This window comes from Gorilla gorilla, chromosome 6, assembly GCF_029281585.2.
Source record: "Gorilla gorilla gorilla isolate KB3781 chromosome 6, NHGRI_mGorGor1-v2.1_pri, whole genome shotgun sequence".
NCBI classification, from domain to species: domain Eukaryota; kingdom Metazoa; phylum Chordata; class Mammalia; order Primates; family Hominidae; genus Gorilla; species Gorilla gorilla.
The window spans coordinates 38,025,186-38,086,133 of NC_073230.2; the positions used below are offsets into that span (position 1 = coordinate 38,025,186).

The window sequence follows — 60,948 nt, forward strand, 5'->3', positions numbered from 1 at the left end:
GACCAGCCTGGCCAAGATGGTGAAACCCCGTCTCTACTAAAAATACAAAAATTAGCCAGGCGTGGTGGCAGACGCCTGTAATCCCAGCTACTTGGGAGGCTGAGGCAGAGAGTTGCTTGAACCCAGGAGGCGGAGTTTGCAGTGAGCCAAGATTGTGCCACTGCACTCCAGCTTGGGTGACAGAGTGAGACTCTGTCACAAAAAAAAAAAATTGGTTAGAACAATGGGATTTTCTTGAAGTATTGCTTCATTCTTAATAAAATTAAAATTGATAAAAGATAATTTTTTAAGCAAATTTCAACTTGTATTGCATCTCACTGTTTTCAGCTTTTTCTCCCCTTTTAAAGTGCCTGAAATAATCACTCTATTCTTCAACTCATTTTCAGCTTCTGTAAGCTTCTTTTTTTTCGGGTTCTGTTGTGGTCTGATGCTAAAAATGTTTTCTCTTAAAGGTCTAAAGGAAATGTTTCCTTCCAACATAATATTCTGTGCTTTTGGCTTTAAATTGTTCTATGAAATAAAAAATTTTCACTTACGACCCAGGAAACACTCTTCCTATGTCTAACTGTGTCCAGAATTGGTTCCTGCCTATGGGTTCTTGGTCTCATTGACTTCAAGAATGAAGCCGCGGACCCTCGTGGTGAGTGTTACAATTCTTAAAGATGGTATGTCTGGAGTTTGTTCCTTCAGATGTTCAGATGTGTCCAGAGTTTCTTACTTCTGGTGGGTTCATGGTCTTGCTGACTTCAGGAGTGAAGCCGCAGACCTTTGCAATGAGTGTTACAGCTCATAAAGGTAGTGCAGACCCAAAGCGTGAGCAGCAGCAAGATTTATTGTGAAGAGCAAAAGAACAAAGCTTCCACAGTGTGGAAGAGGACCTGAGCCGGTTGCAGCTGCTGGTTTGGGTGGCCAGCTTTTATTCCCTTATTTGGCCCTGCCCATGCCCTGCTGATTGGTCCATTCTACAGAGCGCTGATTGGTCCACTTTACAGAGTGCTGACTGGTCCATTTTTAGAGTGCTGATTGGTGCACTTACAAACCTTTAGCTAGACACAGAGCGCTGATTGGTGCGTTTTTACAGAGTGCTGACTGGTGTGATTACAAACCTTTAGCTAGACGCAGAGCACTGATTGGTGTGTTTTTACGAGTGCTGATTGGTGTGCTTACAAACTTTTAGCTAGACACAGAGCGCTGATTGGTGCGTTTTTACAGAGTGCTGATTGGTATGTTTACAAACCTTTAGGTAGACACAGAGCGCTGATTGGTGTGTTTACAATCCTTTAGCTAGACAGAAAAGTTCTCCAAGTCCCCACCCGACCCAGAAGCCCAGCTGGCTTCACCTCTCATAACTAATTCAAGTATCTCTTTAATTAGTTTTGACTTGCAGTTAATCTAAATGGATTCTCCACAGGGAACAGCAGTCGCAGTGCAGAAGCTCTTTGCTTTTGCTTTTGGGTAACTGGCCTAACAAACAGATTTTACACTTTATATTGAAATAATTCCTATGTCATTATTACTAAGTTTTGGTCTGCTTAGAAAAAACTGAGATTAAAAGAAAAACTATTTTTCATTAAGGTTATTACATCTGTGTAACTTTCTGTATGTGCTTTTAAAGTCCTTGTGCCATCAAGTTACAGGGTTTAGACTCCTGGGTCTAAAAAGGATGCCAAGTCCGGCTAAATCTTAAACACTGACAGCAGTTAAAGCTTTATCTTCAGACCCTGTAGAAGATACCAATCAAAATAAACTGTGTTCATGAGACACAGGGCCAGAAATTAAGACTATTCAACTCCTCAAGACCCAGGAACTATCATGGAAGACATGGGTGTGTGACATTGTAAGGGTCAATTTTGAGAGCTAAAATAAGTTTACTTTCTCTATAAATTAACCATTAATGTTGAAGGCACTGATGCAAGACTAGCATATGGGCCTCTGAGTCAGATTAACAAGGTTTTCTTGGAGCATTAACCCACTCCTTAATAAAAGGTTATAAAAAAGGCTTATGGAAATTACATCTTATGGTCAAGATGATTAAACTATTTAATATTATAGGCTGTTTATAAAATTTTGGAGAACAAGTTCAATTGGCCTCATCCTGTCTTTATTAAGGCTTATTGTTTGGGAAATGAAGTCTCCTCTCAAAGAATAAAGGTTTTCGCCTTAAAAAAAATCTTCGAGTTATCGCTTTGTCTAAATGAATGACTTTACAATGACCTGTGATCCTACTTTGTGATATTAAGTGTTTTAAACTTTTTATGTTTGACAAACCTTCCAAAATCAAATTCTAACTTTGGTCCTCATTAATTTTTTGATATTAGTCCCCTGAAGTCCAAAAGAGACATATTTGGTTTATTTGATATAATAAAATCATACAGGAAGTATTGTCAAGTATAAAACAATGTTTAATCTTCTTTGGATTATATTTATGCACATATGTTATTGGTATATGTTTGAGAATTGTATGAAATTCCTGTGATTCTGATATGACTTGGCATATGTTATCAGTGGTAATTATTATTATTATGTAATTGTGGTAATTATAATTATGTAAAATTGTTGTATGCCACAGAAGTAACCAAATATCTTTGTCAATTGTGTCTTTATGACTGTTCTAAGACTTTTGTTATCCACAGTTGTTTTACTTTTATCCTATTCAAAAGGTGGTTTTATAATCAGCTGTGGGACTCTGACAGGTGCTCTTGAATGCAGGCTTCTAATAACTTTGGAGACTGTGACACTAGAATAGAGGAAAAACTTCCAAGACTCCAATGGAGAGCTGAAATGTTCATGAATATCAAGCAGAAAAGAAGTTAACTGCATGGACTGAACTAATAGAAAACTGAAATAGTCCTTTTATGACTTTTTGCCTAAAACATTGCTGACCCTTTGTTTTTCAGAGCCAAGAAAACTTTTCTTTTGAGCTATTTATAGCTTTTAACAATGGAGTAAAGTATATTTCTGTAAACAAAATTTGGAGCATATTTCTCTCTACCTGATTTCTCCAAAATTTAGAAACTAGTTGTGAGTATTCTTAACTTATGGCAATATAGTTATTTGCATACATGGAATAAGAATCTTTCCTCTGAGAAAGATTCTTTCTCAAGAATGTTCCTTTGTAACAGGGCACAATTGGAGACACTGGTTATTTTACCAAGGTTTTGACTGGAATGGGATGCTTTCAGATACAAACAGACTCCTTTAAAGAATGAAAGTTGACTTCAGAGCCAATAAAAACTCCTTGAGAAACCTGGTCTCATACCTTGTCTGCACAGTCCTGGAACAGGGTGACCTGTAGTGAGTAAAGAAAGTCACTTTCTGACAGGCCCAGGAGCCCCAAGTTTTCTTGGGACCTTGAAGTGAGGAATTCACTCAACTAACGCAAGGATTTGCAGGCACATGCCAGGCTTAATGCATTAAAGTTAAATCTGAGATTCTTAGTGGAATAAAGTTCTAGCAAAGCCAATAAAAAAAAAGAGGAGCCTATATAGCAAATAATTGTTCTTCTGACTTTATGCAAATACTCCAGCCAAGTATAATAAGACTACAACTTATTTTGCAAATGAATTTGTCCTATGACTTGTCTTTAGTGAAAATGAGACTGGAGAGAGGAAAATTATATTTCAACATAAACTATAGTACACCTGTTATTAGATTCTAGTCTTGCCTAATGTTTTTCAATTTTTTTTATTTTCTACAATTTAGATTGAATTCAAAAATTTTTCCTGGCTACAAGTCTCCAAAATAATGTTTTCAATTTTTTTCTTCTTTCCTTTACTTCCCCCCACCCCATTTTTCCTGATTTGAAATCACTTAAAATTAAGCAGTCTTTCTTAAAGCCCTACAAACTGAAGCTAGACAATGTAAACTTCAGAAGAAAATAATAGCAACCTATTTACACACATAAACCACTTTCATACCTGCCTACTGACATGGACTTCAGAGTAATACGGCCTATATTGATTTTCCAGGATTCTTCTTCATTTTGTTTGTTTGTTGTTGTTTTTCTTCCTTCCTCCCCCTATTTTCTCTTCAAAGGACATGAGACTTCATAACCTACTAAAAATGAGCTTTCCAAATAACGTGGTACTTATCCATCTAGGAATAAACTATCCTAGCCATGAGAGATCAGACAAAGCCTGAGACCAGAGACTTGTTTTCTTCTAAAATGCTGTCTCTGAAAGATTTTAAAAAGAAAAACGGGGAGATGTGAGAGGAAAATAAATCTCAGGACTCCAAAATTACTAAGCCAAAGGGAAAAGTCAAGCTGGGAACTGTGGGACAAACCTGCCTCCCATTGTACTGCTAACAAGATAGCAACAAAGATAAAAAAGCTACATACCTCCCTCACAATTTGCCCACAAGAAAATTCCCTGTAGACAAAAGACAGACAGAACTCAAAGTCATCCTTTTGCTCATGTGAGACAAATGCATATCTAATTGCTTCCTTTCCCCTATTGTTTCACTAAGCCAGACTAAGGCATAAGTGACTATTCCTGTAAGTTATGTACTCAGTGAAAGGTTAACTAGAAACTCAAAAGAATGCAGTTGTACCTATGACCTGGAAACCCAGGTCATAGGTATGTATTCAGTGAAAGGCTAATTAGAAACTCAAAAGAATGCAAATGTACCTGTGACCTGGGAGCCCCCTCCCTGCTTCATGTTGTCCCATCTTTCCAGACGAAACTGATGTACATCTTACATATATTGATTGATGTCTCATATCTCCCTAAAATGTATAAAACCAAGTTGTGCCCCAACCACCTTGGACACTTGTTGTCACGTTGTCAAGACCTCCTGAAGCTGTCTTGGATGCATCCTTAATCTTAGCAAAATTAACTCTCTAAATTGACTGAGACCTATCCCAGGTATTTTGGGTTCACATAAAGTTTTAGATATGGACTCACTGTAAAAGCAAGGCTTGTTGTTTCTAAGAACTATACTGCGGAGATGAAAAGAGGGGGACTTTCAGGCTGGAAACTATCACATCCACATTCCTTTGCACATCAGCAGCAGAGTCTTTCTTTATACATGGACACAATCCAGCCTCCTCCCTGAGAACTGCCTTGCAGTCAGCAGGAGATGAAGGGTGTTAGGACACTTAGAACTGAGAAGAGTTGGCCGGGCACGGTGGCTCATGGCTGTAATCACAGCACTTCGGGAAGCCAAGACGGGCAGATCACTGAAGTCAGGATTTCAAGACCAGCCTGGCCAACACCCTGTCTCTATTAAAAAAATACAAAAAAATTACCTGTACATGGTGGTGTGTGCCAGTAATCCCAGCTACTCAGGAGGCAGAGGCAAGAAAATTGCTTGAACCCAGGTGGTGGAGGTTGCAGTGAGCTGAGATTGCGCCACTGTACGCCAGCCTGGCAGCCTGCGTGACAGAGCGGGACTCCGTCTCAAAAAAAAAAAAAAGAGAAGAGTTTATGATATAATGCAAGAAGGGAGGGGCAGACCTTAAAGACATAAACTTACTACGTTTCAACACCATACATTTGAAAGGGGCCACAGGACTGGCCCAGAAAGTACTCCATATGTATAAAAGGGCTGCAGTTTGTCTGGTGGTATAGAACATTAAGAATCTATTTGTTTGTTGAGACTTCAGCTTTCTCTTACTCCAAACATGCTGTGCTGTTTTGTCATAGAGAGGTGATGTCTTCAGTAGCAGATACCCCAAGTCTCTTGATGCCTCTTCTTTATCCCTATCAATTCTCTCTCTTTACTTCCTTCCCCTTCCAATCTAGAAGCCTATATTAGTCAGCTCAGGCTGCCATAATAAAATACCATAGACTGGGTGGCTTATGCAATAGAAACGTACTTATTCACAGTTCTAGAGACTAGAAATCCAAAATCAGAGTGCCAGCATGGTCAGGTTCTGGCATGGGCCCTCTTCCTAGCTTGCAGATGGCTGCCTTCTCACTGTATCCTCACATGACAGAAAGAGAGAGCAAACTTCCTGATGTCTTATAGGAGCACTAATCCCAGCATGAGGGCTCTGTTTTGTAACTTCATCTAAACCTAATTACCCCCCAAAAGGCCCCATCTCCAACTACTGATACATTGGGGGTTAGGGCTTCAACATATATATTTTGGGGGGCACAATTAGCCCAAAATATGGCCCAAGTCTATCATTTTGGTCATTCTTTTGCTGGTGGTCTTACTCTCTTGCCCTTTTGTCCTCCTGGTGCAACCTTTTAGTCAAACCCCAGTCTGGGATTAGGCCAGTAGTCCCTTTCCATGGGGCAGCTCCCAGCTGTTGAGCACTGCCAGGGAAAATCACAACAGATTAAGGACCTGTGGCCACTGAAAATTAGGGTCTCCTCAGATTCATGTACTGATATGAAAGAACTATCACTTATACATGGTCTTTAGTTTAAAAAACAGCAAGATGCATTTCAATAGGCTTAATACAATGATTTCTGTAGAAATGTAATGTGTTATCTATGTGAAATGGACTTGTATTAGCTTAGAAATAGTACAAGTTGGCTGGGCGCGCTGGCTCACACCTGTAATCCCAGCAGTTTGGGAGGCTGAGGCAGGCAGATCACCTGAGGTTGGGAGATCGAGACCAGCCTGACCAACATGGAGAAACCCCGTCTCTACTAAAAATACATGGTATTTTTGTAGGCATGGTGGCGGATGCCTGTAATCCCAGCTACTAGTGATGCTGAGGCAGGAGAATCACTTGAACCCAGGAGGGGGAGGTCGTGGTGAGCTGAGATTGTGCCATTGCACTCCAGCCTGGGCAACAAGAGCAAAACTCTGTGTCAAAAAAAAAAAAAAAGAAAGAAAGAAAGCCAAAAGTTTGGTCACTCAGTGTCAAGCTGGAACACAGGAGTCCTTTCAAAGGTTCAGAATCCCATTGCTAGGACCCAGTCTCTGCCAGAGCAACACATGACCATTTCTCCCTGAGACCCTGGCACTGTCACAGTCAGTGAACACGTCTCCATTTATTCTGGCATCCACAGGCCTTGGTTCTGCAGGCTTTCACCTCAGAGAAAATCTTGTCACTCTGGCCACTTCTGCTTCTCACTCTCCAAGCCCCTGAATGCCTGCTCCCCACCCAACCCTACTTTAACAGATTAGAAGATAAAGTTTTCCCTTACCTATGCCCTGGGAATCAAGGAGGGAGGGAAGAGAAACAAACCTCTTGCCTCCTGATGCTTCTGTACCAGTGAAATCAAAAGAGAATTAAATCTTATAACAAATTGCACTGCTTCAGCTATTGACACTATCCCACAGAATTTGAGGGACCTCACCTCCTCGTTTTTGGAGGACAGAGGCTGAAACAAATCTTTGCTAAGGGAGGCTGGAAGCTGGGGCAAAACATTATTAATGGGTCACAGGCCAGAAAGGAGAGTCAATGAGAGAGGATTAATGAGGCCAGATCATCTAGCCCACAGGCTGGGCTGACTCATCCTGCATTCTGAGGCTTGATCTTCAGTGCACCTACCTGTGTTGGCTCCTGCTAGGGCTGCGTGAGCCTAAGGAAATAAGGCTAAAAAAATCAAGCCTTGTGTATTAGTCTGTTTTCATGCTGCTAATAAAGACATACCCAAGAGTGGGCAATTTACAAAAGAAAGAGGTTTAATTGGACTTACAGTTCCACGTGGCTGGGGAAGCCTTACAATTATGGCGGAAGGTAAGGAGGAGCAAGTCACATCTTACATGGATGGCAGAAGGCAAAGAGAGCTTGTGCAGGAAAACTCCCCCTTATAATAACCATCATATCTCGTGAGATTATTCACTATCATGAGAACAACACAGGAAAGACCTGGCCCCATGATTCAATTACCTCCCACTGGGTCCCTCCCACAACATATGGGAATTCAAGATGAGATTTGGGTGAGGACACAGCCAAACCATATCACTTTGGAACTCTCAGCTTCTCAAGGGGTAAATGTTGATTAAATGACTATATGACAGGTGCCAGGGCTCTTATATGGCACAGAAGATTCAGGGAGGATACTACCTCACTGCTGTGACACTCACTGTCAAAGCCCCAAGAGGCACCTTGAAGGGACCTCACTTCTCAAGAAAAGGAATTGTATACTCAGTTCAGGGAAAATTCCTGTATTAGTTATCTACTGTTATGTAACAAATTACTCCAAAACTAGCAGCTTATAAAACAACAAATATTTATTGTCTCAATGTTTTTGAAAGTCAAAAATATGGGAGAAGTTTAGCTGGCAAGTTCTGGATCAGGGTCTTTCATAAGGTTAGATTTGAGATGTCATCTGGGGCTGCAGTCATCTGAAGGCTGGACTGGGGCTGAAAAATCTACCTCCTGCATAGCTCAACCCCATGGCTGTTGGCAGGAGGCCGCAGGTCCTCACTGACTATTGGCACTAATCATAAAAAAGTTGGAGTGGCTATATTAATGTTAGGCTAAATACATTATAAGATAAAAAGTATATTTTGAGATGAAGAAGAAGATTTCATAATAATAAAAATGCCATTTGCCAGTAAGATATAACAATTATAAATGTGTACATGCCTCATAACAAATTCAAAATACATAAAGCAAATGTGAAAGAACTAAAGGGAGAAATAGACAAATCCACAGTCGTGGTTAGATATTTTAACTTCTTCTCTTAGTTACTGATAGAACTAGATAAAAAATTAGTAATGATCATGAAAGTTGTCAGAATCTAAGTGGAATTACTTATGTCAAACTCTAACAAAAATAAATAAATAAGGCTGGGAGGCTGAGAAGCAGGGAGGTGTTGGGGGGGGTGTTGCATACATATCTATGATAAGAACACGATTACAAAGACTCTCTGAAGAGCTCTTACCCACCCATGCCTGTAACAAGAACTTTTGTCAAAGACTTCCCAAACTGCTACATGAATCCCAATGATAGCTAGCCAGATGTACAACAACACCTGCCTGACACACTGTCTTCACTAATGAACTGGCTTCAACTCCTGTGATAAGCCCCTGTAACCAATATTCTCTTTGTTTCAAGGCAAATTATGTGTCCTTCTCCCTGTTGCCTTTAAAAGCTTCCCCTTGGCTGAGCCTCTCCAGTTATGCCTATGGTCCCAAGAGCCCTATATCCTGGATTTGCAAGTCCCCTGCACATCTCAAATAAACTCAATATCTCTGGAGAATCTCCCTCTGTCTGTTATTTGGGTTGAAGTAATACAGAAGATCTGAACAACACTATCAACCACCTTGGTCTAATTGACATGTATAAAACACTACATACGATAACTGGATAATACACAATTTTTAAGTACACATGGAGTGTTCGCCAAGATATACCATATGTTGAGTCATAAACAAGTCAATAAATTTCAAAAGGCTTTCTCAGATCACACAGGAATTAAACTAGAAAGCAACAATTAAAATAATAGGATATGTTAAAAAGCCCTAAATATTTGGAAATTAAATAACACTTTTCTCGACAAGGAGTAAGTCAAAGAAGAAATCATAAAGAAAATTAGAAAGTACTTTGAACTAAATGAAAATGAAAACAATGTATCAAAAATTTGTGGATTTAACTAAAGCAGTAAGTAGAAGGAAATCTATAATTTCAAATGTTTGTCTTAGAAGAAAGGCTTATAAATTTTCATATTGAGAAGCTAAAAAAGAAGAGCAAATTAAACCCAGAGTAAGTAAAAAGGAAAACATTATAAAGATAAAAGTGGAAATCAATGGAATAGAAAATAGACAAAATAATAGAGAACATTAACAAACCAAAAACTTTTATGTTTAACAAAATTGATAAAATTGGTAAGCTTTTAGCAAGACTAATCAAGAAAAGAGAGGGAGAGAAAAAAACTAATTACTGGTATCAGGAATGAAAGAGGAGATTTCATTCCAGATCTTATACATATATTCAAATAATACTACTGGAATATTATGAACAACTTTAAAACAATAAATCTGATAACTTATATGAAATGGCCAGATTCCCTGAAAAATAAAACTTACCAAAAGTGGCAAAAGATGAAATAGAAAGCATGGATGGCTCTGCATCTGCAAAAAAACTTTTCCACAAAGAAAACTCCAGAATTCACTGGTGAATTCTATCAAATGATTATGGAAGAAATGATAACAATCTTACAAATATTGAAATTTCAGAAAATAGAGAAGAAAGAAACTCTTATTTTATAAAGCCAGGCCAAAACCTGACAAAGATACAAGAAAAGAAAACGATTCACTGATTGCCTGTATGTTCATTTTTCATGAACATACAGGCAAAAATCTTTATCAAGATGTTAGTAAATAAAATCCAGCAGAATATAAGAAAGACAAAACCAAGTTGAATTTGTTAGCATTACACTAAATGGAGAAACATTGAACACTTTTCCCTCTAATATCAGGAACAAGGCAAGATGTTCATTCACTGCTTCTATTCAATATTGTGCAAGATGACCTAGACTATGCAACCACACAAGTAAAAGAAAAAGGCATAAATATTGGAAAGAAAGAAGTAAAACTGATTCTATTTACAAAATATATGCATATTAATATAGAAAATCCTAAGGAATCTACAACCCCCGCCCCTACAAAACAAATAATAGCACTAATAAGTGAAAGTCTCAATGTCACTATACAAAATCAATTATATTTCTCTACATTAACAGCAAACCAATGGAAAATAAAATAACATTCACAAGACTCAAAGAATAAAATACTTAGGAATATATTTATCAAAATGCATTCAGTGCTTTAAACTATGAATTCTCCCCAAATTAAACTACAGGTTCACAACTCCAGCAGGTATTTTTAAAAAGTTGATAAGTCAATTCTAAAATGTATATAGAAATAGAAAGAACTTGGAATAGAAAAACAATTTTGAAAAAGAAGAAAGGGTAGACAATATACATTATTTGACTTAGATTGATAGATAAATGGATCATTAGAACAGAATAGAGACCCCAGATATAGGTCCACCTTATATGGTGAACTTATTTTTGACAAAGGCACTAGAGCTGATCAATGGCAGTAATTTTTTGTAAGCCCTACTTTTTTCCAACAAATGATGCTGTAGCAACTGGATATCTATATGGGAAGAATGAACTTTGACTCTTACCTAAAACTATACACAAAAGTTAATTCGAGATGCATCATAGACCTAAACATAAAACTACTAAAATTTTGGACAAAAATATGGGTGAATATCTGAGAGTAGGCAAAGATTTTTTAGAACCCAGAAAAAAAAGAAATTGATAAATTAGACTTCATCAAAATTAAAAATTTCTGCTTATCAAACCCATCATTAACAAACAGGCAAGCCACAGACTGGAAGAAAATATTCATGAAACATGTACCTAGCAAAGGACTGTATCCAGCATATCTAAATCTCCTATAATTCAATATTAAAAAGCAAAGACAAAAAATGTGGATGTTTCACAAAAGAAGAGGTACAAATGACCACTAAGCACATGAAAACACAATCAACTCTATTAATCACCAGGAAAATGCATAAAAGTCACAATGAGATACAACTATTAGAATAGCTAAAATCTGGAAGGCCGGCAACATCAAATGTTAACAAGGATGTGGAGCAACTAGAACTCTTATATATTGCTCTTAAGAACATAAAATAATACGACCACATTGGAAAAACTTGTGACAATCTAATAAAATTAAATATGCATCTATTGTTTGACTCAGTAATTCCGCACCTAGATATTTACCCAAGAGAAATGAAAACATATAGCTACAAAAAAAGATGTATGAGAATGTTCACAGCAGCATTATTCATAATGGTCTACAATATGAAACAACCCAAATGTCTATCAACTAGTGAATAAATTAATAAATTATAGTATATTCACACAATGGGATACTTCAGAGCAAAAAAGGGCAAGTTTCTGATATGTGAAACAATATGGATTAATCTCTCACACATTATGGTCAATTAAAGACATCAGACACAGAGTACATATTACATTATTTCATTTATACAACAGTCTAGATCTAAGAGGAAAATAAATGAGAATAGTGATCGCCTGGTTGTGGAGGGCGGGATGACCAGGATGACATGCAAGGGAACTTTGTGGAGTCAGGGAAAAATGTTCTTTATCTTGCTTGGTGTTGGGGTTACAAAAGGATATTGCTTTGTCGAAACCCATTGAACTATACATTTTTGTTCATTTTAATGTATGCAAAATTTATTTCCCTCAAAGAAATGAACTTTAATAAAGAAAGAAAAATATATGATCATACATACACAATACTAGGGCCTCTTGCAGGGCACTTAAAGAGCCCAACAGAGAAAGGGTCTAACTAAACTCATTTGAAGCTTCATTAGCTATGTAGAAAATCTGCCTCTGCCCCCAGCTCACATTCTGGCCCAACACTCACTTAGTTGTGTGACCATGGACAAGCTGTTTGATATCTCAGTTCCTTGAATCCCACATGTGAAAATTCTGAATAATTATAGAACCTATCTCACTAAATTGGTGAATAAATTCCATGAGATAAATTAGAACTAACTGGTACATAGTGAGTCCTCAACAAACATAAACTATTATCATTATTGTGCAGACACAGTTTTCAAAAGAAAACTGTTTGGGAAATTCTTCCAAGGGCCATGAAGGGCCTATTGAAGTGTCCTGAGAAGAGAAGGGACACAGTCAGATTTGCCTTTCAGAAATAATGACTGGGCCGAGTGCAGTGGCTCACACCTGTAATCCCAGCACTTTGGAAGGCTGAGGCGGGCGGATCACGAGGTCAGGAGTTCGAGACCAGCACGACCAACATGGTGAAACCTCGTTTCTACTAAAAATAAAAAAATTAGCTGGGCGTGGTGGTGCACGCCTGTAATCCCAGCTACTCAGGAGGCTGAGGCAGGAGAATCGCCTGAACCCGGGAGGCGGAGGTTGCAGTGAGCCAAGATCACGCCACTGCACTCCAGCCTGGGTGAAAGAGCGAGACTCCATCTGGAAAAAAAAAGAAAAAGAAAAAAGAAAGAAAGAATGACTGAAGCAGCAGTGGGGAGGATGAATTGGTCGGGGAGGAGGGAAGAACGGATTTGGAGTCCTTTCAGGACTGTCCTAACATGAAAATGGATGAGACATTATTGATCTAAGGAATTTTTTTAGAAATAAAATAGTTTTATTCAAAGGATATAGAATTTCAACATTTTAATAAAAATCTAAATAAAAATAAAAGTAAAACTTAAAATGATTTTTCACATTTAAAGATATTAAAATAAATTCAAAATTGCCTAGTAAAATAAAAGCCAAATAAATTATAATTAATATCAAATCTTGAAATAAAAGTGTTTAAAAATATAATTGTTCAATATTGCAGAAGGTTCTTAAGCAACCCACCCTGCTCATGTTGAATTGTAAGTACTTCTCCAGAACTGCACACTAGAACGGGAAGAGAAATAACATGGACTTTCACACTATTAGGAAAGGAGACTTCACTATACTGAGCCCGTCTACTCCTGCACACTCCTGGGGTGGGATTGTGGGTCACAGGGAGACGTACGTGCTCCGCTTCAGTGCATACTGCCGAAGAGCTCCCAAGTGGCTGGCTGCACCAGTTAACACTCCCCTGAGCAGTGTAGGGGAGTCTCAGAGGGTCACTTGGCATTTTCCATCATTTTCATTTTAGCCATTTTTGCAGGTGTGCGCGATGCTGTTTTTATAACCAACACATCATTTTTCTCTTCCTTTTCTGGAGGGGGAACCCAGCTTTTCTAGGCCCTCCACCCTTTGGGCAGGAGGAACTGGGTGTGTGGGGCGGGGGGAAGCCATCTCTGGGTGGTTGGTCAGCTGGGGCCTAACCACAGGAGGCAGATAGACTGAGGCTATGCCAAGCAGAAAGACTTATCAGGCACCTCTTGCCTTTCCTCATCTCTGCTGGTTCAAATCCTGCTCGCCCCGCAAGGGCAGATTGGAATTTACCTTCTCCAGAAAGCCTGGGGTGACCCTATCCCCTCACTCCTCCTCCCCCGTTCGCCAGCTTTTGTCTTGACATCGGCGGACCAAGAATGTGTGACACTGGGCAAATCATTAACCTCTCTGGGCCTATTTCCTTATCTGGGGAACATCTGCACTTGAGCAACAGAAGTCTAAGATCCCTATCTGATTTGATGTTTTGCGACCCTTTTAAGGCGCAGGGCGCGAAAGAACAGAAACAGAAGTGTCCGTTCAAGTAGGTCGGCCGGGGTGTCACTCGTATAAAAGCCTATGCTTTGAAGGTTCTCGTGTGTCTCGGCCTGCAGGTCTCGCTCAGAGCTGTGTCCCTGAACATCCACCCTGCTGGGGTGGCTTGACGCATTTCTGTGCAAACCTGTTCGCTCGCAGCCCTACCTACCCCTCTCCCGAACCGGAGAAAACCTTCGGCTGGGTCTTTCCGGGTTTTGTGTCGAATCTGCGGCGGCGACCCGGCGCCGCGTCATGGGGTGGTGAATGTGCGGCAGCACGCGCGCCGCGTCGTTTACGCGGCGATTTCATCATGCTCCGAGCTGGGCGGCGCGCGCCGCTTCCGTAGCCACCCTCTCTGGATAGCCCAGGGCCGCAGGCTCATGCCCTCTCCGCGTCCAGTGCTGCTTAGAGGTGCTCGCGCCGCTCTGCTGCTGCTGCTGCCGCCCCGGCTCTTAGCCCGGCCCTCGCTCCTGCTCCGCCGGTCCCTCAGCGCGGCCTCCTGCGCCCGGATCTCCTTGCCTGCCGCCGCCTCCCGGAGCAGCATGGACGGCGCGGGGGCTGAGGAGGTGCTGGCACCTCTGAGGCTAGCAGTGCGCCAGCAGGTACCGGTGTTTTGCGCTCTCTGCTAAGCCTCCGGCTCTCCTCCCAGGGCCTTCTTCTGGTCATCCTTCCCTCCTCCCCGGGGAACTGTCCTCTTCGGTTACCCCTTTCTTTCCCTTCATCCTCTGGCGTCTTCTTCGCCTCCCCCACTTTGGTCCCAAGTCCCCCGTGCGTCAGCCACCTCCTCTCCCGCGGACCTCCGTCCTCCTCTCTTTTTGGATGACTCCCTGGAACCCTTCCGACTTCCTGCGTCCCTCTCCGGCTCCGTTCTCCCTTCCCCATTCTGTCACAGCCCGCGTCTCCTCTATTTCCAGTGGGGCTGGGATCTGTGAGCCTTTGGTTGTCCTCGCCTCCTTACTGAATAACCTTAACTTCAGTTTTCCAGGCTCTGCTGTACTCTTTGTGCACCCTGGGTGGAAAGCTTCCTAATTCTTTCAGTGGTCAATGATGAGCCGAAAAACTGCCGGTTCTTTCGTCTTACGGCCAGGCCCTTTAATCTTCAGGATGCTTTGAATAGTGTTTCCCCCTTAACATCTTCCTTCATTCAGTGCTTAGTTTAGCAGAATGATTGGCTGAGAAAATAGAATTGAAACGTGGATGTGGGGAGGTGTCGAACTTTTCTATTAATGCTGTGAACTCATCATCCTTTGCTCTTGTCATCTTTTCTGGCTTCTGAAAAGGCCGTTTGGAACCAGTGAGCCCTCAGATCGTAAACCTGGGAAACTAAGTGTTGCGGAGTGAAGTCAGCCATCCTTAGTATGGAATATTTTGACATTTGATTTTCCCGAAGGTGAGGGAAGGTTTCATGGGCTGAAGGACTTGGTGATTTAATATAGACCTCCTTTTCCTAGGGCACTGCCATAGAGTTTAGAATTTAGAGATGTCAAGGAAAAGATTATTTCAGATGATTCCCATATCCAGTTAGGGAGAGCCAGAGCTTGCAGTAGGACCCCGGAGATCATGACTTAGTAGTAAACACCAAACGGGTTTCTCCTGCATGGGCGCCTGATGCAATAATTTGCCTTAGCTACAGAGGGTGGAACCCTATCTCGGAAATAATTCATTGGGGCATAGCTGCCGCAAATTCAGCCACTTTGCCATCTGTCCTCTTCGCTGGTTTGAGCCTGACCGATTTTAATAAATAGCCTTTCATTTTGAAATATCACCACGGGCTTAACTTTTTTCTTCATGATTGGTGTCAGAACACCGATTGCATATTCTGTCTCCCTCCACCCACCTTCCACTCCACAAATAAAATTAGGTGTGGTTCCTTTGTCGTTTCTTAACTTGCCATTTTAAAAAATATCCTTCCCTTTAGAAGGAAGCATACAACTAATTTGGGGGAAAAAAAAAAAAACCCACCACACCCAAACCCCTCCCTCTGCCACGTTAGCCTGGAACTGCAGTGAAAATCATCCATCGGTAGTTAAGACAGGATCTAGTTAACTAAAGTAAACTTTGATCGCGGCAGCTTTCCGATGCTACTACTGTCTTGTGTATTGTTTATGTTGTCTTGATTATTAATTGTTTTGTACTTTAAGATATTTTCCGAATATGCGAGTTAGTTGATTTAAGTTAGTTTGGATATTTTTTTTCTAATTTTCCAAGAACACACATATATCAGTTAGTTAATTGTGTGAATTACTGAGTCATATGTCAGCTGAAAAATAATTTAAAGATGATCTAATTTTACCCATTTTTTGTATATGGGGAAATGAGACACACTGTCACCCCTATCCATTTTGGATAACTCCATTGTGAAGTGCAATTGAAAACCTTTCAGGAGTGGGATTTTTACTTAATGACTGGTCTTGTTAGTAGCACATGTTTCATAGAAATTTGTTAATCTGGAAAATGAATGAGTGAGTTTGTCACTTTAAGAAAACAACGGTTAGTATTTGTGGCCAATAATAAAATTCAAACTTTGGGGAAATTTTAGAATTTGGGAAGACTCGTATCTTTTGCTGTGAGCTTGGCAGCTTCACAGTCCTTAAAGATATCTGTGATGAGATGAGTGGTGATATTAACAAACGTGGATTTTTTTTTGATAGTATTTGGATAATCTGCATAACTCAGTGAACCAATGTTTTCCAGGTGACCAATGCATGATGTTATGAAATCAGGTATTGGTGAAAGAGCCATTCAAAGCTTAAGATACATTAATAGATTTATTCTAACAGTACAAAAAATTCATTGCTATAGTTTCTGAGTTAGAAATAACCTTGAAGAAGCTACCACTTGTCAGAGTTTTGAGGTAGTATCAAAGAATATCCACAATTATCCGAAACGGCTTTTAAAATTATTTTTCCTTTTCCACCTACATATGTCTTTCTTCATATACTTTACCCAGAACGTCATATTACAAAAGAAGCAGACTTTCCACATTGGTCTTTTAGGATTTCTCACAGATTAAGGTTACCAAAATAGTAAGTGCCAAACTCGAAATTTAAAAACCCATGAGGAAACAAGCCACCTTGAGTGAGACTTAGGGGAAATGATGATAGAATTAGATCCTCCAAAAGTATTAGAATAATCACATATTTTTAAAATGCTTAAGATAATTTTTAAAATAAAAGAAGTACTCAAAAACATGAGCAAAGAACAAGAGACTACCAAAAACAATCACACAGTGTGAAAATGAAGCACATATTGTATGGAAATGGATCACTGAAATTAGAAACTCTGTTGGGTGCCCAAGGGCTATATCAATTTAACAACTTTAATTACTCAGCTGAAAGTTTTTCATCCTATATAGGTAATATTTTGTTTGTTTACTCAGATGACCTATTCCACCATATTACTATAAATATGGAATTAGTATAGGTTGTTGGAAGTTAATAAAATAATTCAGAAATATTAGCAAGGAAAAAATTCCAACTGTAAAGAGAAAGGCAAAGGAAGATGAGCCAGCAGTGACTGAGAAGAATGGTCAGAGAAGTGGGAGGAAAACTGAATAATGTTTTTATTTTTTTTGTAAGCGAGAGGAGAGAGATTTAAGAAGGTGGTCAATTTATTGGTTCTTCTGTGTTCTCAGTACAAATCTTGCTCTTTCCTACTTTTTAATCAATGCTTTTCTCTCCTCCTTTTTCACCCCTCTATACCCAAAGGAAAAAATTCACCATGTGAGCAGTTATTTGTTAACTTGCCTGTGTGTTCTTCTAGATTATTAAATGAAGAGGGCAGAGACCTTGATTCATAATGACCACTCACATAATAAACATTTGAATTGCATCATTCTTTTTTTTTTTCATTTTGAGACGGAGTCTCACTTTGTCACCCAGGCTGGAGTGTAGTAGCATGATCTTAGCTCAGTGCAACCTCCGCCTTCCGGGTTCAAGTGATTCTCCTGCCTCAGCCTCCCGAGTGGCTGGGATTACAGGTGCCCACCACCACGGCCGGCTAATTTTTGTATTTTCAGTAGCGATGGTGTATCACCATGTTGGCCAGGATGGTCTGAAACTCCTGATCTCAGATGGTGAGGAGGGCCTTTCAAAGTGCTGGTATTACAGGCGTGAGCCACCACACTTGGCCTGAATTGCATCATTCTTACATAGACTTTTTAAAAGGCATGCTTAAAAACACATTCCTAACATTTCTTGACTTCTGAAACCAATCCTGAATATAAATTCTCTTTCTTGGCTAGGGAGATCTTGTGCGAAAACTCAAAGAAGATAAAGCACCCCAAGTAGACGTAGACAAAGCAGTGGCTGAGCTCAAAGCCCTCAAGAGGGTTCTGGAAGCAAAGGTGAGTCCTGGGATGCTAAAATAGGAACATAAGTAGGTATAGGATTGTTCATCTTTAATTTATTTGGATGGGAGAGACCTAGAAAAGTTTCTGAACGAGTATCATTTGGTTTATCTGTTTATCCATAATGCCGCCTTCTCCTTTCCCTCTACCTGGTAGCCTCCTCATCCTTTCAAAATGCAACTCAAAATGTCAACTTTTTAATAAAGCCTTCCTGACCCTGCAAATGCTGGACTCAATACGCTACATGAATTTCCATGGAAAGGATTGTGCTCTTCTTTACGACTTCTCTTATGCCTGAAAATAATGATTTTTGTTTGTTTGTTTGTTTTAAGGAAAAGGTCTGTTTATTTGATACCTGCTCCCAGACCTTTCAAACAATAGATCTCCCATCACCAAACTTAAGTTGTTTTGGTGTTTTAAAGTAACCATTTTGCTATAGCAATCCACTGACAATTCAAATATTGCTTATATTGCTTATCAGTATCTACATCGAAGTAAACTTAGTCTTGTTTTTTTTTTTTTGAGATGGAGTCTCGCTCTGTTGCCCAGGCTGGAGTGCAATGGTGCGATCTCAGCTCACTGCAACCTGTGCCACCTGGGTTCAAGTGATTCTCCTGCCTCAGCCTCCGAAGTAGCTGGGATTACAGGTGCCCACCACCAAGCCCAGCTAATTTTTGTATTTTTAGTAGAGACAGTGTTTTGCCATGTTGGCCAGGCTGGGCTTGAACTCCTGACCTCAGGTGATCCACCCACTTCGGCCTCCCAAAGTACTGGGATTACAGGTGTGAGCCACCGCACCTGGCCAAGCTTAGTCTTGTAATCTTGGAAATGATCATATATTTTCCTAAATGATTAAGTAAAGATATCTTTTATATTACTCAAAGGGAAAAAAAGACCTATGGCTTCTATTGTTTTTAACCTATCAAAATCTTGTCTGTTTGATAAATTTTATATTTAATTCTGGTGAGGAATAAACTAAATTCAGATATATAAGTTCAGATTCCCACCCACCCCTCCACTCACTCACTTTTTATTTAATCTCTAACAGGAGCTGGCGTTACAGCCCAAGGATGATATTGTAGACCGAGCAAAAATGGAAGATACCCTGAAGAGGAGGTTTTTCTATGATCAAGCTTTTGCTATTTATGGAGGTAAGGGATTAATGACAAAAAGAACTATTGTGTTGTTAGTGGCTCTAATATTATACTTAAATCAAGAACATGGCTTGCCTGTTGGTATCCACTTGTATCAGGCCACAAAGCAGAGGATGGATGTTTTGCTTTTGTTTGCTTGGAGTCACCATTTGGTGTGATACCTGTTATTTTTCTCCACTGCGTTTATTCCTGGACAGCACTTTTTTTGATTAGGATGTAGGGAATTGTTGGAGGCCCATGTATGTATTTGATGTGTCTGTGTACTCATGTACTCTTTTTAAAATGCAATGGAGACTGAAGAGTAACAGAGGGCCATTGTAGTACTGGCTAACTATACTATGCCCCTTCACACAGGGGCAGTGATAAAACAGTCCTTAGATTATTCTTTATGGTCATCTGCCAGGAGAAAACATTCTTCCCAGGGATGTAGATAAATCACTGTGAATGCCATATGAAGGTATATAGGCAAATACAATTCACTGATGAAATGTAAAACTATATTTTTCATAGTCAATGGATTATTACAACAACATTAGACATATAGTACTTTGCCACTGAAAGTTGACTTGAGTTTGGCTAAGTGGATCTGTAAATGTTTACCCTTTTGAGGTTGAATAGTGCCTCGAATACCCAGGAATAAATTAGAGAATTGGATGCTAAAATTATAGATCATTGTTATCAGATGTGAGAAATTATTTTGTAATTTTTACGGCAGAAAACTGTAATCTGCTTTTTCACTCTGTTCTCTAAGGGGGAACTTTTGTTGTAGATTTTGGGCTAGTCCTACTTGAAATTACAAATATAGAATTAGTAAATGGCATAAGAGCTTTTTTATTTTACTTCCATCAGCTAGCTGAAAGTAAGGTTCTTCAGTATTGAGGGATTTGCATTGTTGACTTGAATACACTTTTAGGGAGTATAGGTATCCGTTTCTCATGTCTCCTTGCCTTCATTTGTTCAGAGTAACAAGGTAAAGTATGTGTTTTCCTCTCATATTCCATAGGTGTTAGTGGTCTGTATGACTTTGGGCCAGTTGGCTGTGCTTTGAAGAACAATATTATTCAGACCTGGAGGCAGCACTTTATCCAAGAGGAACAGATCCTGGAGATCGATTGCACCATGCTCACCCCTGAGCCAGTTTTAAAGTGAGATCTTACTTTGGAGTGAGGGGAATCCTACTTTAAATAAAATAACTTATTAAATTATTTAATATACTTATCTAAATAACTTCCTGATTATAAAGAACTACTCATTTCATGTAGAAAATCTGGAAAATATGGAAAAACAAATAAATGTTTACCTTCTGCTCACAGATAGCCATGTTAAGATGATTGTGTTTGTCCTTCCTATCTGTTTTTTCTGTACGTCCCTATGTATTTCAGTGTTAGCAGTACACTGCTTATTTTCATGTAATATAGATGAACATATACTCATATCATTAACTATTCATCTAAAGCATTTTTAATGATAGCATAGTATTCTGTTTTATGGAAGTGCCGTAATATGTTAGTTTGTGCCATATTGAAAGCATTAAAGTGTTTCTCATTTTTGACTGCATCGAATATCTTGATAGATGGATTTTTGGGTATATCCTTGATTATTTCCTTAATACAAGTTCTGAGCAAAGGTATATTTGTAGAGATTTTCAATTAAATACTATTTGTTTTAAAGTTTCAATGCAGAAACTTAGATTATTCCTACCAACGTTATTGAAAGTAGGGCAGAATTTCTTTTTTGTGTGTGTGTGAGACAGTCTTGCTCTGTCGCCCAGGCTGGAATGCAGTGGCTTGATCTCAGCTTACTGCAAGCTCTGCCTCCCAGGTTCACGCCATTCTCCTGCCTCAGCCTCCCAAGTAGCTGGGACTACAGGCACCCACCACCATGTCTGGCTATTTTTTTTGTATTTTTAGTAGAGACGGGGTTTCACCATGTTAGCCATGGTGGTCTCGATCTCTTGACCTCGTGATCCGCCCGCCTCGGCCTCCCAAAGTAGGGCAGAATTTCAGAATGTGAAACTGAAAGGAATTCTTTTATTTATTTATTTATTTATTTTTTGAGATGGAGTCTCGCTCTGTCCCCCAGGCTGGAGTGCAGTGGGGCGATCTCTGCTCACTGCAAGCTCTGCCTCTCGGGTTCACGCCATTCTCTTGCCTCAGCCTCCAGAGCAGCTGGGACTACAGGCACCCGCCACCGCGCCCGGCTAATTTTTTTGTATTTTTAGTAGAGACGGGGTTTCACCGTGGTCTCGATCTCCTGACCTCCTGATCCGCCCGCCTCGGCCTCCCAAAGTGCTGGGATTACAGGCGTGAGCCACTGCGCCCGGCCTGAAAGAGGAATTCTTGCCATTTTGTAACTCGTCATTATTCATTTAAGGTTGACTGGTGGAGAGCTAATTTTTACTATTGGCATCCGTTAGGTTCTCTTAATAATTTCAGCCAATTAAGAGGAGGAATTCTGAATGATGGCTTTATAAGATCAGGACTACCTATCATTTTAGCTACTTGTTCCACCAATAGGAACTTTGTATAGATAATACCAATGTCAGTACAGGTTTCAGTGGCAGAAAACACTTTCCTTAAGGTTCAATGTCTATACTGAGCTGCCATGAATTCTTAACTAGTCAAATTCCCAGTGATTTTGGCCTTTGCTTAGATCACTAATAATAATGGCATAGGCATGGATTAATTGATCCTGAAGAATAGTACAGACTTTATGACAACTTGTAGAAAAGAATTGTCTTTTTATTGTCTAGTTAATGTCTTTTTTCTTATGGGAAGGAAGAATGTGGGAGACGGTGAGAAATAGATTTGAGGAAGAATTTTCTCTGGCATACATTACTGTCATGGATACATCATTACTATAGATATGGGAACTTCCATCTTTGAGATGGATATAAACATTGATGGGGAATTATCTTATAAGGTAATATCTATGTGTAATTTGTATGAGAATGACAAATTGGGTTGGCATTTGTTAATTTAGGACCTCTGGCCATGTAGACAAATTTGCTGACTTCATGGTGAAAGATGTAAAAAATGGAGAATGTTTTCGTGCTGACCATCTATTAAAAGGTGAGGTTCTTCATCTCCTTCAGGTAGGATTGATCAAAATAAAAGGTTTAAACTTTCTCTCAGATGTTTTTCATTAAATTTTTTATTGAGGCATAACATTCAAAGAGCAAAGTGCACAGATCTTAAGTATATAGATCAAGTCCCTTATTTTTTAAAAAAGTTATATGTAGATAATTAGTTATATACAGATAATTTTTCTAATTAGCAAATGAATCAAGACAATACCATGACTGCTGTTGTAAAATCAACCGTGGGATTCATGTAAATTAAGAACTTTATCCTTGGATTTACTTTTTAATTGTCTAGCATTGAAACTGAAAAGTGCATTGTCCTTTTTCCCATTGATTGATATATGTCAACACTGTTCTTACAGCTCATTTACAGAAATTGATGTCTGATAAGAAGTGTTCTGTCGAAAAGAAATCAGAAATGGAAAGTGTTTTGGCCCAGGTGAGTACTCTAGAGATGTTATCAGAGTAACCTAGGTGGTCGCTGTCCTTCTTTCAGTGTTTAATGACTGTTGCATTTCCCATTATGCTGACCCTGGCCACATTGTAACGAAGCAGAGGTTAATTCTGTCCTTTATAGCATCTCTTTTTTTGCATTTTTATTTTCTTCTCTCTTTTGTGACTAACCCTTTATTTCAGCCCAAACTAACAAGTCGGTGTTAATAGGCATTCAATTTGTCTGTCCTTGGAAACTACTTTTCTGGATTTAATAGCTAAAACCACAGGAGTGACTGATGATGGGTAGTGTTCAGCACTGGTGTGGAGATTTGGGGGCAGATAACTTGATGAGCACTTTTTCACTGGCTACTTGATCTGCCTCTGCTTGGACCCTGATTTCATGCTATTATTCTTAGAACCTCATGAGCAGGTCCTGACTTTTCTGTCCTTGCTTTTCTCAGTTTGCCTATAGGCCTAAAGTTTTATAATTTGTATAATATTTAAGCTGACAAATTTTAGAGAAGACAAAAAAGAGACCACAGAGATAATTTATTCTGACCTTTTACCAATTGCAGGAATACTTTCTATATTAGAAGTAGTTCTTATCCTTTTGTTGGGTCACAGACCACCCTAAGAATGTGATCAAAACTGCACGTCTCCCTGGGAAGATGCATGTGCTCATGTATATATGTTGCTGGTGTCTCACCTCATCTATTGGCTATTCCATTTAGGCAAAGTACATTTCTCCAACACCATGTTTAGTCATGAGGTCTACTGAGGCTCACCTCTTAAATTTTATTTACTTCCTTGGGCAAAAGACAAAAAACCAGTACTGTGATTATACCTATTTTCTTTACACCGATCTCTCTCTCTCTCTCTCTGCCTGAATATAGAACTCCCTAATTTGTTGTTTTTCATGGGAATTACTGGATACTTTTCCACTGTTGTCCTAATTTTTTTTTTAGCATGCTTTTTTTCTCTGTGATAGTTAACTTTCCAACATAGCTAACATAATTTCTCCTTCTTCATTTACACTGAAAACTTTCTTAATTTGGCTGTTGAATCATCTGCTGATTTATTTTGATCCTTGTGGAGTGTAATTTTATCCCTTGCTTGAAGCTCATTGTTTTAGTAATTACTCATGGTTTAGAAAATTATTTCTTACATTTTGGTACTGTTGAAGCCACAGGTTCATCTCATTTTCTTTTCCAAAGGCATGCCCTTTATTAGAAAAAATGGAAAATGCCTCTAAGTATCCCTAAAATTTTCCATTCAGAATTTTAGATTTACTGAGGTTTTGTGTATATGTTTTTGATCTTAACAGTATTATTCATTTCCAAGTACGTTGTCAGAGTTGGGAAGTAACTAGTTGATTTGACAAGTCAATTTATTGTTTGAGCATTGGCCTTCTCTCTTATTTCAGTTCTGTGTTCTAGGAGAGCAATTTGTTTTTTGACTTGCCATATCAGATGCATGTACAGCTGTCAATATAATCTTCAATGAAAAGTAAGGGACCCATGGGAAATGGTGTAGCACTCAGAAATGGCCCTGGTGGATTCACTGGCTGAAAGCCCATCTGTTGCTTAAGCACAGAGTAGCGTTTTCTGCACCTTAGTGTCTGACTCCTTTTCAGCTTTATGAAGCATCATTGTTTCTTTAAAAGGCCCTGATTCACCTTCTGTGGTAGGAAGACCTCTACTCCTATTATGTGGATTTAACAGCTCAGAACAAATTCTTTTGTTTCTCTTCTCTGTCTGTTTTTGTGGCCCATCTCTGGATGTTCCAGTTTTAAAAACCATTTTTAACTTGTTTATGAAAAATTCAAAACATACGAAATTTTATATGTTAAATAAAAACATAATAAACAATTATGTACCTATCACCCTGCTTCACTGTTAGATTTTTTTGTATCTATTCCCCTCTCACTTTCCTGACTTCTTTCCCCTAATTCTTTGTGTGTGGTAGGGTGGGGACAGAGCCCCACTCTGTAGCCCAGGCTGGAGTGCAGGGGCACGAACATGGCTCACTGCAGCCAGGACCTCCTGAGCTCAAGAATCCTCCTGTCTGGGCCTCCCAAAGTGCTGGGATTACACGTGTGAGCCATGGTGCCCAGCCTGAATTTTTTTGAAGCAGATCTCAAACATTATTTTATTATACCTGTAAATTTTTCATTATCTCTAAAAGAGAAAAATCCTTTAAAAATAAAGGATTTAAAAAATCCTTTTCAATCCTCTTACCTTGGGAAATGTTAATAATTTAATATCATCAAATATTTGATCAGTGTTCATGTTTTCTAGGCTGTCTTAAATGTTTCCAGTTTTTAAAATTTGAATTGGGATCCAGATAAAGTCTATACTTTGTGATAGGTTGATATGTTTCTTAAATCTCTTCCAATCTGTATGGCCTTCCTTCATCCCCTTTTCCCCCCCGCATTTTCATTAAAATTTTTTTCAAGAAGCTGAGTCATTTGTTCCTTACTGTTTTCTACTGTCTGGATTTGGCTAATTATGTTATTGTAGTGAGGTTACACATGTTCATCTTTTTCTCTATTAGATTTAGAAGCTTGACTAGGTATTTTTGGCAAGACATTTGGTTAAGTGGTGTTATGGACTTCTTTCCAGAGGTACATAGTACCTGGTTAGCTCTTCTGTGGGCTGTGGCCATTGATGTCCATTGTTTAGATGCATTAACTGATGAGGGGATTTCAAAATGGTGATTTTTGTCATTGTTATTCTTTTTTTTTTTTTTTTTAGCTAGACTATTTCTATATGAAAAAACTTTTTCTGTCAACTATTTGATTTAACTGAGACACGATTTGTAAAGAAAGGTGAGAATAAGTGCTTCATCCATTCTCCCACCCCTTGTCTTTTTAAACGTGTTTTCCATTAGTTGGTTCCCTAACATCCTTCAGAAATGCACGAGTTCCTGCCTGCCTTTTCCTCCTACTGTTGTGAACTTTAGATTCAAATATTTGTTATTCAGTCAGTTGCAGTTATCTTATTGATAGTTAAATTGTCCAGTCTTTGGTGACTAGGAGTTCTCTGCTGAGTCCTTTTGACACAGCCCTTTTAGTCTCTGAAAACTTCCTTTAATATGACAAGATATTGCCATCTCATCTTGTACATTTCCTGTCCCAGACTTGGAATCAGACATTTCTCCAAGGAGCCCTGGTACTTGGTACTTATTAGTGGGGATGGTATTGATCACTAATTATAAACCTTGTCAGTGATCTGAGCTAGGAAATTGATATTTTTTAAAAGATAAACTTTTCATGAGTTAATATAGATACTTAATAGTTAACTTAAAGTTAGGTTTATGGGGTTTTTACTATATTAATCTTAAATCTCTCTCCTTTACCCTCACCAAAAATCGCAGTTCTCAGCAACAAAACATAATGATTGACGTGCCTTGTCTCCCACTGTATACGTTAACAGTCTCAGAATGACAATACCAACACCACCATCAGCACTATGAATGTTGAAAACAGTTGAAAACACTTTTATTGTTCTTTTCTTTAGGGATATGCCAGCACTGTGTAGTCTTACAGTCTGATAACTGTATTAAAGTCACTTGGAGTCATTCTCTCTGTGTGGTTATGCCATCAGCTAGATATGCAGTTAGTCCATATATTTCATTTTATTTTCAGTATTCAGGGTTTCCTTTTTAAAAATTTGTTTTATAATCATATAGCACAATAGCAAAGACTTGGAACCAACCCAAACGTCCATCAATGATAGACTGGATTAAGAAAATGTGGCACATATATACCATGGAATGCTATGCAGCCATAAAAAAGGATGAGTTAATGTCCTTTGTAGGGACATGGACGAAGCTGGAAACAATTATTCTCAGCAAACTCTGACAAGGACAGAAAACCAAACACTGCATGTTCTCACTTATAGGTGGGAATTGAACAATGAGAACACATGGACACAGGGTGGGGAACATCGTACACTGGGCCTGTCGGGGGGTGGGAGGCTGGGGGAGGGATAGCATTAGGAGAAATACCTAATGTAAATGACGAGTTGATGGGTGCAGCAAACCAACATGGCACATGTATACCTATGTATCAAACCTGCATGTTGTGCACATGTACCCTAGAACTTAAAGTATAATAAAAAAGTTAAAATTTGTTTTATAATCATATAAAGCATTTTTTATACCTCTAAAGGCAAATCTAAAAAACAAGGTATATTTAAGTAGTCTACTATCTTTCTCTTCCCTTTACCTTCCCTCCTTCCACTTCCCTGCTTCCTGAGCAGTTTTTAACTTAAAACAACTTCCTTTTTAAAAAAAATAGAATATAAACAAAGACATATAGATATTTGTATGCCCTCCTTTCTAGATAAATGGTTGCATTCCATACACACTTTTCTCCATTGTGGTTTTCTTCACGTAACAAAATATTTCAGAGATTGGTCCCTCATAGTATGTAGAGATTGCCTCCTTCCATTTTATAGCTACATAATTGGGCATTGTGTGGATATATTTTACATAACCAGTTGTCCACTGCTGGACATTTAGGTTATTTCCCATCTTTAACATTACAGATAGTGCTGCATTGAATAATCTTGTGCTTATATCTTTTCATGTTTTTGCTATTGTGTCTTTGGGATAGATGCCTAGAAATGGGACAAAGGATAAATACAAATATAGTAATGTTAGATATTGCCAGATTCCCTTTCCCAGGGGTTTTGATTTCTATCTGTACTGGCAGAATCTTTTTCCTCCTGATTTCTTTTTAAGTTATGCCTTTTATTGGAAAACACTATATATTCTTGAATTACCTGGGAAATAGATGTTCCTCAGGCTCTTTAACTTTCTACTCTAGTAGGACCAGCTTATATTTATGGTACCCATGTCTTGAAGTTCACTGGAACAGTTTCCTCATTGATCCAGCCTCTTGGGTAATTGTATAATGTTATTTTGTGGATTCCTCCTAGAAATTCTGTAGAAATAGAGTCTAGAAGGCTTAATATTTTAAATTGCACATTCAAATCTGGAACATGTTGTTAGTGTGAGTAGGTTGCCTTTTTATGGAGTGGAAATACCATCGGATTTATGAGGGTAGCAAATATAATTGCTCTTTATTGAGTAGGTATTATGTACCAGGTCCTGCCTGTGCTAAGTACTTTACATGTTTTGTTTAATCTTCATCATATTCCTGCATAGCAAGGTAGAAGCTGTTCTCCCCTGTTCTTAGAGAGGTTAGGTAAGAACTTAATCTTTAGTCACACAACCCGTAAGTGGTGTAGAGTTGGGAGATACGCCCAGGTCTTTCTGAACTCAAAGCTTCAGTTCTTATGGCCATTAATTGATTTATTGAATTATTTTGTTTCTGTTAGGAGACTTTTAAGTTTTAAATATTGCTTACTATTAGATCGTTTGTCATAGTCACTTGAAATTCTTAAATTGGAGGGCATACATCATTTTACAGGATTTGGCATTGATGATCAATGTATAGAATGTGCAATACACTGGAAAATGCTGAGGTGAATAAGATACAGCTTCTATCTTCTAGGCACTTAATATCTAATGGGAAAGGAAAGTTCAATGCACATTTAATTACTCCATTGAGGAGAGGGTGGTGGCTATTAATAGTATATTTGCTTGACTGGATCTTTAAAATACAGAGAAATGCAGAAATGCACCTTAAATATGTTCAGAGTAGTAAAATTCAGCTTTGAAAACTTATTTAGGTAATTTCAGATTCTTGCCAACTAATAACTGTTATAATTGAATAAGAGGTATTTTGCTGTATCTTTCACTTTGAAACAGTGACTATATGAGTTTTAGGTCCCAGAAAGATATTTTTTTTCTCTCTTGGTAAATGGAAAGTGTATAAATTGGTTATGGTTTTAATGTGGGTGTCCTGAAGGTTAGGTTAATTGTGATGTTCCTGAATTTTGTGTGATTGTAACAGTGGATGGCTAGGGTTATATATAATACTTTATATCTTATGCCTTGTGTTCTCTGTCTTTTACACTAATTTCTTTATATGTCCTTTAGCTTGATAACTATGGACAGCAAGAACTTGCAGATCTTTTTGTGAACTATAATGTAAAATCTCCCATTACTGGAAATGATCTATCCCCTCCAGTGTCTTTTAACTTAATGTTCAAGACTTTCATTGGGCCTGGAGGAAACATGCCTGGGTATGTATCACTTATTGTTTACCTGTTTATGTAATGAAGTTTTTAAAATTGCTTATATTAAAAGGTAAATATCAATGTTATGAAGGAAAAATTTTTAAAAAGTGATATACAGAAGTACAGATGAATGTATTATGGAGAAATAATGGCAGAAATAAGTATTTTAAAAAATTCTTTGTGAATATAATTTCTTTTTTGGTATATATGTATTTTTTTGGCATAAAATAAAGTCTCTGATCACTATATCTTCTAGTTATAGCTGCATAGGGTAGAAGAGACAGTTGAAGAATGGTTTTAAAAGCTGTTGAACTTATTGCTGAAGGATATTTTAGAAACCATTTAGTTTAGCATGCTACTGTCCAACGGAACTTTCTGCAGTGATGGAAATGTTCTGTAATGTGTGTTGTCCAGTATAATTAGCTACCAGCCACATTTGGCTCTTGAGCACTCATAATGGGTCCAGTTCTTCTGAGGCACTGAATTTTAAAATTTATTTCATCTTAATTGAAATTTAAATAGACATCTGCCTGGTGGCCTACCGTATTGGACAGCATAGGTATAGCCTGTTGATTTGAAAGATGTGGTTTTCACGGATAAAGAATATCTGGTTAGTTTACAGTATGATTCAGAATTGCAATCTTTATCTTCTGATTCCTTGTCCACTGTTTAACAGACTTAGCCAGTGTTCCATTTCATAGCTTTAGATATTTTTCTATGATAGGGTAAGAGAGTAAGTTTTTCCTACATGAGCTAGATAGATCGTGTTTCCCAGAGTAGGGACTGAAGAATAAGAAAAATTAATTGTGACAAAATGTGTCACAGTTAATTATTCTAATGAGACATCAGGTTGATTTGGAATATTTCATGGAAAGAGGCCAGCAGCAAGCCTTTCATTTTGGCCATATGTACAGAGAGTCATAAAATGAGACATAACCTGTGACCCAGACATTCCATTTCTGGGAATTGATCTAAGGAAGTAATTCAGAAGGAAAGGAAATTATACTTAGAAGAAGTATATAAATTGAAAGTAGAAATAACCTATTCAGTAATTTGAGAGTGGTTAAACAAATTATGGTAAAGTGGATTAGTTTGGGATAATATTCTGCCACTATTAAATGTGAGAAATCTGTGCCATTATTTAGAAAATGGGAAGTATAAAATAGGTAATACATGATTTTATACATACTAACTGTAAATATACGTATAAACTTTACTTACATTTGGATGAAATCTGGAAAGGGCCATAAAAATCAAAAGAGTTGGTCTGTGAAGTAAGAAGAGGGTACAATTTTAGGGTTTTTAGCCCTTGGTTTTAAAGTTATTTTAGTAAAATACTTATTCTGAAGTAGGCCATTGGGAGCGCTTCCTTAGTGGATGTTTTGCACAGAATATATTCTAGGAAATTGAGAGGGCAGTGGTTATAGTAGTGTATTTGCTTGACTATATCTTTAAAATACAGAGAAATCCGGAAGCCTCTGGTTGAAAATATAAAATACTGCAGAGAATAAAATGATTTGAAAAACATTGAAAATTACCTGGCTTGGTGAGGTGATAGTTAGTGATAAGTAAGTGCTGATGTTAAATGTGAGCCTATACTGATTTCTTTTTAGCCCCTCAGTTAAGTTTTAATATGTGGGTTAACAGGGCTAAACATAGGCATGGGTATTATTTTCCAAAGGACCTAAGATTGTCATCTGCCTCCATGTACATGATGACTTAGAAGACATCAGGGGTTTAAGGGGCACTATGGGAGAGGTGGTGTTTTTTGTTTGTTTGTTTGTTTGTTTTGAGATGGAGTTTCGCTCTTGTTGCCCAGGCTGGAGTGCAATGGCGTGATCTCGGCTCACTGCAATCTCTGCCTCCCAGGTTCAAGCGATTCTCCTGCCTCAGCCTCCTGAGTAGCTGGGATTACAGGCATGTGCCACCACGCCTGGCTAATTTTGTGTTTTTAGTAGAGACAGGGTTTCTCCATGTTGGTCAGGCTGATCTCGAACTCCCGACCTCAGGTGATCCGCCCACCTCTGCCTCCCAAAGTGCTGGGATTACAGGTGTGAGCGACTGCGCGCGGCCTGAGGTGGTGTTTTTAAATTTATTTTTATTTCTGCTTTTTGAGAAGTGGGGTTTTGACTCACTGGTGTAATTAAATGAAATGGCATTGCCAAAGTAGTACTGCCACACTAATTACTTAATACATTTTCTAATACGTGCTATGAAAATGTTTGCTACCGAGGAAAATATTTCTAAAACTTCATTTTAGGGCCTGTTCAACTTTGTTGTGAAAATGGTATATTTAGGACTTTTAGGATTTGTATCTAGAATTCCAGGATTGTTGGAAAACATAATTTCTTTCTTTGTAACAGACTGACTGACTTAAATTTATAGGTACTTGAGACCAGAAACTGCACAGGGGATTTTCTTGAATTTCAAACGACTTTTGGAGTTCAACCAAGGAAAGTTGCCTTTTGCTGCTGCCCAGATTGGAAATTCTTTTAGAAATGAGATCTCCCCTCGATCTGGACTGATCAGAGTCAGGTACTGCTCAGGTTACTCTTACAAATTAGTGAATGACCTTGGCATTGCATTGAAAATGAAAGCTTGCTGTTTTGAAACAATTCTGCTTCATAATCCTGATTATGAATTTATTTTTGTCTTCTCCAAAAATCGTGTTTTACATTTGGAATCTCTGAATGTAATCTCCAGGATGACAGGCAGTTTTGAGTGACAAAAGTGAACTTGAAGGGAAAGGAAGGAGGGTGGAGACTGTCTTAAGAGTCTCACCTGCTCCAAAATTACCTTTTTCCTTGTTCATCATATATTTTGAGGATGGTAATATCTTGATTGTCTAAACCAAGGCAATACTGGCAATGGTGATGTGTATAAAAGTGTGGGGTGCGGTCGGGTGGGGGTAGGGTGAAAGTTGTGGCAGGAGGATTGTTCTAGGTATCTAGGGCAGACAACATTGCTGAAGTTGGGGTGAGGATGTATCAGTAACCAACTGGAGTTCTGGAAACAACCTCCATCCAGGTATTTGGGGGGCCTATATGACAGAAAGGCCAGCAAGCAAGCTTACCCTCATCACTCACTTGCCTCTATTCAAATAGCCTACTTTTGTCTGATCTATCCAGGGATGTGTGGGAAGGCATATTGGGGCTGGTGAGTTCCACATTTCTTTAGAAATTTATTATGACTTAGCTGTTTATGACTTAAGTTTTTTGTGATTTCTATACATGTTATTCCTGATATCATCTCTTAGAGTAATACATTCCATATAAAATACGAGGTGTAGCTAAACATAACTTTCTAAGGCCCTAAAGTGTTTTCCCAGCCCCAGCGCCCACCCATTTCCTGTCTTCTCTTCTTACTCACTGTAATTACAGACTTGGGTCATAACATAGCCCAGTCACTGACTCTGGATCAAAGCATCCACAGCACCTGCCTCATCTTGTTAGTTCCCATGATGCCATCTGGGAGAAGATGCCTATGTTCTGCACAAACTATCGCTAGGCCCTTCAGGTTTACGGTTTAGGAAGGAGGGACTTAGAGAGGAAAGAATGTGCCCAACTTAGAGAAAGTTGGGGGAAGGACCCCTCTGAGCTTTCATGTAAAAAGAGGAGGTCATCAGAAACTTTAGCCAGGTATGATGGCAATGACAAATTTGTCAGATTTGAGTCTTTGTTTTATTTCCCAGTGTCTGAGTGTTTTTGTTTTTTTGTTTTTCACCGTTTCAATATCTAGCAAGTATGCCTTCCCAAACTGAGGAAGCTGTGTAAGGCTGACCTTGTTTGAAGCCAGTGTTACGAAGAGGGTTTACACAGAGTAGCTATGGGAAGATTACTGAGAAGGACTGAGAAGTAAGGCAGTGTCTGGGGCCTGTGCAGTAAAAAAGTGGTGAGTAGGGAAACCAGCTTGGAACTTGGGAGTGATCCCAGGGGTTAACTGGTAGAAAGGCTCTGGGGCTTCTCAACAGTGGATTCTTTGGTCATTTTCACTTCAAAGTGTCGTGTCTGAATTCTGGCTAGTTTTATTATGTCCCTTGCAAGTTCCTGACCAGAAGTCCACTAATTTTTTCATGAGTCAGCATCCTCCTGGCTTTTGTTCCATGGTAGGACTAGGATTGGTTTATTTAGTGTTCTGATTCTTCTTGATGGCAGAGTTCTCTGGTGATTAATCTTTGCATAGCTGTTTTCCTTTTGTTAGTTTAGGGGTATTAGATTGTTCATATGAAGATTTTCTAAAATTTTATTTTATTTTGATTGACTCGTCTGTCTTCCTAGGCTGTGTGTATTTTAGTTCTCTACAGTTTCAGGTACAGTTGCTGAACTGAGATACAGTTACTCAGAATTCTGATGATTCCTGCCTCCTATCTATGAGCTGAGATTATTGATGAGTAAATTTTGTATGATTTGTATGATTTCAAGTCACACAGTGTGGTGCTTTGGTATGCTTATACATTGTGAAATGATTACCACAGTCAAGCTAATTAACATAATTATCACCTCACATAGTTACTTTTTTTTTTTTTAGTGGTGAGATCTACTTAACATCCACTCTTTGAGCGGATTTCAGGTATACAGTGAATCATTAACTATAGACACAGTGCTGAGATTTGTGACGGAACAGATGGAAAGCCTTTGGCAGCAGCATTTTGGAGATTCTAGGCAGGGCCCGTAATTTATCCTGTCCCGCATTGTAGATGTTCAGTTGCTGTCAGCCCAATTATAAGCTATGTGAGGACAAACACCATGTTTGTTTCTCTCACGTTTATATGGGCGCAGAAGATGTTTCCTAGTTGTTGAAAGACAACTAAAACATAGGTGCAGCAGGACCAAATAAGAGACACTATTAAAAAATAAAATTTAAAAATTAAACCTCTTTTGCAGTGTATTTCATGTATTTTTAGGATCCATTTAAGCAATTTTACATTACTCGTAAAACATCGGAGATAATCATGGAAGTACACCAGAAAATGTGATTTTTCTTGAAAGAAGAGAGATTGATTTTGACTCATAAAATTAACTTGAAACACTTCGCCCGCAAATAGCTACTAAATTGCATTCAGAGAAATCTCTTTGGGAAACCATTACTATGTGCACTTCATCGTTAGGTAATTAGCTTGATGTTAGCTTGTTCAGTTCATGCTTTATATCCTTTGCCTTGAATAACACTTTATTTAAGAAGCTCTTGCTCCAAAGAAACCAACTGTATGATGCCATTATCAGTCATTTACTTTTTTGTAGCAGTAAAAAATAAGAAATCAAACTGCTATGAAAGCTAAAGAACCATTTCATTTCGCTTTTAATTTCCCATTCTTTGAAATGGGATGAAGAAACTTCATTTAGTGTATACTTATAAAGACTTGCTAATGCTTTAAGGAAAACCATTTTATCTGCATGTCACTATTCAATATCTTATTTCTTATTTTTCATGTGATTTTTGCATATGTTTTCCTAATTTAAAAAACTATATTAATCTGCCTTTAACAAGTTATTTTCAGTTAAAAGTAATAATCTTTTTGGATGTAGCTGGAGGGAAGGAATTAATACTTCAGAGAAGTTAGATCATGTTTATTTTAAATGGTGAGTAATAAAATTTTCATTAATGTGTTTAAAAATAACCTTCACATGTACCCCATAAATTTGTACAAATATAATACATCAAAAAAATAAAAATAACAACTACCCAGACAAATTTAATTCAAAATTTTTTTGGCCATTCCCTTAGGAAACCAACTTTCTGTTTAGTGAAAAAGACCACTATAGTATGGAGCCTTTATCACTAGAATGCAGTTGAAAATAGGGGCCTTGTTTTTTGTTTGTTTGTTTTTTGTAGTTAAATATGCAGATTTATCGCTTACGTTTTTGCTTTCAGAGAATTCACAATGGCAGAAATTGAGCACTTTGTAGATCCCAGTGAGAAAGACCACCCCAAGTTCCAGAATGTGGCAGACCTTCACCTTTATTTGTATTCAGCAAAAGCCCAGGTCAGCGGACAGTCCGCTCGGAAAATGCGCCTGGGAGATGCTGTTGAACAGGTAGGATTCTGGAGGTAACTTAACTTAGATTGTGCCTGTTCAGGGTTTGCAGCAATTAGCAAATTCTATGTGTTCTGGGTGACAAAATATTTTATTTTGGCAGTCATTTGCTTTTTTACAGTACTTGGTTTTGTACAGAATTTATTATACAGTATTATTATAGTAAGAGAAAAATCACCTGAACATCTCAATTTGTGGGCCTTGGGGCTAGCATGAAAAAAAATGTTTAGCAGAGCACTTGGAAAATAGATCTTGGTTTGCATTGTGCCTCACCAATCTGACTCAACAGTATGTACTACTTTGGGGGAGACAGCATTGGACCCACAGAAAGCAAGCCATCTGGGTTTCAGACTCTTCTGTATTACCCATAGCAGTGGAATAAGGCCTTGCATATAAGCACTTTGTAAATATTTGCCTGGAGAAGTGAGCGCATGAAAACTTGCCAACAGTAGCTGCTGTCCACTAGTGGAATGAGTTGCCTCAGGGAGCAGTGAGCTTCCTGGCCCTGAAAATACTCCTGGCAAGGTTGGACGATAGCTTGTCAGCCACTTTGCAGAGAAGACCTCTGCAGTGTATGGAGATGGGGCTAGATGTTTTCTAAGGTCCTTGCAAACACTAAAATGATTATGTGTACTCTACGGTGTTCACAAATTTCAGTGGGTAAGGATACATTAAAATCCCCTCAACATGTGTCATTACTTTGGTTAATTCAGAAGGGAATGTCTTTGCCATTCTTTAGTGTCAATTATGAATATTGTTTTTAGTACTGTAGATTTAGAGGTATGAGGTACTGGGCTGAATTTTTGCTGACCCAGTAAGTATGTTGGACAGATTTTGAATAACTCCATTATCATCATCTTGACATTAACCCATTAAAAAATAACCAAGATCTCATTCTGAGTATTTGAAATTGCTTTGAAAGCAAGATAAAATAGTTTGCGTTGGGTGTCAAATATTTTTCAGTAGAATGAGTCAATGGAAACTGATATCTTGGCTTTGAAGAGTATTAATGTGTGTTTTCTTTTCTTCCTCCATGCTTGCTTATTGGTTGATTTAGGGTGTGATTAATAACACAGTATTAGGCTATTTCATTGGCCGCATCTACCTCTACCTCACGAAGGTTGGAATATCTCCAGATAAACTCCGCTTCCGGCAGCACATGGAGAATGAGATGGCCCATTACGCCTGTGACTGTTGGGATGCGGAATCCAAAACATCCTACGTAAGTGGAGTGCTGTTTACCATGTGATTTTCACATTCTTAACTTAGGAGCACAGGTACCAAATGAATTTTTGTGCACTTTATGTCACAGAAGAACAAAGGGAAAAGAAAAGAGATCTTTTCCTGAGCAAAACAGAAAAAGCAGTTGCCTCCTGCCTTTTTATAAGTGTCCTAAGGAGCCCGTTGTAGTCTTAAGATAGCTGAGAAGGAGAGTTAGTTGATGATGGGACAGTGCTGATGTATACACTGCTGTACAGTGTATTGGCAGCATTACTGGCAATATCCTGGAGTGGATCTAAGACACATTGGCCTCTCCTTCCTGGCAAGAGTCCCAGCAAACATTGGAAATGGTGGTGAGGTTGAATAAAGAAAGTCATAGTGCTCTTAGCTCAATGAGCTATGTAGTAGCTTTGGGGAATATACTAGTTGATTCCGATCTCTGGCTTAAGAACTACCTTCCTCAAATGTTATGTATTTAACTCAAAATTCACAGACGATCTCCAGGTACCCTCCTGCCCCTGTGCCCTGTCACCCCTCCAGCCTCCACCACCAAACATGAACATCAGTATTGAAGCGGAGGGACGAAAGGCATTTGCATATAGGAGATGCTGTCTATATTGGTGGCAGGAGGAAATGTGGCATCTAAAACAAGGCTGAGAGTCTTTTGGCATTTCTCTTATTGGGTGTTAGAGAGGCTTTCTTGCCTACATAGAAAGAGACTTTAGTCCAGGGTCATTGGTTCCAGTATACCCTTGGTTCAGTTTTTACTTTTTAAAATGGCTTTCTTTTTATGGATTTTTAAAAATTAAAAATCAAAATTAGTCATATTTTAAAAAGTAATGACTACTTTTAACAAAAAGGAAAAAATAATTCTGAAGACTATTATGTAAAAAATTAAACTTCCAGTTATATGCCTCTCCCCAGGTGTTTTATGTCTCTTCTCTGTATTGAGCAAACATTTTCTATAAAGGACCAGATGGTAAATATTTTTAGCTTTATGAGTCTCTGTCACATAACTTTGTTGTTTTTTACAGCTTGTAAAAAACAGCTTTTAAAAAATGTCCAAACTGGCTGGGTGTGGTGGCTCATGCTTGTAATCCTAGCACTTTGGGAGGCCGAGGTGGGAGGATTGCTTGAGCTCAGAAATTTGAGACCAGCCTGGACAACATAGCAAGACCCCGTCTCTACAAAAAATACAAAAATTAGCCAGGTGTGATAGCACGCCCCTGTAGTTTCAGCTACTTGGGAGGCTGAGGTGGAAAGATCACATGAGCCCGGGAGGTTGAGGCTGTAGTGAGCCATGATTGCACCACTGAACTCAAGCCTGGGTGACAGAGTGAGGCCCTGTCTCAAACAAACAAACAAAAACAGATCATGCTTAGCTCCATAGTCTTGGGTATGTCTGCCTTCTCTAGATGATTTTTCTATGTGTTCTAACACATGCATGCATAAATGCATAATAATATGCATATGTTTATAAATGGCTATTAATGATGTTGTTTTTAATATATTCTTTTTCCCTTGTGGAATTAGAAAGAATTACTGTAATCTGTTAGGATTTTCTTAGCAAGCTTGCTTGACATATGTCAAAATGATAATAGTAATTATTTTTAGGATTATGGGTGATCATTAATTTCTTTACACTTTTTAGATTTTCTGGGACTTCTTTTTATTTTCAGATCAAATCAATAAAATGTTTTTCCTTTTGTATGAGAAAAGATTATTACTTTTCTTTTTGTTTCATACCCAGCTCCTTCTCTTAGTTTGCTCTGACTCTGATTTCAGATTAAACCAGATGTTGTTCTTGCTGTCTCAGTTAAGTAATTTGCTTAAGTCTTACAGCCAGTGAGTGGTGAGGCTGGGATATAAACCTGGCTGTCTGACACCAGACTCATGCTCTTAACAGTTATGCTGTACTGCTTTATAAACCCCACTGGATGCCTGCTCGTCCTTATCTAAGTGCCATTGTGAGGGTTAGGGATCAGAAAATGGAAAGTCACTGGAAAACAGGGCTAAATGAAACAAGAAGCTCCAGAGTCCCAGAAGCTCTTAAGGAGAGGGGAGAACTCCCTTAGAGAGTTTAATACTTTTTGTGTACTTTATATATTTTTTTAATAAAAAAATTTACCATTGCGGTTAATGCCACACCAATTCTCTTTCCATCCAGAGAAGTAACCACTATCCCAACGTTGTTATTCTCAGGCACGTTTTTGTAATTTTACCTTTTAGTACATAAATGTTAGTTGACATCTGCAGTAAATTATAACCACCAAACTATATGGTTAAGAACATAAGTATACTTAACCAGACGACATGTATAGGGAATGTCAGATTGCCAGGTTACATATTTTTAGGCTTTGTTCTTTAATTCCTTTTGTTGCTGTTTTGTGTTGGAGTGTCTGAGCTCATATGAGTTTTATATTTGCTTGCTTTATTACAGACACCCCATGTGATAACATGTGCTTGGAAAGCTTAGTAGTTTTTTCTTTTCTTTTTTTTTTTTTTTTTTTTTGAGACAGTGTCTTACTCTGTCACCCAGGCTGGAGTGCAGTGGTGCATTCTCGGCTCACTGCAGCCTCCGCCTCCTGGGTTCAAGCGATTCTCCTGCCTTGGCCTCCCGAATAGCTGGGATTACAGATGCATGGCACTGCATCCAGCTAATTTTTGTATTTTCATGAAGACGGGATTTCTCCGTGTTAGCCAGGCTGGTCTTGAACTTCTGACCTCAGGTGATCCACCCGCCTTAGCCTCCCAAAGTGCTGGGATTAGAGACACGAACCACTGTGTCTGGCCAAGCTTAGTAGTTTTGATGGTTGAATTTCCCCAAACTCTTTGGATCAAGGGCAAAAAAAAAAAAAAAATGAATCTTCTTGAGAAGGACTAACTAGATATCTACCAAAATAAGCTCTTTACAAACTCTTGTTCTTATTGAAATAATGGGTTCTTAAGAGTTTGTCGTAGTTGGGGTTTCTGTAAGAAAGCACCACATACAGAGTGGCTTATAAACAACGGACATTGATTTCTCACAGTTCTGGAGGCTGGAATTCAGAGATCAGGGTGCCAGCATCGTCTGATCCTTGTGAGGGCCCCATTCTCAGTCGCATACTGCCAACTTCTTGTTGTATCCTCACATGGTGAAAGAGGGCAAGAGAGCTCTCTGGGGTCCCAAATTCCAGTGATTAGGGCTCCATCCTCATGACCTAATCACCTCCCAAAGGCACCTCCTCCTAATACCATCACATTGGGAGTTAGGATTTCAATACACGAATTTTGTCAAGGACACAAGCATTCAATTCATTGCAGGTTCTTTGAAAATAATTTAAATTTTGCTTTTTAAAAGTATCTTATGTGTGTATTTATAAGAAAGGGAACCTGGCATCAATGTGATCATAATGCTCTTATATAATTTTATTGTGTGACCTGAACTTTTACCCACTCTTATACTGAGTTTTCTTTTGTTCAGTGAAGAAAGTGAATTGAATCCAAATGCCCACATTTATGGCCAGCTGAAGTATGTGTTTAGTCAGCCATCTGATATCAAGTTGTGAGAACAGTAGGTACTTCATCTAAAGAATAGTGGTTTCTGCCAAATTCATTTTGATTTCTGTTCACAAATTTGAACCAAATTTACAGGCTTTGTCTAGGTTCACATTTAATTTCCATAATTAAATTCCGGAATGTATTAGTTTACCCCACAGACTCAGTATAACAATATAAATCCATCCAGAAAGGAAGACTACTTTGTGTACAGTGTGAATTATATATTTTTTCTTTCTTTCTTTCTTTTTTTTAAGATGGGGTCTCACTATGTTGCCCAGATTGGTCTCAAACTCCTGGCCTCAAGTGATCCTTCCACCTCAGCGTCCCAAGTACCTTGGATTACAGGCATGAGCCATCACACCCAGATCAGTGTGAATTATATTTTATAGGCTTATTAGCTGCCTGATATATGAGGCTATTCCCCTTTCAAATATTTATAAAATTTGAATGAAGATTATATCATCGAATTATCATTGAATATATGAAAGGTTTATAATCTGCATGCATTTGTGAATGAACCCAATATAAGTAATAATAAGTAAGTAATGTTTTTATTGATTATATCTTTTTAGGGTTGGATTGAGATTGTTGGATGTGCTGATCGTTCCTGTTATGACCTCTCCTGTCATGCACGAGCCACCAAAGTCCCACTTGTAGCTGAGAAACCTCTGAAAGAACCCATATCCTTTCTGGTCACTCCAAAAACTCAGGATTCACATGTGAACATCTTGCTAATGAAAAAGTCCAAGTCTTTACCTTGTTCTATGGATAAATGGAGATGTTTTAGACACCGTAGTAACACTTGTTTAAACCTATTATTTTACCTATCCCTTTGTTCCTTTCCTATTCTCTGTACTTGTAGTCTGACGTGTGCCCACTGAATGTTTGGCCTTTAAAAGAAGCATATTTAGAAAAATGCTCTGAATATCTTTCAGAACGTTAATAGTTTTTCTCAGCTGTTTCCAAAACGCACTTCACACCTGCACCTACCTACATGCTCTTTAAATAAAGGGTACCTGGTGAAAGCTTTTTCCATTAAAAGATGAGTGCCATTTGATAGTAGCTGAAATAATAATTTAGCTCACTTGGTCTGAAAATCAGCAAAATAGAAATTTTCTTTCTTTACTAGGCAGTGAAGTTATGAGTTGATTTCTTAGGGGTAGGTCAGTGACAGGAAATAGATCTTGTTTTGAGCATTTTAGAAATACTTATCAGAAGTTCTTATGCTATGGGTTGGGTCATTGCTGATTAGATAATATCTCTTTTTTCTCACTGTAACTGGAAAAGTTTCTATTGATGGTGTTAATTTTGGGTGAGAGTTGTCTGAATGATTTTGTGAACAGGTGTTTCATCTTGCCTTAAAATCAGCATAAACAGGATCTGGAGTACTGATAGAGAGCTGGCGTGGTTTTAAGTTGATGATTGATTGTTCTCAGGCTCATTTTCTGAAATACTGAGGCAGTGCTGTAGTTTTGGATTCCTTGACTACTTCATACAAAACAGTCAATGTTGTTCAGTTTGAACCCAATAAGGGAGCAATTGGTAAGGCATATAAGAAGGATGCAAAACTGGTGATGGAGTATCTTGCCATTTGTGATGAGTGCTACATTACAGAAATGGAGATGCTGCTGAATGAGAAAGGGTAAGATATCAGATGTTTACTCTTCCATGGGCTCCAGTCAGTTGTGTCATCTGCCAGGTTCTGAAAGTTAGGATGAGATTAATTTCTTAAGATTTTTTGCAGGTAAGTACTGTATCTTGGCTGCATTTAAAAGACTGTCTTTGCTGAGATTTTGGCATTATAGCCTGAAAAAAGATTTGAAATAGAATATACTTTTTTTTTCCCTAGTAACTGTCTTAAACAAAGAGACTTGTCCAGCCAGGCTGAGGAAGGAAGGGTTAGAAACTATATCTACTATCTCTCAGGTCACTTCTCTCTCCTTTTTGGAGGTTTAGAATACTGTCTGTAATTGTTTAAGCATGAATATAAACAATAGAGAAGGCCGGGCACGGTGGCTCACGGCTGTAATCCCAGCACTTTGGGAGGCTGAGGTGGGCGGATCACGAGGTCAGGAGATCGAGACCATCCTGGCTAACACAGTGAAACCCGTCTCTACTCAAAATACGAAAAAATTGTCCGGGCATGGTGGCGGGTGCCCGTAGTCCCAGCTACTCAGGAGGCTGAGGCAGGAGAATGGCGTGAACCTGGGAGGCGGAGCTTGCAGTGAGCCACCATCGCGCCACTGCACTCCAGCCTGGGCAACAGAGTGAGACTCCGTCTCAAAAAAAAAAAACAAAAAAAAAAAACAGAGAAAAGCCTTTAAAGAAATACAACAAAATCCAGCACTGAACAATGTAAAACTTACAATATCCAGCAAACAATAAAAATTATTATATATATGAAAAAGCAGGAAAATGAGAAGTAAAGTCAGTCAAAAGAAACACCCAGAAAAAACAAACGTGATGCAGTAAGTACATAAGGATGTTAAAGTACCTATTATAAATATGCTTCATGTACTCAAGGGTGTAAAGGAAAACATTAACATGTGAGGTGAGAAATGGAAAAAATATATGTGTAATATGGATATAAACACATGTTTTTTATATATATAAACAACATGAAACATTTAGAGGCAATATCTCAAATGAAAATGTCACTGGATGGGATTAACAGTAGATTAAACATTACAGAAGAAAGGTCATTGAACTTAAAGACATAGCAACTATCCAAAATGAAGCACAGAAAACAATGAGACTGGGAAAAAGATGTCCAGTGGGACAATATCAGGCAGTCTAATGCATGTGTAATTGAGAGTCCTAGAGAGGGTACACAGAAAAAATATTATACAGTAGCTAGAAAATTTCCAAATTTGATGAAAACGCTAAAACTACAGATTCAAGAAGCTTAGCCCCAAGCAGGATAAACACGAAGATGACCACATGAAGACCCGTGAGAATCAAATAGCTAAAAACCAGGGATGAAGAGAAGAACCTTTAAAGCAGCTAGTGGGGAAAAAGACTCATTACATAAAAGCAAACAAAGATAAGAATGATTAGAATTCATATCAAAAACTGTGCGGATCACAATATAATGGAATGAAATCTTTTAAAGTGCTTTAAGACAAAATTCCTACACCCAGCAAAAATATCTTTCAAAAATGAAGAGGAAGTACTTTAAGACCAAGCTTGTTCAACCTGCGGCCTGCAGGCTGCATGTGGCCCAGGATGGCTTTTGATGCTATCCAACACAAATTCCTAAACTTTCAAAAAACATTATGAGGTTTTTTTGCATTTTTTTTTCTTAGCTCATCAGCTGTGGTTAGTGTTAGTGTATTTTATGTGCAGTCCAAGACAGTTCTTTCTAGTGTGGCCCAGGGAAGCCAAAAGATTGAACACCTCTGTTTTAGACAATCCGGGGCTCTGAGAGTGCATTGCCAGCAGACCTCCACTATGAGAATTGTTAAAGGCACTTCTTCAGGCAGAAGTATGAAAGTTTAGATGTACCCAGAGGACTTGAGAGATCTAGAAATGATAAATATGTGGGTAAATAGAAATGGCATTTTCTCTCTCATCTCTTAATTTCTTTAAAAGATAATGGAGTATTTAAAGTAATATGGAATTTATAACGTGGAAGTAAAATGTATGCTATCAATAGCACAAAGGGTGGGAGCAAGGAATTGGGAATATACTCTTGTGAGGTGTATACATTATATGTGAAATGGTGTAATATTACTTGAAGATAAGCTATGATAAGTTAAAAAATGGATAGAATGAACTCTAGAGCAATCACCTGGAAAAAATTAGTTACACAAAAAAGGGGTGTAACTAATAAACCAATAGTGGAGATAAAGTAGAATAAGAAAAAATATTCCACAAGAAGATGGGAGAAAAGGAAAAGGAACAAAGAACAGATGGGACAAAGATGAACTCTTGCAAGTTGAAGATACCTGTTTCAGAAAAATTTAAAAACATTTCTGGTCTTCCAGAATTAACATCTATTTATACTAAAACAATATCAAATCCCATTAAAATGGACTAAGTTATATTACTAGTTAAATATCATTATCCATAAACACAGTTTGCTTTATTAATTATTCTCAAATAATGGCTGTCTCCTTGTCAATTAGAACTCTTTTTTTTTTGAGATGGAGTCTCACTCTGTCACCTAGGCTGGAGTGCAGTGGCGTGATCTCAGCTCACTGCAACCTCTGCTTCCCAGGTTCAAGCAATTCTCCTGCCTCAGCCTCCCAAGTAGCTGGGACTACAGGTGTGCACCACCACGCCTAGCTAATTTTTTGTATTTTTAGTAGAGACGGGGTTTCACCATGTTGACCAGGCTGGTCTTGAACTCCTGGCCTCAGGTGATCCACCTACCTTGACCTCCCAAAGTGCTGGGATTACAGGTGTGAGCCACCTCGCCTGACCCAATTGCAACTCTTTTATAGCTGTTAACTATGATACACTTAGACTGTGCTCACAGAGAGGATGCATGTGACACTGTGTATGTAATGGAACCTTGAATGCATGCACACACAGACTTCAGACAGAATAGTAAAAACGGAAGAATTCAGTGAACACCAGTCAGATGAGGCATGAGATTATCACAGGTGGAAACTAGCAAAATACAGTTATAACATATGCCAACTATCCAGCTTCTGAGACAACCACATGAGGGCTCTCTATCCTAGCACTGAATTGCTTGGGAGGGAAGAGAAATCCAAATTGATATTCAAAATGTGAGGAAATACCTCCTAAGCTGAAATACAGGTATTACATGAAGCTCTTTATAAAGATGAATTCTTATAACCTGAAACTGAATGGGCATATCTCAGGACACAAATACATGGCAGCCAGTGATTTTGAGGGGGATAATATTTTATATTGCCATATGAAAGAGAAACATTAAACTTCTTTTAAACTGATCTTCATCAACACAAATGTCCAAATTTATTTCGAAAATAGTGTGGGTATTGGATTGTAAAATTACTTCTGTAAGATGGCATGCTGGTTCATTTGTACATTTGTTGGGACAGTAATGAGAACCCTGGTGTTTTTACCAGCAGGCCTATTTCTGACAAAGTTGTTATTATTCTAAAACTGAATTTTCAAAAAGTTGTTTTTGGTTTTACCTTGATCTCAAAACCAAAGGAATTTGTCATTAAGTCACTTGTGGAATTTTATAAAACTAGTCAAAATTTGGTGTATCTCCTCAGAGTACTTTTTGGTGCCATTGTTAGACTAATGCTTAATTTGGTGTTTCTTATGAAATAATTTAAATTTGACATCACTTATTATATCTGGAGAGTTGATCAAGTTATAAAAATAAAAAACAATTTAGCAATCTACAAAATTCCTTTAAATTAAGGCACAGGGTGCCTGTTTGAACTAATACAAAATGTGTTTTGTTTCTTTGTAGGGAATTCACAATTGAAACTGAAGGGAAAACATTTCAGTTAACAAAAGACATGATCAATGTGAAGAGATTCCAGAAAACACTATATGGTAAATTTGTAAAAATAATAAACAAAAAGTCACTGCTCCTTAAAGCTTTTGTTGTTGTTTGAGACAGGGTCTCACTCTGTCACCCAGGCTGGAGTGCAGTGGCACAACCTCTGCCTCCCCGGCTCAAGTGTTCCTCCCTCCTCTCTCAGCCTCCAAATTAGCTGGGACTACAGGTGCAGGCTACCATATCCAACTAATTTTTGTATTTTTTGTAGAGATGAGGTTTTTGCCATGTTGCCCAGGCTGATCTTGAACTCCTAGGCTCAAGCAGTCCACCTGCCTTCGCGTCCCAAAGTGCTGAGATTACAGGCATGAGCGACCACGCCTGGCCCTCATTCCCTGTCTTCTTTGGCAAAATAACTTGTTAAAAAGTCATTTAGGGGCCGGGCGTGGTGGCTTACGCCTGTAATCCCAGCACTTTGGGAGGCCAAGGCGGGTAGATCACGAGGTCAGGAGTTCAAGATCAACCTGGCCAACATGGTGAAACCCTGTCTCTACTAAAAATACAAAAATTAGCTAGGCATGGAGATGCGCACGTGTAATCCCAGCTACTCGGGAGGCTGAGGCAGGAGAAGCCCTTGAACCCAGGAGGTGGAGGTTGGAGTGAGCCGAGATCACGCCATTGCACTCCAGCCTGGGCGACAGTGCAAGACTCTGTCTCAAAAAAAAAAGTAATTTAGACCAGTGATGTTGCATGCTTTTTTAAAAGTTAAGAAGAAGTTTTTTTGTAGAACAAATTCTGTGAATTAGGCAATGAGTAATTTGGAGCACATATGAAGGATGCTGAAGTTTATTTGTGGCTGAATTGAAATTCCTGGAAACGGAGTAGTAGTGGGTGTTTGAGAAGCTACTGCCAGTGGAAAGAGTGAGCATACCTTTCCTTTTGTTCTTGGCTTGTCTTGTAGCCAGGCTTCAGTGAGCAGTGTTAGGAGTAAGCGGGGGCTTCTGCATCACACTCTGGGGCTTTTCCATCGCACTCTGGGGCTTTATAGCCATGATCCTGGCAGCTGGTTCAGAGCTGCACATCACCATTACTCAGATACCACAGAAGGATGGGAGGAAAATGCCTTGATCCTGTTTCTAAAGTATTAACTCTTTATCATAGACAAACAGGCTCTCTTTTCCCATATGTGTGTGAGTTTTGGTACCAATGATCTCATTTCCCAAAAAACATAAACTCTTCCAAAGTTATGACCAGTTATCTTAGACCTGGACATTGCTTAGCAGTGCTTCTTCCTTTCCACATAATAAGTAATAATTATCAGTATATTTCCTGTGTATACCACGGGTGTTGTCTTACCCACAGGAAGAGCTGTGAGCCCCTGTAAGATGTCTTTGATGGAGTGCTGTTCTTTGAGCAAACTCTCCCCTAAGGGCGTCCTGACCCCAGAACCTTGGTGATACAATGCCAGTAATTTGGTTCTGAGCAAGTTCTTATCAAGATAACAAGCTAAAAAGTTAAACAAATACAAACCATGTAATACTTTTTGCGTGTAGGAATTGTTTTTGTGAATTTTGCCAGCTGTGTTAGATTTTAAATTCTAGCAAAATCTTATTAAAAGCCTTAGATTTTTTATGCTTTCTGGGTAGCCGAGGCAGGTAATAGAGATAAAGTGTAGCTGCTGCTATTCGTAGTTTGCCGACTGGTGAAGGAATATTCTAGTACCTCAGGTTTCATTTTTACACAGTATAAACAGAATTTGGTGAAAGGTTTTTTCACTCCAGCTTTCTCTTCAAAGGCATGTTTCCTATCAGCAAATAGTTTTTAGGTATGTTCTAGTTTCTTTGTTCTGATATACAGAGATAAAAATCCATCTAGAATAGAGATATTTTTAGTGCTAAGAATTTTTTTCTTTTCTTTTCTTTTTTTTTTTTTTGAGATGAAGTCTCGCCCTTGCCTTCCAGGCTGGAGTGCAATGGCACGATCTTGGCTCACTGCAACCTCCGCCTCCTGGGTTCAAGCAATTCTCCTGCCTCAGCCTCCCGAGTAGCTGGGATTACACGCATCTGCCACCACACCCAGTTAATTTTTGTATTTTTAGTAGAGACGGGGTTTCACCATGTTGGTCAGGCAGGTCTCGAACTCCTGACCTCAGATGATCCACCTACCTCAGCCTCCCAAAATGCTGGGATTACAGGTGTGAGCCACCACAGCTGGTGAATTGTTTAGAGAGAATCTGAAATGCATTATGTGGTATTTGAGAGAATGTTATTGAATTTCTATCTCTTTTTCAGTGGAAGAAGTTGTTCCGAATGTAATTGAACCTTCCTTCGGCCTGGGTAGGATCATGTATACGGTATTTGAACATACATTCCATGTACGAGAAGGAGATGAACAGAGAACAGTAAGTTGTCGTGTACAGTGTGCTGTTATAGTGTCAGAAAATAAAAATTTTCTGAATTACATTGTGAAGTACATTAATAAGACTCTAGAATGGTCAATTAGTTATTACTATAATCTAGTGCTATTAACACTCATGTTTGCTTAAGTATGTATAGACAAACCAGTTTCCTGTGTTACCTTATTTGAGCTTTAGGTTATTCTAGAAGCTATTGTTTTAGTTGCCTGGTGCTCTCTATTCTTAGACTGAACCTATTACTTTGGGGAACAATCTATATTATGTCAATGGAAGGAATGGTACTTTCTGGATATGCTGTGTTTCGGAAAATTGGGAAGGATGAGATAACTCATAGAATTTAGCCAGACCACTAAGCTGTATCTGTACTCTGGTAAAGTATCAAAGGGAACCCTCTCAAACTGCATGAAATTGTCTGGGGTACTTTTGGGGTAAAGATGTGAATTCCTAGGTTCTACTCCGGAAATGCTGATTCACTAGGTCTGAGACCCAGGGATCTGGGGGTTTTTTGAAAAAAATAAGAATCCTGGGTGATTTCACTGTGAAAGCTTGACAGATCATAAATGGGATAATAGTTGTCTGGGGTATAGCCTTTCCTAGCATTCAAGTATTGCTGAAGATAGAAGTTTATAAGAAGTCTTCATCAGCTCCCACAAATTTTCTTTTCGGTCTGATGCTTCTGAATCACTGCTCCTTGCCTTCTTCCTCTTTATCTCCTTGCCTTACTTCACCATTTTTACCTCACCTCTGCCTGCAGAAGTTACACTCCTGGGCAGATTACTAGGAAAGCCAACCAGAAGAATGGCTAGAAAGGAGAGGTTGTATATGTCAGGTTAATTGAAAGAAACAGCGTCATCCACTTGGCCATTCTAAAGCTTGAGTGTACGTAATGTTAGACATCAACCCTGTGGTTCTTTCTAGGACATTTAACCTCGAAGAATGAACTAGTGAGTTCTCGGCACCAGTACTTTAGTCTGACACACTATTGTAATACATAGCTAATAAAGTTAGTGTGGTACTCTCTGCCCTAAAGTTGCATCTTCATTTCCCAACCTTGAAGGAGCAGCCCTATTCATTCAACAGATTGTAAGAACCTGGGCTAGGCCCCAGGTGTGCAAACATAAGGCTTGGTTCTTTTTGAGAAATGATGACAAACATAACTGCATGTGTTCTTTTTAGATGTCAAGTCTGCTTCAAGCTTTGTCTGCTTATTTTTCTAATAAAAAGGTTTTAGAAAATCTTTTAGCTGTTCCTTTGAATCTAACAATATTAATATAACTAGAGCTTTAATAGAAATTTCGTAAGGGCTAAACAAGAATAAATTAGTCACAGTGTTTTATGAATTGCATGAATTCCCATCATGAAGAGAAATTTGATTAGGCTGTGGGAAGCCAAAAATGTTTCTAAATTATTAGCACCTAGTTCCTCAATCCATTTGCCTATAAATTTGGTATAAAAACATTGCTAGTGAAATTTTAAAAATTATTTTTCTATAAAGGCGGGTCCCTATTACTCTCTTATATTAAATAGAAATATCACAAGATGGAGGAAGGGAATAGAATTCTGAACCTTCTGTGATGTGAGCCGCCATATTGGTGGAATACAGGCCTTACTTAGAGTGGGATATTCATTGCTTGGCAATAAAGGTTAATTGAACTTTGGGTGAGAGGCTAAACTGGAACCTGTGTCATTCATTATTTTTATGGGACAAATTTATTCTGTGTTTTTGCCTTCAAGTGAACCTTTTGTACAAGTATTAAGAACTGCCTTCAGTTCCCATTTCCAACCTAAAGTGGTTGATTGGTTTGCCTTCCACAGAATATTTTTATTTTCGCCTTTTTTTTTTTTTTGGTCTCGCTTTGTTGCTCAGCTGGAGTGCAGTGGCACAATCTCAGCTGACTACAGCTTCAAACTTCTGGGCTCAAGCAATCCTCCTGCTTCAGCCTCCCAAGTAGCTGGGACCACAGGTGTGCCTCACAGTGCCCAGCTCATTTTTTAGTTTTTGTAGAGATGGGGTCTTGCCATGTTGCCCTGGCTGGTCTTGAATTCCTGGGGTCAAGCAATTCTTCTGCCTCAGCCTCCCAAAGTGCTGGGATTACAGGCATGAGCCACTGTGTCCAGCCTTATTTTTGCTTTCTTTGATTTCTGAGTTACTCAGAAACTATTTCAGGGCAGTTTAAGAAGGCTGTACTTTTTAGTGTAGGTATATGGAACATCTTTTTTTGTTTTGTACTATTTCTTTTGGACATATGTTTGTGAGCTAATTAAACTTTTCTGTTTCACTTGGTCACTAAGGTTCATAGGTTTTTCTCTTAAAAGACAGAACGGGCTTTGGTTTGGGTCACTGCCACTTGTTTGAATATTTAGGTAGTCTCCGCAGAAAGTCTTTTATGTGGAACCAAAAAATTACTGTCTTTTATATACAGTAGCTTTCAGAATGCTTTCACATCATTTGACTTTTTTAGTAACGGGCTTGTGAAGCAAGCAGAGCAGGTGGTAGAGACCTGCTTTTTAGGTGGAGAAACTAAGGTTCAGAAAGAGTTCATGACTTGGCCTAAATTCGGAGCTGAAACCAGGTGTTTCTGGTGCTGGTTCTGCTTCTCTCTTGCCATACTGCTTTTCATGTCATGTTTTCTGGCATTTTGGTAATGACGTTATGCTCTAACACTTGCTGAATATTAACCTCTTTTGGTTTGGGATATTAGCATTTAGATATTTACAAATTAACATATTTGGATTTTTTTCTTTTTAAACCATCCAGTTCTTCAGTTTCCCTGCTGTAGTCGCTCCATTCAAGTGTTCCGTCCTCCCACTGAGCCAAAACCAGGAGTTCATGCCATTTGTCAAGGAATTATGTAAGCAAATTCAATTGGGTAAACTCCATGGGAACACCATCAAGGAGACTGAATTTTAGGAAATGTATCGTTTATTTCAATAAAAATATAGACTGAATAAAGAATATAAATGATTTTATAAAGAGTACATGATTTTAGCCTGTACTCTTATTTCTAAGAGAGAGGATATGCTTGCTCAGATGTTTTATTCTGGCATTTGAGTGAGTCAAGGTAGGACCCAAGAGTCAGATTTAAAAATTATTTACTTCTCATACTGACCTTGGTGCCAAGTTCATCGAGGGAACCTGAGTGGAGTGTAGCAACCATAATGGATCTACAGCCACAGAATCCACAGCCCTGAAAGGAATCCTGGTGGTCATCTGGTACATCCACTTATTTCAGAGTTGGGAAATGGGGAGAGTCCATTGACCTGCTTAGAGCCATAAAAATAGAGGTGGTGGAGTCAGGACTCACCTTCTGGCCTTGGCTCTTGGTCCCATATTTGTTCCCCCTATAGCTGTATCAGATGGAGGTATGAGTGAAGATTTGGATTCCCGCAAGGGATTTGTTAAACTTTAGGGATATTTCTTTCTCTTGCAACTCAACTTGTTGCTTTCTTGTCTTGGTCCCATTTATAAGTCTCCTGAGCTTGTAAGACAGTAGTTAGATAACACTGGGCTTAACTCCATTGTTTTATTTTTAATTTACTTTGTTTATTTTGGATAGCGGAAGCCCTGACCAGGCATGGAGTATCTCACAAAGTAGACGATTCCTCTGGGTCAATCGGAAGGCGCTATGCCAGGACTGATGAGATTGGCGTGGCTTTTGGTGTCACCATTGACTTTGACACAGTGAACAAGACCCCCCACACTGCAACTCTGAGGGACCGTGACTCAATGCGGCAGATAAGAGCAGAGGTATCTGGCCTTCTCTTTGGCATTTTTAGCCTTAGAAATGTGTACTGCTTCTTACTGATTTGTGTTGGATTTTGATGTGTTTATGCTCCCTTTCCTTTTTTTTTCTTTTTAATTTTAATGAACGGCTTGTATCAGATAGAGCCCAGATTCTCAAGTCCCCCTGGTTTAATTATGAAAATATCCATTAGCACTTCTCTAATATTTTATAAACATTTGTGTTGCTCCAGGCTCATTCTCCAGCAGTTTGCTTTTATACTTGTTTGTTTATTGGGCAAGAGAAATATGATCCTAAGAATTTGTTGCCATAGTTTTATTGGTAGGCTTTGGGGGGTTAGACATTTTAATGTTTTATTTTTACAGGCACGTATACATGTGTATGTATAAGCTTTTCCGTGTTCATATATTCAAAACAGTGAATCATGTTTCAGTAGTTTTGGTCAATAGGAAGGCAGTAATGGAGATGGTAGAAGCACAGAAGGGGAAGGATGAGTGGTAAGGGAAAGGAAAGAGTAGCTGCTTTAATTGACATCTGCCTGCCTAATTTATCACCTTTGAGCACATACTTCAAGTGCCTGTTCTGTGCTTAGCTTGATACAGAAGTAATAGGGAAAACAGAAGCAAAAGACTGCTTTTTTTTCTGAAGGAGTTTATAGTCTAATCCAGAAGTCATGAATTTCTAGCTTGACTTTTTAGAGACCATCTGGCTACTCTGGAGCTGTGTCCCCATCTGGGTGTGGTTCTCAAAAGTGTGGTCCCTAGACCAGCAGCATCAGTATCCCCTGGAAATGTATGAGATAAGCAAAACCTCCACCCCAGACCTACTGCATCATAAACTGGGGGTGGAGAGGCAGAGGGGGCAGGCAGAACTTTTTTAGTTTTAGCAAGACCTCCAGATGATTCTGACATGCACTCAAGTTTGAGAACCATTGCTGTGTGGCAGCCAGTGTTTGGTTTTGGCTGAGGAACAGTAGCCTTGGTCAGAGCTCTCCAGTTTGCCAGTCTTATGTAATTCCCTCACAGGAGTTACTTGACTGAGTCCTGTTTGTTCTAATAGTTAAATTTAATACACATGAAGTAACTTCAAGGGACATGGAGATTTAGAAAAGTTAGGAAAGGCTTTGTGGCAGAATTGAGTTGTCTGGGGGAACTGGTGGGCGTTTTGGGCTAGAAGAGCATGAACCCATGCCTGGCATGACATTGTTTGGCTCTGTGTAAGGTTTCCTGAGTTCAGGATGAATCTTCTTCTTAAAAATCTGAACAAGTTGGTTGATACTTGGCTTCTCTTTCCTTGTCTCTAGATCTCTGAGCTGCCCAGCATAGTCCGAGACCTAGCCAACGGCAACATCACATGGGCCGATGTGGAGGCCAGGTATCCTCTGTTTGAAGGGCAAGAGACTGGTAAAAAAGAGACAATCGAGGAATGAGGACAATTTTGACAACTTTTGACCACTTGCGCTAATAAAAAAAAAAAAAAAACTCTTATGTCCACTTTACAAAAGAAAACAGCATTGTGATTACTCCCACGGACCGTATTTTATCTTCAGTGGCTGCCTGATTTTACCCCCACAATTAAAGTTGAAGGAATCCTGAACAAACTTGTGATCTATTTGCTTGTGTTTTTACATTTTCAGCAAGGCTGTTTCTCCCACGTTTGGGTAGACATGCTCATGGCTTAATGTTAAACACAGTTAACACTTTTTAAAAAATTAACAGCTTTATTGGGGTATAATTTACATACCATAAAAATAGCCTGTCTTAAGTGTACAGTTCAATGATGTTTAGTATATTTACAGAGTTGTGCAACCACCACCACAAACCAATTTTAGAACATTTTCATCACTCCAAAATAAGTCTCATGCTCATTTACCTCACTCCCATTCTAACCTCAGCCCAGGCAACCACTCCTCTACTTTCTGTCTATTGATTTACCTTTTCTATTCTTTATCTTTTTCTGAGAAAATGATGCAGTGTGCAGGTACTGTGACAGCAGTCTCCAAGCAGGTGAAATGACTTCTGGAAAAGCCTGAGGTGAGGATGGGGTGGCAGGAGTGGTGCTTTAGGGCTGCTAACCCCACTGTTTGCAGATTCTCCAGGAGGGGAGGGCCTTGCCATATTTGCCTTCTATCTTAAGGCATGCTTGCACTCAGCTCCACTGGTAGCCTGGAAATCATTAAGCTCCTGATGCTAGGGGAACCCATCTGTCTCGTTTGATTTAGCAATTCCTGACCATCGCAGTGTCTTGATTCTAGCCTAGCAGTTTTTGGCTCAGGTTTTAAGGTACTTTACTTCTTTTATGTTTTTGTATAGAAAACTCAGAACACTATGCTTATTTGTAAGGGAAAAATTCCAGGTTGTGTGAATTTGAGCAGCTGTTTATTTGCAGAGCTATGACCTCATCTAGTGTGCCCACTTCCTCCCCCGCAGTATTAGAGGAGTGGTGATCTCCAGTGTGCCCTTTTGTCTCTAGTATGAAGAACAATTGAAGTTGTGATTTCTTAGATGTAAAGTAGGAATCTCCCAGGGATTTCCCTCATTTGTATCTCATCTCCAATGGTGCCTACCGCAGTGCTGTACATAGTAGGTCTTCCATAAATAGTCTTTGGATGAGTAGAATTTTTGAACAGACTTCTTTTTTGAACAAACCTCTTTGGGAGGAAAGCCTTATACTGAAGCATATTTCTCTTCCGTCTCTGCTTTTATGAGCATTCATTATTAAATTAGAAGGAGCCAGATTTTAAATAAACTGAGTTTTCATTTTCTAGGGATTTCTCTCACTTCGAATTCCATATAATATAGCTTGTAACTGGGCATATGTTCTAGCAGCTTTACATTGGCAGGGGGCTGCCCTAACTTTGCATTTATTTGCTAATTTTACAGCAGGTACCTCCACAGTCAAACAGTCACCACAGCCTCAGACATTGGTTTAAGCTCATTAATAGGGAAAGATACATTAAATACATAGTGAGAGTTACCTATCATCAGGTTGGTGCCAAAGTAGTTGCGGTTTTTGCCATTAAAAGTAATGACAGGCTGGGCGCGGTGGCTCACGCCTGTAATCCCAGCACTTTGGGAGGCCAAGGCGGGCGGATCATTTGAGGTCAGGAGTTCGAGACCAGCCTGGCCAACACAGTGAAACCCCGTCTACTAAAAATACAAAAATCGGCCAGGTGTGGTGGCACGTTCCTGTACTCCCAGCTACATGGGAGGCTGAGGCAGGAGAATCACTTGAACCCGGGAGGCGGAGGTTTCAGTTAGCTGAGATTATGCCACTGCACTCCAGTCTGGGCACAGAGCGAGACTCCATCTCAAAAAAATAAATAAATAAAGTAATGACAAAAACCATAATTACTTTTGCACCAACCTAATACTTTGGATCAGAAAGGGATTGGAACCAAGCCTCACTTCCCTTTTCATTGGCAAATAGATTTGTCATGAGGTAGAGGCTGGATATTGAATCTGCAAGCCCTCTTTTGTTCCTTCCCCTGGGTAGCAATGCATGATTTCTCCTGGATCACCTGCTCTAAAGCAGGTCTCTAAAGTGATACCTGAGTGAGGGAGACGGGCCGGCAGCAGAGCTCTCTGGTTCTGTCTGTACCATGTTTGCTTGATTTTAAGAACAAGCAGTTGAAGTGCTGTTTTCTAAATGAAGAGACTCTTTACCCACGAGTTTGCGTATGCATACGCACATACCTCTTCTGTTCAAGCCCAATGTGTATTTAAAGCATGGGTCTTTCTGGCTTAATGCTCTTTGAGGCCTTTTAAATTATTTATATACCTGTACGTACCGGACTGTGGGCTTAACAAGAACGAGATAAATAGCATTGTATCTCGGAGAAGTTACTCCTGTTTATTACTTCTCCCAAAAATGATGGGGGAAGGTCAGATTCTTTTTTTTTTTTTTTCTTGTGCTTAGTGCTAAATTTTATTTTTCTTTGGAAGACTGACATTAAACATGAGAAAAACAAAGGATAACAAAAATTATCTTTATTTTCAAAATAACTTTACTAAACTATACTGATTAAAAATAATACAGTCTAATGAAAACAAAGCCACTTAAAAAAGTTTAAAGAAGACATGTATGTGTAATTTTCTCATATAATTAACACTTTAAATTATTTTACAGAGTGTCATTTTAGAAATGGGGTGATACTATTTTGAATTATAGAATTAAAGTATGACCAGCATCTAGTACAAAAACATACAATTAGATATTTTCTATTTTTCTGCTTTTAACTATTATTTAAGAATTTAATCTTTTTAGATTAGCCATCAGGGAAAATATATAGAATCATGGTATTCATTTATTATGTATATGAGGAAATTAACACCTTTATAATAACTCTCATGCTTTTTTCCTGAAAATTTTCTTTTTTTTTTTTTTTTTTTAATTTAAGTTTTAGGGTACATGTGCACATTGTGCAGGTTAGTTACATATGTATACATGTGCCATGCTGGTGCACTGCACCCACTAACTCGTCATCTAGCATTAGGTATATCTCCCAATGCTATCCCTCTCCCCTCCCCCCACCCCGCAACAGTCCCCAGTGTGATATTCCCCTTCCTGTGTCCATGTGTTCTCATTGTTCAATTCCCACCTATGAGTGAGAATATGCGGTGTTTGGTTTTTTGTTCTTGCGATAGTTTACTGAGAATGATGTTTTCCAATTTCATCCATGTCCCTACAAAGGACATGAACTCATCATTTTTTATGGCTGCATAGTATTCCATGGTGTATATGTGCCACATTTTCTTAATCCGGTCTATCATTGTTGGACATTTGGGTTGGTTCCAAGTCTTTGCTATTGTGAATAATGCCGCAATAAACATACGTGTGCATGTGTCTTTATAGCAGCATGATTTATAGTCCTTTGGGTATATACCCAGTAATGGGATGGCTGGGTCAAATGGTATTTCCAGTTCTAGATCCCTGAGGAATCGCCGCACTGACTTCCACAATGGTTGAACTAGTTTACAGTCCCACCAACAGTGTAAAAGTGTTCCTATTTCTCCACATCCTCTCCAGCACCTGTTGTTTCCTGACTTTTTCGTGATTACCATTCTAACTGGTGTGAGATGATATCTCATTGTGGTTTTGATTTGCATTTCTCTGATGGCCAGTGATGATGAGCATTTTTTCATGTGTTTTTTGGCTGCATAAATGTCTTCTTTTGAGAAGTGTCTGTTCATGTCCTTCGCCCACTTTTTGATGAGGTTGTTTGTTTTTTTCTTGTAAATGTGTTTGAGTTCATTGTAGATTCTGGATATTAGCCCTTTGTCAGATGAGTAGGTTGCGAAAATTTTCTCCCATTTTGTAGGTTGACTGTTCACTCTGATGGTAGTTTCTTTTGCTGTGCAGAAGCTCTTGAGTTTAATTAGATCCCATTTGTCAATTTTGTCTTTTGTTGCCATTGCTTTTGGTGTTTTAGACATGAAGTCCTTGCCCATGCCTATGTCCTGAATGGTAATGCCTAGGTTTTCTTCTAGGGTTTTTATGGTTTTCGGTCTAACGTTTAAGTCTTTAATCCATCTTGAATTGATTTTTGTATAAGGTGTAAGGAAGGGATCCAGTTTCAGCTTTCTACATATGGCTAGCCAGTTTTCCCAGCACCATTTATTAAATAGGGAATCCTTTCCCCATTGCTTGTTTTTCTCAGGTTTGTCAAAGATCAGATAGTTGTAGATATGCGGCGTTATTTCTGAGGGCTCTGTTCTGTTCCATTGATCTATATCTCTGTTTTGGTACCAGTACCATGCTGTTTTGGTTACTGTAGCCTTGTAGTATAGTTTGAAGTCAGGTAGTGTGATACCTCCAGCTTTGTTCTTTTGACTTAGGATGGACTTGGCGATGCGGGCTCTTTTTTGGTTCCATATGAACTTTAAAGTAGTTTTTTCCAATTCTGTGAAGAAAGTCATTGGTAGCTTGATGGGGATGGCATTGAATCTGTAAATTACCTTGGGCAGTATGGCCATTTTCACGATATTGATTCTTCCTACCCATGAGCATGGAATGTTCTTCCATTTGTTTGTATCCTCTTTTATTTCCTTGAGCACTGGTTTGTAGTTCTCCTTGAAGAGGTCCTTCACATCCCTTGTAAGTTGGATTCCTAGGTATTTTATTCTCTTTGAAGCAATTGTGAATGGGAGTTCACTCATGATTTGGCTCTCTGTTTGTCTGTTGTTGGTGTATAAGAATGCTTGTGATTTTTGTACATTGATTTTGTATCCTGAGACTGCTGAAGTTGCTTATCAGCTTAAGGAGATTTTGGGCTGAGACAATGGGGTTTTCTAGATATACAATCATGTCATCTGCAAACAGGGACAATTTGACTTCCTCTTTTCCTAATTGAATACCCTTTATTTCCTTCTCCTGCCTAATTGCCCTGGCCAGAACTTCCAACACTATGTTGAATAGGAGTGGTGAGAGAGGGATCCCTGTCTTGTGCCAGTTTTCAAAGGGAATGCTTCCAGTTTTTGCCCATTCAGTATGATATTGGCTGTGGGTTTGTCATAGATAGCTCTTATTATTTTGAAATACGTCCCATCAATACCTAATTTATTGAGAGTTTTTAGCATGAAGGTTGTTGAATTTTGTCAAAGGCTTTTTCTGCATCTATTGAGATAATCATGTGGTTTTTGTCTTTGGCTCTGTTTATATGCTGGATTACATTTATTGATTTGCATATATTGAACCAGCCTTGCATTCCAGGGATGAAGCCCACTTGATCATGGTGGATAAGCTTTTTGATGCGCTGCTGGATTCGGTCTGCCAGTATTTTATTGAGGATTTTTGCATCAATGTTCATCAAGGATATTGGTCTAAAATTCTCTTTTTTTGTTGTGTCTCTGCCTGGCTTTGGTATCAGAATGATGCTGGCCTCATAAAATGAGTTAAGGACGATTCCCTCTTTTTCTATTGATTGGAATAGTTTCAGAGGAATGGTACCAGTTCCTCCTTGTACCTCTGGTAGAATTCAGCTGTGAATCCATCTGGTCCTGGACTCTTTTTGGTTGGTAAGCTATTGATTATTGCCACAATTTCAGATACTGTTATTGGTCTATTCAGAGATTCAACTTCTTCCTGGTTTAGTCTTGGGAGAGTGTATGTGTCGAGGAATTTATCCATTTCTTCTAGATTTTCTAGTTTATTTGCGTAGAGGTGTTTGTAGTATTCTCTGATGGTAGTTTGTATTTCTGTGGGATCGGTGGTGATATCCCCTTTATCATTTTTTATTGCGTCTATTAGATTCTTCTCTTTTTTTCTTTATTAGTCTTGCTAGCGGTCTATCAATTTTGTTGATCCTTTCAAAAAACCAGCTCCTGGATTCATTAATTTTTTGAAGGGTTTTTTGTGTCTCTGTTTCCTTCAGTTCTGCTCTGATCTTAGTTATTTCTTGCCTTCTGCTAGCTTTTGAATGTGTTTGCTCTTGCTTTTCTAGTTCTTTTAATTGTGATGTTAGGGTGTCAATTTTGGATCTTTCCTGCTTTCTCTTGTGGGCATTTAGTGCTATAAATTTCCCTCTACACACTGCTTTGAATGCGTCCCAGAGATTCTGGTATGTTGTGTCTTTGTTCTCATTGGTTTCAAAGAACATCTTTATTTCTGCCTTCATTTCGTTATGTACCCAGTAGTCATTCAGGAGCAGGTTGTTCAGTTTCCATGCAGTTGAGCGGTTTTGAGTGAGATTCTTAATCCTGAGTTCTAGTTTGATTGCACTGTGGTCTGAGAGATAGTTTGTTATAATTTCTGTTCTTTTACATTTGCTGAGGAGAGCTTTACTTCCAACTGTGTGGTCAATTTTGGAATAGGTGTGGTGTGGTGCTGAAAAAAATGTATATTCTGTTGATTTGGGGTGGAGAGTTCTGTAGATGTCTATTAGGTCCGCTTGGTGCAGAGGTGAGTTCAATTCCTGGGTATCCTTGTTGACTTTCTGTCTCGTTGATCTGTCTAATGTTGACAGTGGGGTGTTAAAGTCTCCCATTATTAATGTGTGGGAGTCTAAGTCTCTTTGTAGGTCACTCAGGACTTGCTTTATGAATCTGGGTGCTCCTGTATTGGGTGCATATATATTTAGGATAGTTAGCTCTTCTTGTTGAATTGATCCCTTTACCATTATATAGTGGCCTTCTTTGTCTCTTTTGATCTTTGTTGGTTTAAAGTCTGTTTTATCAGAGACTAGGATTGCAACCCCTGCCTTTTTTTGTTTTCCATTTGCTTGGTAGATCTTCCTCCATCCTTTTATTTTGAGCCTATGTGTGTCTCTGCACGTGAGATGGATTTCCTGAATACAGCACACTGATGGGTCTTGACTCTTTATCCAATTTGCCAGTCTGTGTCTTTTAATTGGAGCATTTAGTCCATTTACATTTAAAGTTAATATTGTTATATGTGAATTTGATCCTGTCATTATGATGTTAGCTGGTTATTTTGCTCGTTAGTTGATGCAGTTTCTTCCTAGTCTTGATGGTCTTTACATTTTGGCATGATTTTGCAGCAGCTGGTACCGGTCGTTCCTTTCCATGTTTAGCGCTTCCTTCAGGAGCTCTTTTAGGGCAGGCCTGGTGGTGACAGAATCTCTCAGCATTTGCTTGTCTGTAAAGTATTTTATTTCTCCTTCACTTATGAAGCTTAGTTTGGCTGGATATGAAATTCTGGGTTGAAAATTCTTTTCTTTAAGAATGTTGAATATTGGCCCCCACTCTCTTCTGGCTTGTAGGGTTTCTGCCGAGAGATCCGCTGTTAGTCTGATGGGCTTCCCTTTGAGGGTAACCCGACCTTTCTCTCTGGCTGCCCTTAACATTTTTTCCTTCATTTCAACTTTGGTGAATCTGACAATTACGTGTCTTGGAGTTGCTCTTCTCGAGGAGTATCTTTGTGGCGTTCTCTGTATTTCCTGAATCTGAACGTTGGCCTGCCTTGCTAGATTGGGGAAGTTCTCCTGGATAATATCCTGCAGAGTGTTTTCCAACTTGGTTCCATTCTCCCCATCACTTTCAGGTACACCAATCAGACGTAGATTTGGTCTTTTCACATAGTCCCATATTTCTTGGAGGCTTTGTTCGTTTCTTTTTATTCTTTTTTCTCTAAACTTCCCTTCTCGCTTCATTTCATTCATTTCATCTTCCACTGCTGATACCCTTTCTTCCAGTTGATCGCATCAGCTCCTGAGGCTTCTGCATTCTTCACGTAGTTCTCGAGCCTTGGTTTTCAGCTCCATCAGCTCCTTTAAGCACTTCTCTGTATTGGTTATTCTAGTTATA

At 38.8% G+C, this 60,948-nt stretch overlaps 1 protein-coding gene across 2 annotated transcripts; it reads left to right on the plus strand.

Moving 5' to 3' along the window:
• Positions 1-14,382: 14,382 nt before the first annotated feature.
• GARS1 (glycyl-tRNA synthetase 1) lies at positions 14,383-53,285 on the plus strand. 2 transcript variants are annotated; one of them, XM_055347285.2, is made up of 17 exons: positions 14,383-14,719; positions 18,361-18,462; positions 19,514-19,616; positions 20,623-20,764; positions 22,602-22,690; positions 23,064-23,140; positions 29,146-29,291; positions 31,671-31,820; positions 35,157-35,319; positions 36,377-36,541; positions 40,653-40,765; positions 41,582-41,722; positions 45,497-45,582; positions 47,818-47,927; positions 50,701-50,794; positions 51,500-51,690; positions 52,989-53,285. In XM_055347285.2, the coding sequence occupies exons 1-17, from the start codon at positions 14,498-14,500 to the stop codon at positions 53,112-53,114; spliced, it is 2,220 nt and encodes a 739-aa protein (XP_055203260.1). In that variant the 5' UTR covers positions 14,383-14,497; the 3' UTR covers positions 53,115-53,285. The 2 variants fall into 2 exon arrangements, with proteins under 2 accessions (XP_055203260.1, XP_055203261.1); XM_055347286.2 differs by lacking the exon at positions 14,383-14,719 and adding an exon at positions 15,396-15,507.
• Positions 53,286-60,948: the final 7,663 nt, after the last annotated feature.

Excerpts from the sequence above, each read along its gene's own strand:
- GARS1 (XM_055347285.2), top strand. The coding sequence starts at position 14,498 with ATGCCCTCTCCGCGTCCAGTGCTGCTTAGAGGTGCTCGCGCCGCTCTG. Across the intron at positions 18,463-19,513 it reads AGAGGGTTCTGGAAGCAAAG|GAGCTGGCGTTACAGCCCAA; the intron begins GTGAGTCCTGGG and ends AATCTCTAACAG. Across the intron at positions 41,723-45,496 it reads ATGCTGCTGAATGAGAAAGG|GGAATTCACAATTGAAACTG; the intron begins GTAAGATATCAG and ends GTTTCTTTGTAG.